Source organism: Musca domestica, unplaced genomic scaffold (genome assembly GCF_030504385.1).
Source record: "Musca domestica strain aabys unplaced genomic scaffold, Musca_domestica.polishedcontigs.V.1.1 249, whole genome shotgun sequence".
In the NCBI taxonomy this organism is placed as follows: domain Eukaryota; kingdom Metazoa; phylum Arthropoda; class Insecta; order Diptera; family Muscidae; genus Musca; species Musca domestica.
The window spans coordinates 622665-694753 of NW_026712276.1; the positions used below are offsets into that span (position 1 = coordinate 622665).

The 72089-nt window shown below is 32.4% G+C and overlaps 1 protein-coding gene across 1 annotated transcript; it reads right to left on the bottom strand.

The window, feature by feature from the left end:
- Positions 1–49082: 49082 nt before the first annotated feature.
- LOC131802814 (uncharacterized) lies at positions 49083–55028 on the bottom strand. Its single transcript, XM_059123461.1, has 4 exons — positions 54950–55028; positions 53580–53764; positions 49504–50065; positions 49083–49450 (listed from the first exon to the last, which is right to left on the bottom strand). Exons 1-4 carry the CDS (start codon positions 55026–55028, stop codon positions 49083–49085), a joined length of 1194 nt encoding a protein of 397 aa, XP_058979444.1.
- Between the last annotated feature and the right edge of the window lie 17061 nt (positions 55029–72089).

Genomic DNA, 72089 nt, shown 5'->3' on the forward strand with positions numbered 1-72089 from the left:
TAAAAATTATTTTCCTTTAAATAAACAAGGCGTGGATTTTTAAAAATTATTTTCCTTTAAATAAACAAGGCGTGGATTTTTTAAAAATTATTTTCCTTTAAATAAACAAGGCGAGGATTTTTTAAAAATTATTTTCCTTTTAATAAACAAGGCGTGGATTTTTTAAAAATTATTTTTCAAACAATAAACAAGGCGTGGATTTTTTAAAAATTATTTTTCAAACAATAAACAAGGCGTGGATTTTTTAAAAATTATTTTTCAAACAATAAACAAGGCGTGGATTTTTTAAAAATTATTTTTCAAACAATAAACAAGGCGTGGATTTTTTAAAAATTATTTTTCAAACAATAAACAAGGCGTGGATTTTTTAAAAATTATTTTTCAAACAATAAACAAGGCGTGGATTTTTTAAAAATTATTTTTCAAACAATAAACAAGGCGTGGATTTTTTAAAAATTATTTTTCAAACAATAAACAAGGCGTGGATTTTTTAAAAATTATTTTTCAAACAATAAACAAGGCGTGGATTTTTTAAAAATTATTTTTCAAACAATAAACAAGGCGTGGATGTTTTAAAAATTATTTTCCCTCTCCTTTTTTTCATGATTGTTGCTATATCTGTGTACCATTCCCCCACCCACTTCTATAGCAAGAACCCATTAAATTATAACATATTTAGCCTTAACATTTAATTAAGAAAACAACAACAAACAAATGAAAAGAAACAATAACAACAACAGCAGCAACACATATGTCACTCATACCGGAATTTTCATGGTCTTAACATTTAATTTATGACTCTTCCAAGGAGCAACAAAAAAGAAACACCAACAACAAAAAAATGTTTACTTAAATATAATGTCCTTGTTTGCCAAAAAAGCGTATCAGTCCAACGCCAACACCATCTCCAAACCCCCACCCCCTATTCTATGGCCAAAAGTTTAATGACAACATATTTAGGTGATGGCAAACACATGCAACAATGAAAAAGTACGGGAAAAATTGAGATTTTGGTACACTTTTTCGGGGTAAAAAACATATGTAAAAAATGTCAAAAATGCCAAAAACTGGAAACCCCAGAAAACCCTTCTGAAATATGTTATTTATCAAAAATAATAAGATTTTAGTTTAGAAACCTATTTGTCAAAAATGTCGTAAATGTCAAAAGCGTCTAAAACCTTGTAAAATACATTTTTTCAGCATAAATTTTGTGAGAACGTGATTTTTGTTACTAAACAATTACATAAAAGTTAGTTGGGATGTAAAAATCCGTTTGTCAAAAATGTCGTAAACGTCAAAAACCTTGTAAAATGCATTTTTTACTGAAAATTCTTTCAGATTGAGATTATTGGTGATATAAAAATAATATAAAAGCAAATATGAATATAAAACCCCATTTGTCAAAAATGTCGTAAATGTCAAAAACGTCTAAAACCTGGTATAATACATTTTTTCAGCAAAAATTTTGTGAGGACGTATTGTTTTGTACTAAACAATCCCATAAGAATTATTTGGGATGTAAAAAACCGTTTGTCAAAAATGTCGTAAACGTCAAAAACCTTGTAAAATGCATTTTTTACTGAAAATTCTTTCAGATTGAGATTATTGGTGATATAAAAATAATATAAAAGCAAATATGAATGTAAAACCCCATTTGTCAAAAATGTCGTAAATGTAAAAAATGTCTAAAACCTGGTATAATACATGTTTTTCAGCAAAAATCTTGTGAGGACGTGTTTTTTTTATACTAAACAATCCTATTAAAATTAGTTGGGATGTAAAAAACCGTTTGTCAAAAATGTCGTAAACGTCAAAAACCTTGTATATTGCAATTTTTACTAGAAACCCAAGGAGGTTGTGATTTTTTCGAATACAAAGATAATGTAAAATGCAATTGCATTGTAAAAAAACGATTTGTCAAAAATGTCGTAAACGTCAAAAATGCAGAAAAATGTATTTTTCAACTGAATTTTACGAATTAAACAATTTCTGTGTAGTATATACACATTTTGACATCAAAATTTTGGGTATAAAACCCTATGTCAAAAATGTCGTAAATGTAAAAAACTCAGAAAATTATTTTTTAAACGATTTTTATGAACGAAGCAACTTTTCTGCAATTTATACATTTTTTGACATCAAAATTTTGGGTATAAAACCATATGTCAAAAATGTCGTAAATGTCAAAAACCCAGACAAATTATTTCTTTCAACTGATTGTTATCAATTAAACAATATTTCTGTAATTTTTACATATTTATACATTCAATTTCGTGTATAAAACCTAATGTCAAAAATGTCGTAAATGTCAAAAACTTAGACAAATATATTTTTCAACTGAGTTTCATGAATTCACTTAGTTTTATGAATTTTCTACAATTTATGCGTATTTAGACATAAAAATTTCGTGTATAAAACCTAATGTCAAAAATGTCGTAAATGTAACAAACTCCGAAAAATATAATTTTCAACTGAGTTTTATGAATTAAACAATCTCTGTGCAGTATATACACATTTTGACATCAAAATTTTGGGTATAAAACCCTATGTCAAAAATGTCGTAAATGTCAAAAACTCCGAAAAATATATTTTTCAACTGAGTTTTATGTATGCACTGAATTTTATGAATTTTCTACAATTTATACATATTTTGACATCAAAATTTAGGGTATAAAACCGTATGTCAAAAATGTCGTGAATGTCAAAAACTGTAAAAAATTATATTTTTCAACTGAGTTTTATGTATCCACTGAATTTTATGAATTTTCTACAATTTATACATATTTAGACACCAAAATTTTGTGTATAAAACTTAATGTCAAAAATGTCGTAAATGTCAAAAACTCCGAAAAATATATTTTTCAACTGAGTTTCATGAATTCACTGAGTTTTATGAATTGTCTACAATTTATGCATATTTATACATTAAATTTCGTGTTTAAAACCTAATGTCAAAAATGTCGTAAATGTCAAAAACCCAGAAAATTATTTCTTTCAACTGATTTTTCTCAATCAAACAATATTTCCGTAATTTTTACATTTTTATACCCTCAATTTCGTGTATAAAACCTTATGTCAAAAATGTCGTAAATGTCAAAAACTTAGACAAATATATTTTTCAACTAAGTTTTATGAATTAAACAATTTCTGTGCCGTATATACACATTTTGACATCAAAATTTTAGGCATAAAACCCTATGTCAAAAATGTCGTAAATGTCAAAAACGCAGAAAAATGTATTTTCAACTGGATTTTACGAATTAAACAATTTCTATGCCGTATATACACATTTTGACATCAAAATTTTGGGTATAAAACCCTATGTTAAAAATGTCGTAAATGTCAAAAACTCCGAAAAATATATTTTTCAATTGAGTTTTATGTATTCACTGAGTTTTATGATTTTTCTACAATTTATACATATTTAGACATCAAAATTTTGGGTATAAAACCTAATGTCAAAAATGTCGTAAATGTCAAAAACTCCGAAAAATATATTTTTCAACTGAGTTTTATGTATGCACTGAATTTTATGAATTTTCTACAATTTATACATATGTATACATCAAAATTTTAGGTATAAAACCTAATGTCAAAAATGTCGTAAATGTCAAAAACCTAGAAAATTATTTCCTTTAACTGATTGTTATCAATTAAACAATATTTCTGTAATTTTTACATATTTATACATTCAATTTCGTGTATAAAACCTAATGTCAAAAATGTCGTATATGTCAAAAACTCAGAAAAATATATAATTCAACTGAGTTTTATAAATTAAACAATTTCTGTGCAGTATATACATATTTTGACATCAAAATTTTTGGTATAAAACCTTATGTCAAAAATGTCGCAAACGTCAAAAACTCCGAAAAATATATTTTTCAACTGAATTTTATGAATTCACTGAGTTTTATGAATTTTCTACAATTTATACATATATAGACATAAAAATTTGGGGTGAAATACCTAATGTCAAAAATGTCGTAAATGTCAAAAACTCCGAAAAATATATTTTTCAACTGAGTTCTATGAATTAAACAATATTTCTGAAATTTATACATGTTTTGACATCAAAATTTCGGGTATAAAACCACATGTCAAAAATGTCGTAAATGTCAAAAACTCCGAAAAATATATTTTTTAACTGAGTTTTATGAATTAAACAATTTCTATGCAGTATATGCACATTTTAACATCAAAATTTTGGGTATAAAACCCTATGTCAAAAATGTCAAAAACTCCGAAAAATATATTTTTCAATTGAGTTTTATGTATTCACTGAGTTTTATGATTTTTCTACATTTTATACATATTTAGACATCAAAATTTCGGGTATAAAACCTAATGTCAAAAATGTCAAAAACCCAGAAAATTATTTCTTTCATCTGATTGTTATTAATTAAACAATATTTCTGTAATTTTTACATATTTATAAATTAAATTTCGTGTATAAAACTTTATGTCAAAAATGTCGTAAATGTCAAAAACTCCGAAAAATATATTTTTCAACTGAGTTTTATGAATTAAACAATTTCTGTGCAGTATATACACATTTTGACATCAACATTTTTGGTATAATACCTTATGTCAAAAATGTCGTAAATGTCAAAAACTCCGAAAAATATATTTTTCAACTGAGTTTTATGTATGCACTGAATTTTATGAGTTTTCTACAATTTATATATATTTAGACATCAAAATTTTGGGTATAAAACCCTATGTCAAAAATGTCGTTAATGTCAAAAACTCCGAAAAATATATTTTTCAACTGAGTTTTATGTATGCACTGAATTTTTAGAGTTTTCTACAATTTATGCCTATTTAGACATAAAAATTTTGGGTATAAAACCTAATGTCAAAAATGTCGTAAATATCAAAAACTCCGAAAAATATATTTTTCAACTAAGTTTTATGAATTAAACAACATTTCTGCAATTTATACACGTTTTGACATCAAAATTTCGGGTATACAACCACATGTCAAAAATGTCGTAAATGTCAAAAACTTAGAAAATTACTTTTTTCAGTTGATTCTTATATATTCAACTATATTTGTGTGATTTATGCATTTTGACATCAAAATCTCGTGTATAAAGCCTTATGTCAAAAATGTCGTAAATGTCAAAAACCCGGAAAAACATATTTTTCAACTGATTCCTATCAATTAAACAATATTTCTGTAATGTATGCATATTTTGGCATTAAATTCTATGTATAAGACCATATGTCAAAAATGTCGTAAATGTCTAAAACGTCAAAATTTTTGATTTAAAATTATTTTTGCTCTAAAGGACGTCTTAATTGCAACAAGACAAGCATTTTTACATATTGTGTACACTTTTTGACATTTAACTCTCCCTTGATATTTAAAAACTCCCACATGAATAAAACTCCCATCCCTGGCCGCAATGTCATTATGAAAACACAAACAAACAAAAGCAAAAAAAAAAAACTGGATATATTTAAAAGCGTAATTAAAAATGTAGAATGTTCGTCGAAAACAACAATAACAACAACAAACACAATTATGAAATAAAAAAACAACAACAGCAAATATTCGAAAAAGTATTTGAAAGCCCCAAAAGCAAGATAAATATGTTAAGGCAAAATATTTGCATAACATCAAGCAAAGAAAATATTTTCCGACCATAAATTTAAAATAAAAAAAATGTGAACTAATTTTTCGAACAAGGCAGGGATGGTGTTTTGAGGGACGAGGAGATAGAAAGGATGTTTTTGAAAGGAGTAACATGGCTCCTCGATTTTGTGTAAGTATTTTTTTGTAAGATCGAAGGATTTGGGGTTATTATTTGGAAATAGTTTTTAAGGAGCGATTTAGGGATGAATTTTCAAGGACCGAAAATTTTTATTTTTTTCTCCAGAGTCGAAAAATGGCCAAAATATTGGAGAGAAAATTTCAATGATAGGCGGCTGATTTCTATATATATATATTTTTTTTTTTTAATGGTTTCTTAGACATATTTATATTTTTTATAACAAAAAATAATAAATAAAATAAAAAAATAATATAAATAAATAAATAAATAAATATATATATATAAAAGATAAATAAATATATATAAAAAATAAAATAATATTCTTTAATAATTCCTAAAATATATAAATTTTTTTTAAGGTCCTGGATTTTTTAATTTTTTTTAATTTTACCGATTTAATGATGGATATTCAGGAACAGAATTTTTTTCTCCACATCCAAAACAGGGCCAAAATATTGGAGAGAAAATTTCAATGATAGTCAGGTGATTTTTATATATTTTTAATTTCTTTTAATGGTTTCTTAGACATATGTATATTTTAAAATAATAATAAAAAAATAAATAAATAAATAAATTTTTAAAATCATAAAAAATATATATTTTCTAAGGTCTTGGATTTGTAATTTTCTATATAATTTTCAATAAAATTTCTATATATTTTCAATTTTTTTTTAACGGTTTCTTAGACATATGTATATTTTTTATAAAAAAAAAATAATAAAAGAAATAAATAAAAAAATATTTTTTTAATAATAAAATCAAAAAAAAATAATAATAATAATTGTTTGCGTAGCAATAAAAAATGAAAATAGAAATAGAAAATAAAAACACAAAAGGAATTTAGTTTAATTGTCAATATTGACTTGGGTTTTATTGATTAATTTGGTATATTATCGTAGATAATATTTTACCTGTACTTTGCTGGTGCAGTGTACGTATTCCAGAAACGAATTCTATGATTCTAATCGTTACAATGTAACGAGAAAAGCGTAGGTGTTGCAAAGTGGCGATCAATGCCTAATTCGCTAGTTACAATTTTGACATTAATACTTTGTGCTAAAACCACAAAGTTGTACTCAAACGTAGTACAAAATAATAAGGTATGTGAATACAATTAAAATTAATTGGAATTAGAAAAATATAAGAACAATAGTGATTCTTAGTTAAACATTGCCGCCAGCCTTGCAACATCTTGCTATGTTGCAATAAAGTAATGAAGTTTTAATATATATATATTTTTTTAATTTTAATTTCAATATAAAAGTATGCTCGGTGAGCCAAGGCAATTTAATATTGCATAATTTGGAAAAAGTGGTTTGGAGCTCAGTAATCAGCAGGTCGCGGGACACCGTATGGCTGCACTCAGAAAGGGGCCAAACAGGTCACCTTTCGGAAGCGACACCAACCAAACATGGTTAGTTGTACCGAATACGGGAAGCCTGTTTCACTCCTTTATGTGCTTTCACAGGTATTACACTGGGACCTGATTCTTTGATTTCCTCTGAAAGAGGGGCAGGTCCAGTGCTCCCGGCCTGGTTTGGCTCTTCTATTTTTTGGGACATGGGCGCTGGTGGTATCTCCTCCATGGGAGAGTCAGCTGCTGATTTATCTTCAATAGGACCTAGAGTAGATGGGGTAATTTTCAAATTTGGATTTGGTGCCTCCTGAGATGGTTTCACGCTTAAGTCTTCTCTCTCCTCGTCGGACATGGGGATGAGATCCTCATAATCGGGAAGAGTAGCGGCCATCTTACCAATATTTTCCATTCTGTGAAAAGATAGAGACGCCGCGAAGTGAGAAGAATTAACAATTATTTTCTAATTGGTCAAAGTGACCAACTTGACTACTGGTCGTCTTACAATTCCGTTTTCCGTTTTAACATCGGCGACGCGGACGCGACCGTCGGTACCGGGATAAACGTGAGTTACATGACCTAATTTCCACGTTGTGGGAGGTGATTGGTCGTTACGAATTTCTAAAATATCATCCGTTTGAATATCGCGCTCTAGATACTGGCATTTTTACCATTTATGGATATTTTTAACGTACTCTTCTACCGTAAGCAGATTTGAGTAGGCGCTTTTAATCTACAATGCCGATTCACGATATTCAAAGGAGATTCATCTATTACAGGTTCAGAAGGAGCTAGGATCGGAGACCCTTATCAAAGAATGACCTGGTGTTAATGATATACGATTTTCTGAAAATCATTCATTGGGTAGCTTCAAGATGTATTGCTTTCGTAGAAAAGCAAACGGATGCACATACGTAGCCCTATGTAATTTCACAACAACGCCCTGTAAAGGATTTTAAATTGAAAAGATCAGCGAAATCTATGCCTGTAGCGAAGGGTCCAGTTTCCAGAAACGAAAAGGTGTGTTATTAAGCCTATTACGAGGTGAGTAAGAAACGTTGGTTGCAAATGTCGTTACGCTTCTTGAAGGAGTTATACTAGTAGGGATCGGACCTGTAATAACCCAGCCGAAAACAGTTCTTTGGGCAACTAGGGAGCCTAAAATATGGGAATGTATACCCGGGAGAATTATTTTTGGATATAAATCTGCCCCTATTAATATTTCTACTGGACGACAGTCGAACAAATTTTTATCTGCCAAACGTAGATTTGACATATTAGGAACAAGTTCCTTGCTGATGGGAATCGAAGGAAGATTACCTGAGATGGTTGGAACAACTAGTGCTGTCATTTCTATTAAGATAGTACTGTCTACTGGCGATCCTACACACAAAGAACATGATTTTTGCGACATGATTGAAACCTCTTGGTTTACTCCAGAAATTGTTGCTTGAGAAGATATTGTGTCTATACCAAGTCGCTGCTGTAAGCTTTCTGACACAAATGATGCTTCGGAAGCAGGGTCTATAAGAGCACGAGCAGTATACGTGACCCCATGATGAATAATGTTGACCATAGCTGTGCCCAGTAGGACCGATTTATTTTGCGAGGTATGGAATACCTGCCTACTTAAAGCATCTGAATTTTGACCCGAAGAATTCGAAGGCGTATTTGGATTGGAATTAGATTGTTGGGGGGAGCGTGGCCTACAAATCGATTGAGGAGAAGTCTGTGACGGAGTCGTAAAACTATTATTTGGTGCCGTATTATAGTGCAGAAGTGTGTGATGACGTTTATGACATTTGGAGCAATTATGGAAACTTGTACAATTCCTAAGATCATGACCTCGTGATAGGCAATTAATGCAAAGTTTGTGCCGCTTTACAACTGAATAGCGGTCTGCTGAAGTGCGCTTTCTAAATTCTGGACATTCACGTAAATGATGGATTTGCCTAGGACAGAATATACAGAATTTATCAGAGGAAGATTGTGGAGACCTAGGTGGAGCAGCATTCGTAAAATGTGTCCTAGCTTTATTTTGCTCTGATTTTGTAGTGGAGTCTATACCCTTTATATCTTTAAGGCAGGTGAGCGTCTGGATTCTTTCTGTCAAAAAGAGATCCAAGTCTTTCCAGGAAGACAACGCTGATTTATCTCTAATACCTTGTTCCCACAGCGTAACTGTATTTTTGGGAAGCCTTTGTAAACAAAGAAATACTAAAATCGGGTCCCAGTTGTCAGTAGCAACCTCATAAATTGACATAGAAGAGACGCAACCGTTAATATCTCTTTGCAAACCTTTTAAACCTGCGCTAGTTTCAATTTCAAGCACTGGAAGATCAAAAAGAGCCTTAAGTTGGTTGTTAACCAGAATTCGAACATTATCATACGCTTCTTTTAACGATTTCCAGGCTAAGTTAAAACTTTTATGAGTGAGAGGGAATCTTTTCACAATTTCTCGAGCGTCACCACTTGTTTTTTTGAGAAGATGGCACAATTTTTCTATATCACTAAGTCGCGAATTGTTAATGTAGACCGCAGAAAAGAAATCTCTAAATGTCGGCCAAGTAAGAATGTCACCATCGAAAACATCAATATCACATGGGGGAAGGTTGATACAATGCAGGAAACTATCAGTGGAAACATCTGGAAGATTTGCTGATTGATGCGAAACACCTAAAACAGAAATAGTTTCCTCAAAATGCGACAAATTTGCACGTGGAGTGCTTGATGAATTTGCTACTCTAGGAGAAGTTTGAGCTTTCGGCGAAGTCCGAAGCTGATCAACTTTCCTATTTATAGCCGATAACACCTTCACATAAGCTTTAAATGCGACATCGTACTTACTCTCAACCGATGTTAATTCTTCTGCAGAAGAAGAATCAGACGACTGAATGTCGTTCAAACACTTTTCAAAAAGATTTTTCACTTTACCCCAGAGCTCCTTTGCTTCAGCTCCTTGAATTTCTAAGGAATAAACGTCTAAATCTTCATCCAGAATGGAAGTGAAGTTGGCTTCGAATTTTACCAGAGCATCAGTGGCTCTGATGAAGAAATCGAGAGGAGTCAAAGGCATATTGAGGGTAAATTTATGTAAACAATCTCAAAAAAATCAAAAAACAAGTTAATTATCGTAGATAAAAACTCAAATGTCAAAAATAAGCAATAGTTTTCAAAGTTTAAAGAAACCAAAATTTCCAACAAAGGTAATAAAATAGAAAAAGAACAAATAAAAATGCGCAAAAAAAAACCCAAAAATCAAAACTTTTGCAAAAAATTGCTAGTGAACTAAAGATAAAAATCTTGTAAAAGAACGAAATTCTTTTAATAAACCAGCAAAGTTTTCTATTTGTGTGATGTATCGTAAATACAACACAGATTTTTTGTCGAAATGTAGCGAAAACTACTCAAAATTTAATAAAAATGTGAAAAAAAGCAAAAACCCAATTTTTCAAAGTGTATTGAAAATACCATAAATTTCTCTCAGTGTATACGTAATATACAAAGTTTTAATTATAACACCAAAGTGTCCAAAAATATTAAAACTTTTTACGAGAGAAGAAATATTTTCTCGAAAAAAATCAAAAATATTCCAAAAAATTAGTAATTTTTAATATTACCGGATGTAGTGTGCACGGACTGTAGGGTACACACGACGAAAATTTTTTTAAAGTATTAAAAAAAATTATCAAAATATATAAAAATCAAGAAAAAATCAAAATTTTAGATATAAAATAAAATATCTTCAATAATATATATATAAATATATATTCTCTATTAACCAGGACCGACTGTAGGGTGCACGACGATTTTCCAACAATTTTTTATTCGCGTTTATATTAAAATAATATTTTATCGAAAATCGTACCAAAAAATTTCCGACCAAAATTGTAGTATACAAATTTTTATAATACGCGATGGCAACCCTATTCGTGTGTTTAACTGGTGGTGAGTGGGAACAGTGAGAATACCATCCAACATTAACAACAACAACAATAATGGTCACTGCTGTTAATGCTGCTGTGTGGTTCGACGACTGCCTGTGTGTTTATTGTTGTTTTTTATTATTATTTTGTTTTATGCTTTAGCCTTTAATTTTTGCGTTGTAAAATCACAAGATAGGCTTTTTCTCTTATTGAAAAATATAAACAAACACCGAATTTTTCTTAGGCACTGTTCTCACTTGTTTTTTCTTTTATTTTCTCTTTGAAAACCACCACTTTTTGTACGATCGATTGGCTTTGAAATGATCGAGAGGAAGAATAACAACAAAAACGATACGCGTATTGTAAGACGACCGTAGGTTTCTCTATTTGTTTGGGAATTTATTTTGTTGATAAAATAAAACGAAAACACTCGCGGTCACACTCTTAGATTAAATACGTACCTTGATATTTAAATTATGATTTAAAGATGAGGTAAATGAGAGGATTTGATGATCTGTAGAGGTGAGTTGAGCTTCTATGGAAATAGAAGAAGAATTGAATTTGTTATTTGTCGTAAACAAAAAACTATCCGGCTCGCTCAGGACCAAATGTTTGCGTAGCAATAAAAAATGAAAATAGAAATAGAAAATAAAAACACAAAAGGAATTTAGTTTAATTGTCAATATTGACTTGGGTTTTATTGATTAATTTGGTATATTATCGTAGATAATATTTTACCTGTACTTTGCTGGTGCAGTGTACGTATTCCAGAAACGAATTCTATGATTCTAATCGTTACAATGTAACGAGAAAAGCGTAGGTGTTGCAAAGTGGCGATCAATGCCTAATTCGCTAGTTACAATTTTGACATTAATACTTTGTGCTAAAACCACAAAGTTGTACTCAAACGTAGTACAAAATAATAAGGTATGTGAATACAATTAAAATTAATTGGAATTAGAAAAATATAAGAACAATAGTGATTCTTAGTTAAACAATAATAATATAAATATATAAAAAATAAAATAATATTTTTTTATAATTCCTAAAATATATAAATTTTTTCTAAGGTCCTGGATTTGAAAATTACTGTATATTTTTCTATGTATTTCTAATTTTTTTAATGGTTTCTTCGACATTTGGGAATATATTTTAAGCACCGATGGATATTCAGGAATATAATTTTTTTCTCCAGATCCAAAACAGGGCCAAAATATTGGAGAGAAAATTTCAATGAAAGGCAGCTGATTTCTATATATTTTTAATTTTTTTAATGGTTTTTTCAACATATGTATATTTTTATATAAAAAAAAATAAATTTTTAAATTCATAAAAAATATACATTTTCTAAAGTCCTGGATTTGTAATTTTCTATATAATTTTCAATAAAATTTCTATATATTTTCAATTTTTTTAATGCTTTCTTAGACATAAGTATATTTTTTATAAAAGAAAATAATACAAAAAATAAATAAAAAAATATATATTTTTTAATAATAAAATCAAAAAAAAAAAAAATAAAATAAAATAAATAATATAAATATATAAAAAATAATATTTTTTTTTATAATTCCTAATATATATAAATTTTATTTTTTTTAATGGTTCCTTATATATATGTATATTTTTATAACAAAAAATAATAAAAAAAATAAAGAAATAAAAAAAAAAATTATATAATTTTTTTATAAAACTTCTTTAAAAAAATTATATTTTCTAAAGTCCTGGATTTGTGATTTTCTATATATTTTCCTATTTAATTTCTATATATTATTTTTATTTTTTAATGGTTTCTTTGACTTTTGGGAAAATATATTTTAAGCACCAATTTAATGATGGATATTCAGGAACAGGATTTTTCTTTTCTCCAGATCCAAAACAGGGCCAAAATATTGGAGAGAAAATGTCAATGATAGGCAGGTGATTTCAATATTTTTTTAATTTTTTTTATAATAGTTTCTTAGACATATTTATATTTTTTATAAAAAAATTATCAAAAAAAAAAATAGAATAAATAAATTTTTAAATTCATAAAAAATATATATTTTCTAAAGTCCTGGATTTGTAATTTTCTATATAATTTTCAATAAAATTTCTATATATTTTCAATGCTTTCTTAGACATATGTATATTTTTTATAAAAAAAAAATAAAAAAAAAAAATAAATAAAAAAATATTTTTTTTAAATTATAAAATCAAAAAAAGTAAAATAAAAAATAATATAGATATATAAAAAAATAATATTTTTTTATAATTCCTAAAATATATTAATTTTAATTTTTTTTTAATGGTTCCTTATATATATATGTATATTTTTTATAACAAAAAATAATAATAAAAGAAATAAATAAAAAAAAAATAATATAATTTTTTTATAAAATTTCTTTAAAAAAGATTATATTTTCTAAGGTCCTGAATTTGTAATTTTCTATATATTTTCCTATTTAATTTCTATATATTATTTTTATTTTTTAATGATTTCTACCACATTTAGGAATAGATTTTAAGCACCGATTAAATGATGGATATTCACAGGAACAGATTTTTTTTCTCCAGATCGAAAACAGGGCCAAAATATTGGAGAGGATATTTCAATGATATGCAGCTGATTTCTACACATTTTTAATTTCTTTTAATGGTTTCTTAGACATATGTATATATTTTTTATAACAAAAAATAATCAAAAAAAAGTGTTTTTTTTAATATCTCTTTAAAAAATATATTTTTTTAAGGTCCTGGATTTGGAATTTTCTATATAATTTCAATAAAATTTCTATATATTTTAATTTTTTTTTAGACATATGTGTATTTTTTATAAAAAAAAAAACAAATAAAAAAAATAAATAAGAAAATATGTTTTCTAAGGTCCTGGATTTGTAATTTTTTATATATTTTCCTATTTAATTTCTATATATTATTTTTATTTTTTAATGGTTTCTTTGACATTTGGGAATAGATTTTAAGCACCGATTTGACAAAAAATAATAAAAAAAAATTAATAAATAAATAAATTTTTAAATTCATAAAAAATATATATTTTCTAAAGTCCTATATAATTTTCAATAAAATTTCTATATACTTTCAATTTTTTAATGGTTTCTTAGACATATGTATATTTTTTATAAAAAAAAAATAATAATTGGAGAGAAAATTTCTATGATAGGCAGCTGATTTCTTTATATTTTTATTTTTTTAAAGGTTTCTTAGACATATGTTTAAAAAAATAATCAAAAAAAAAAATAAAAATGAAAATAAAAAATATAAAAATAATATATATATTTTTTTAATACTTCTTTTAAAAAATATATTTTTTTAGGTCCTGGATTTGTAATGTTTTCTATAAAATTTTTTTAATTTTTTTAATGCCTACTTCGACATTTTGATTTTAAGCACCTATTTAATGATGGATATTCAGGAACGGATTTTTTTTCTCCAAATCCAAAAAAATATTTTTTTTTTAATAATTCTTTTAAAAAAAAATATTTTTTCTAAGGTCCTGGATTTGGAATTTTCTGTATATTTTTCTTTATAATTTTTATATATTTTTTTAATTTTTAATGGCTTCTTAGACATATGTATATTTTTCATGACAAAAAATAATCAAAAAAAATAAATAAATAAAATAAAATAATATTTTTTTCCTTATATGTGTGTATATTTTTTTATAACAAAAAATAATAAAAAAATAATAAATAAATAAACAAAAAAAAAATAATATTATATATTTTTATAATTCATAAAAAATAAATATTTATCTAAGGCCTTGGATTTGTAAATTACTATATATTTTTCTATATATTTTTAATTTTTTAATGGTTTCTTTGACTTTTGGGAATATATTTTAAGCACCGATGGATATTCAGGAATAGAATTTTTTTCTCCAGATCCAAAATAGGCCATAATATTGGAGAGACAATTTCAATGATAGGCAGCTGATTTCTATATATTTTTAATTTTTTTAATGGTTTCTTAGACATATGTATATTTTTTATAACAAAAATTAATAAAAAAAAATAAATAAATAAAATAAATAAATAAAAAATAAAATAATGTTTTTTATAATTCATAAAAAAATTATATTTTCTAAGGTCCTGGATTTGGCATATTCTATATAATTTTCTATATAATTTCTATAAATTTTTTTAATTTTTTTTAATGGCTACTTCGACATTTGGGAATAGATTTTAAGCACCGATTAATTGATGGATATTCAGGAACAGGTTTTTTTTCCAGATCCAAAACAGGGCCAACATATTGGAGAAAAAATTTCAATGATAGACAGCTGATTTCTATATATTTTTAATTTTTTTAATGGTTCCTTTGACATATTTATATTTTTTATAAAAAAATTATCAAAAAAAAAAAAATAGAATAAATAAATTTTTAAATTCATAAAAAATATATATTTTCTAAGGTCCTGGATGTGTAATTTTCTATATAATTTTCAATAAAATGTCTATATATTTTCAATTTTTTAATGGTTTCTTAGACATATGTATATTTTTTATAAAAAAAATAAATAAAAAAATATATTTTTTAATAATAAAATCAAAAAAAAAAAAAAATATTAAAATAAAAAAATAATATAACTATATAAAAAAATAAAATAATATTTTTTTTTAAAATTTCTTAAAAAAAATATATTTTCTAAGGTCCTGGATTTGTAATTTTCTATATATTTTCCTATTTAATTTCTATATATTATTTTAATTTTTTAATGGATTTTTCGACATTTGGGAATATATTTTAAACACCGATTAAATGATGGATATTCAGGAATAGAATTTTTTTTCTCCAGATCTAAAAGAGGGCCAAAATATTGGAAAGAAAATTTCAATGATAGGCAGCGGATTTCTATATTTTTTAATGGTTCCTTAGACATTTATATTTAAAAAAAAAATAAAATAAAAATAAAAAAAAAATAAAAAAATAATAACATAAAAAATAATATAAATAAAAAAAATAATATTATATTTTTTTACAATTCATAAAAAATAAATATTTAAATTAATATACATTTTTAATGTTGTTATTTATTGTTGACCTGGTAGATTTTTCTATATATTTTTAATTTGGGAATAGCTTTTATGCACCGATTTAACGATGGATATTCAGGAACAGAATTTTTTTTTCTCCAGATCCAAATTTCATTGATAGGTAGCGGATTTCTATATATTTTTAATTTTTTTAATGGTTTCCCTGACATATTTATATTTTTTATAAAAAAATAATCAAAAAAAAAAAAAATAAATAAATAAAGAAAATAATATATAATTTTTTTAATAATTATTTAAAAAATTATTTTTCTGAGGTCCTAGATTTGTAAATTTCTATATATATTTTTTACAACAAAAAATTATAAAAAAATATTTTTTCAATAGTTCTTTTAAAATAATAGAAAAAAAAATATTTTTTTCAATAATTCTTTAAAAAAATATATTTTTTAAGGAATTTGGAATTTTCTATGTAACTTCTATATATATTTTTTTAAATTTTTTTAATGGTTCCTTAGACATATGCATATTTTTTATAACAAAAAATAATCAAAAAAAAAAAAAAAATAAAATAAAAAAAAAATAAATACATTTTTTTAATAATTCTTTAAAAAATATATATTTTTTTAAGGTCTTAGCTTTGGAATTTTTTATATAATTTCTATATATATTTTTTTTTAATTTTTTTTAATGGTTCCTTTGACATATGCATATTTTTTATAACAAAAAATAATCAAAAAAAAAAAAATAAAATAAAATAAAATAAAAAAATAAATATTTTTTTTTAATAATTTTTTAAAAATATATATATTTTCTAAGGTCCTGGATGTGGAATTTTCTATACATTTTTCTATTTATTTCTATTTATTTATAATTTTCACATTTTTTTAAAATTTTTTAATGGTTTCTTAGACATATGTATATTTTTTATAACAAAAAGCAAACTAAAAAAATTAATAAAAATAAAAAAAAATTTTAAATAATTTAAAGAAAAATATTTTTTCTGAGGTCCTAGATTTGTAAATTTCTATATATTTTTCTATATAATTTCTATAAATTTGTTTATTTTTTTTTAATGGCCACTTCGACATTTGGGAATATTTTAAGCACCAATTTAATGATCGATATTCAGGAACAGGAATTTTTTTCTCCAGATCCAAAAGAGGTCATAATATTGGAGAGAAAATTTCAATGATAGGCAGCTGATTTATATATATTTTTAATTTTAATTAAAAAAAAATTAAAAAATGAAATATAATTTTTTTTAAATTCATAAAAAAATATATTTTCTAAAGTCCTGAATTTGCAATTTTCTATATATTTTTATATAATTTTGATATATTTTCTTTATTTTTTTAATTGTTTCTTAGACATATGTATATATTCTATAACAAAAAATTATCAAAAAAAAAAAATAAAAAAATATTTTTTTTAATAATTCTTTAAAAAAAAATTTTTTTAGGCCCTGGATATAGAATTTTTTAAAATTTTTTTAATGGTTCCTTACACATATGCATATTTTTTATAACAAAAAATAATCAAAAAAAAAAAAAATAAAATAAATAAATAAATAAATAAAAATGAAATAAAATAAAAAAAATTAAAAAAAAAAAATTTAATAATTTTTTAAAAAAATATATATTTTCTAAGGTCTTGGATTTGGAATTTTCTACATAATTTCTAAATATTTTTTTTTTAATTTTTTTATGGTTTCATAGACATATACAGGGTGAGATAAAAAAAACTGCAACAAAGTCACATGTCATAATTTTCACATTTTTTTAATTGTTTAATTTTTTTATTAAGTTTTATTGAATGAAAGCAAAAAATATCGGAAATAACATCAACTTTTAGAATACGTTTAGAATTGTTGGAATTGGTCACCTTTGCCACGAATTGTGGCCTTCAAACGGCCAATGAAACCGTCACACGCTGCCCGAATGTTGCTCAGCGGTACTTTGGCCCATTCCCGGCGAAGCGCTTGCTTGAGGTGATCGACATTTTAATATTTTTTAGTGCTTGGGTCAAAATATTGGAGAGGATATTTCAATGATAGGCAGCTCATTTCTATATATTTTTAAAATTTTTAATGGTTTCTTAGACATATTTATATTTTAAACAAAAAATTATCAAAAAAAAAAAAAAAAATAAAAAAAAAATTTCTTTTTAATAATTTTTTAAAAAATATATTTTTTTAGGTCCTGGATTTGGAATTTTTTTAATGGTTCCTTTGACATATGCATATTTTTTATAACAAAAAATAATCAAAAAAAAAAAAAAATAAAATAAAAATAAAATAAAAAAATAAATAAATTTTTGTAATATATTTTTTTTTTTTTTTTAAATATATTTTCTAAGGTCTTGGATTTGGAATTTTCTATATAATTTTGGTGGTCATTGTGAGCTGGACGAATGAAGCGAGGAACCTCATTTTCTAACAATTCTTGGTTAGCAGTTTTTTCGTATTTTTTATAAAAAAAAAAAAAAAAAAACTATCCAAAAAAATCAAACTAATATTTTTTAAAAATGCTGAAAAAATATATTTTTTTCTAAGCCCTGAAGTTGATTGCAGTTTTTTTATTTTTTTATAACAAAAAATAATCCAAAAAAATTCAAAAAAATATTTTTTTAAAAATTCTTAAAAAATATATATACTTTTTCAAAGGTCCTGGCTGTGTAAAACCATGGAATGGGGAGCTGACCTTCCCTTCTTTCCTTTTCATCAAAACACCACCCCTTTTTTGGACCTCATTTTTCCCTGCCAACTTTATTAACCGCAAATACCACAAGAATATATGGCCCAAACATTTACCAGTTCATTTAAAGGATAAGTGGCACTACAAAACAAGGATACAGTTCCACAACAAAATAGTACCAAAAATAAAATGGAAGAATATTAGAAAAAGGTCGAGATATTTGATAAACGCTGATATTTCTTCCGTTTTTTTTTGGTTTATTATGGCCAACACATTTTGCTTTTGTCACATAAAATTCTGGCCACAGAACTCTTTAGGTTTTGTGATTTTCTGGCCATGTTGTTTTTGTTTTTTTTTTTTTTTTTGTTATGGGAAACAACAAATCCTAAACCAAACGGGGGGATTGAAACTATTTACTTGGACATTGCTTTCTGTTGTGAAGGGATCAAATTGACATAAAACGTTATGGCCCATAAACGGCCCGGTCATTTTTGTGGAAGAGAAACACTTATATTTGTGTGTGTGTGTGTGCTCTAAAAGACCACAAGACTACCCTTGCCCGCATAAATTTCCCATGAATAGCCACTCAAATGATTTTCCTGTGGTTGTTCATATTTTTAATCAAATCGAAATATTAGTTGTTAAAGCCACCCTGCTCGAGTATTTATCCACTACAATTCTGCTAGTTGGGTTGTTATGTATTTTTTTATGTGGCCATATTTACAAGCTTGATTGGGTTCCGTTTCTTTTTGTTCCTTTTTTTATTTCTACTCACATTTAAGCAGCCACATTGAGGTAACAATGTGAAAATTCATAAATTGTAGCATAGTTTTAGGGGATTAAGTTAAGAAGCGGTTTTTTGTGGGTAGTAAAATGAAATTAAAAAAATTTTGTAAGAGACTCGTCTTAAGGAAAATTTTTCTCAGTTCGGAGGACCTATTTTTGTATAGTGGAAAAAAATCCTGAGGACTAAGGAGCGTTTTTTTTATAAAACATATCCTCAATACCTGATAAACGATTTTTCATATGTTTGGAAAAAATCGAAAGAATGATGACAACTTTTTTTCTGAAAAAAGTACTCTTTAATGATGAGCTGGATATATGGGTCTCTGGAAAAATATTCCTCAGCCCTGTGGAAAGATTTTTTATAAAAATAAATCAGGCTTGAGGACAGATTTATTTTTATAAAAATAAATTCCTCTGCCCAGAGAATACATTTCTTGTATAGAAAAAATCTCGATTCTGACAATCGATTTTTTTTCAACAGAAAAAAAATCTCAAATTTTAGAAGCGATTTTTTTTTAAACACTTTTCCGTTTTTATTTCTTTCTACTCACATCTAAGCAGCAACATTGAGGTAAAAATGAAAAAAAATATAAATTGTAGCATACTTTTAGGTGATTGAGTTAAGAAGCGGTTTTTGTGGGTAGTAAACTGAAATGAATTTTATCTCTGGGAAAATTTGCTCGAAGGACTTATTTTGGGAAAGGAAAATTCTGAGATTAATTTAATTTTTGTAAGAGACTCGTCAGTCAGCAGGACAGATTTTAATTGTTATGGGAAAATTTTCTCAGTTCGGAGGACCTATTTTTATATTTTGATGAGCTGGAAATCTGGGTCTCTGGAAAAATATGCCTCAGCCCTATGGAGAATTTTTTTTATAATAATATATTACTCAGTCCTAAAAACAGATTTATTTTTATAAAAATAAATTCCGCAGCCCAGAGGATACATTTCTTGTATAGAAAAAAAATTCTCAATTCTGACAATCGATTTTTTTAAAAAGAAAATTTTCTTTCGAATTTTAGAACCGATTTTTTCAAAGTAAAAAAAAATGTTAATATTAAGGACTAACTTCTTTTTTCTGAAAAAAAAAAATCCTTAAGAGTGAGTGTTGCGTGAACACTTTTTTCTACTCCCATTTAGGAAGCCATTTTGGGGAAACAATGTGAAAATTCATAAATTGTAGCATAGTTTTAGGAGATTAGAGTAAGTAGCGGTTTTTGTGGGTAGTAAAATGAAATAAACAATTTTTGTAAGAGCCTCGTCAGTCAACGGGACTGAATTTATTCGTAAAGAAAATTTTCTCAGTTTGGAGGACCTATTTTTGTATTTTGAAAAAAAAAAAAATCCTGAGAACTTAGGACGGTTTGTTTTCTATTATTTTTTTATTAACTGAAGTTATTCAGTCAATGAAAAACGATTTTTCCTATGTTTGGAAAAAAATTTTCAATAAGAAAAATCCTCATCAAAAACAAGGACATATTTTCTTCTCTGGAAAAATATTCCTCAGCACATTGGAGAGCTTTTTTTTATAAAAATAAATTCCTCAGCCATGAGGACAGATTTTTTTTATTTTATAAAAATAAATTCCTCAGCCCAGAGGATACCTCAATATGGCAATCTCAATTATGACAATCGATTTTTTTTTCCAAAAAAAAAAAAAAAAAAAAAAATATTACAAATAACTTCAGTCAATGAAAAACACTTTTTCCTATGTTTGGAAAAAATTTTCAAGAAGAGGTCAGATTTTTTCCTAAAAAAAATCTTCATCAAAAATAAGGACATTATTTTTTTCTCTGGAAAAATATTCCTCAGCCCTTTGAAGAGTTTATTTTATAAAAATAAATTCCTCAGCCCAGAGGATACATTTCTTGTATAGAAATCTCAATATGACAATCTGAATTCTGACAATCGAATTTTTTTCAAAAAAAATATGTATATATATATTTTTTATTTTTTAAAAATCAAAAAAAAAGTTATTAAAAATAACTACAGTCAATGAAAAACGATTTTTCCTAGGTTTGGAAAAAAATTACAATTATGAGGACAGATTTTTTTCCAAAAAAAAAAATCCTCACCAAAAATAAAGACATATTTTCTTCTCTGAAAAAATATTCCTCAGACCTGTGAAGAAATTATTTTTAATTACTCAGTCCTGAAAACAGATTTCTTTTTCGTAGAAATAAATTCCTCTGCCCAGAGAATACATTTCTTGTATAGAAAAAAATCTCAATTCCGACAGTCGATTTTTTCAAACGAAAAAAAATATCAAATTTTAGAACCGATTTTTTCAAACACTTTTCCGTTTCTAATTTTTACTTTCACTCACATCTAAGCAGCCACATTGAGGTAAAAATGAAAAAAAATTATAAATAGTAGCATAATTTTAGGAGATTATGTTAAGAAGCTGTTTTTGTGGGTAGTAATGTGAAATGGATTTTTTTCTCAAGTAAAATTTGCTCGAAAGACCTATTTTTGGAAAGGAAAATTCTGAGATTTATGAAGAAATATTCAATTTTTGAAAACCGTTTTTTTACAGAAGTTTTTTTTTCAATAAATGGCAAAATATTTGGTGATCTCAAAAAATATTTTTCAAAATTGCACGATTCTAGGGAGGTTCAAAAATTATTTTTAGCAAATCCACTCTTCCTCGATCCCAACAAAAATATATATTTTTTTAATTTTTAGGCTTCTGAAGATCTCAAACAAAAAAATATATCTAAAAATTGCAAGACAACGCTTCTGGGAATTTTTTTTTGCAATACATGGCAAAGTATTTGCATGGATGGTGATCTCAACGAAAATATTTTTCAAAATTGCACTCTTCTGGGGACCTTCAAAAAATTATTTTTTGAAAATTCATGCCTCTGGAGATCTTGACATTTTTTTTTTTTTTAAATCACGCTTCTGGGGATATTCATATTTTTTTTAAATAATCCAAAAGTGTGGAATATCAATAAAAGTGGCGATATCAATAAAAATATTTTTAAAAATTGCGGACTTCTGGGGACTTTAATTGTTTTTAAAAAATCTTTGCGTCTGGGAATCTCCAAAAAACTATTTTTAAAAAATCCACGCTTCTGGTAATCTCAACAAAAATATTTCTCAAAATTGCACGATTCTGGGAGGTTCAAAAAATTATTTTTAGAAAATCCACTCTTCTTCGATCTTAACAAAAATATATATAATTTTTAAATTTTACACTTCACCACGTTTTTGGGAACCTTCAAAAAATTATATTTAAATAATCCACGCTTGTGGGTATATTAAAAAAAAATTTAGAAAATCCATGATTCTGGAATATATATAAAAAATATTTTTTAAAATTGGATGCTGGTGGAAATATTAAAAATTTTTTATTGGAAAATCCATGCTTCTGGGGATTTTCCAAAAAATATTTTTTGAAATTCCATGCTTCTGGGAATCTTCAAAAAAATATTTTTAAATAATCCACGCTCCTGGGGATCTTAACTCCAGGGATCTTCAAAAAGCTATTTTGAAATAAAAATATTTTTTACAAATTGCACACTTCTAGACGTATTTAAGATTTTACTTTTAAAAAATCCACGCATCTGGGAATCTTTAATTTTTTTTTAAATAATCCACGCTTTTATGTATCTTCAAAAATATTTTTAAATAATCCGCACTTTTGGCTATTTAATTTTTTTTTTAAATAATCCACGTTTTTATGTATCTTCAAAAAAACATTTTTAAATAATCCACGCTTTTATGTATCTTCAAAAAAATATTTTTAAATAATCCGCACTTTTGGCTATTTAAATTTTTTTTAAATAATCCACGCTACAGGGAATCTTCAAAAAAATTATTTAAAAAAAAGCAACGCTCTTGGCTAGCTTAAAAAAATTATCTTTAACAAATCCACGATACTGGCGATCTTAAAAAAAAAAATATTTTTAAAAATCCCAGCTTCTTGAAATCTTAAGAAAATTATTTTAAAAAAATCCACTCTTATGGCGATCTTAAAAAAAAACAATTTAAAAAAAAATCGAAAAAATATATTTTTAAAATTTCTGCTTCTGGCAATCATAAAAAAAATATTTTTAAAAAATCTTCGTTTTTGAAATCTTAAAAAAATATTTTTAAATAATCAATCCTTCGGTCTTAAACAAATAAAAAACTAGACTTTTATCTATCTGAAAAAAAATATTTTTTAAGAAATCCCTGCTACAGCTGATCTTAAAAATTAATTATTTTTAAAAATTCCAAACATTGCGGCAGCTTGAAAAAAATCTGAAAAAAAAATATTCTTTAAAAATGCACGACTTTTATGGCTTATGGCGATCCAAAATAAAACATATTTTTTGAAAGTCTGCGTTTTTGGCGATCTTAAAAAATATTTTTAAAAAAAATCCATGCTTCTGGCTAGCTTAGAAGAAATATCTTTAAAAAATTCACCATTCTGGCGATCTTAAAAAAATAATTTTAAAAAGTCTGAGCATTTCGGCTGCCTGAAAAAAAAATCGATGAAAAAATCACCTCTACTGATTGCCGCTTCTGGTCATCTTAAAAAAATATTTTGAGAAAGTACAGGCATTGTGGCTGCTTGAAAAAAATCTAAAAAATGACCTCTACTGATTGCCAGAAAAAATATTCTTTAAAAATCCCCGCTATTGGCAATCTTAAAAAAATATATTTTTTTAAAGTCCAGGCCTCTATCAATTTGAAAAAAAAATATTTTTAAAAATTCCCCGCTTCTGGTGATCTTAAAGAAATTATTTTTTTAAAAGTCTAAGCATTGCGACCGCTTGAAAGAAAATCTATGAAAAATTCACAGCTATTGAATGCCAGAAAAAAAAATTTCTTCAAAAATCCACGCTTTGGGCAATCTTAAAAAAAATATATTTTTTTAAACAATCCAGACTGTTATCAATCTGGAAAAAATATTTTTAAAAATAACCAACTTCTAGTGATCTTAAAAAATGTATTTTTTAAAAGCATTGCGGCCGCTTGAAGAAAATCTATGAAAAATTCACGGCTTGTGATTGCCAGAAAAAAATATTCTTGAAAAATCCCCGCTATTGGCAATCTTAAAAAAAAATATTTTTGAAAAATCCAGGCTGCCCTCTTTTGGTGAACTTAAAAAAATATTTTTAAAAAGTCCAAGCATTGTGGTTGCATGAAAAAAAAAATCTATGAAAAAATTCACGGCTTGTGATTGCCAGAAAAAAATATTTTTGTAAAATCCCCGCTATTGGTAATCTTAAAAAAATATATTTTTTTTTAAGTCCAGGCTTCTATCAATTTGAAAAAAAAAAATATTTTTAAAAATTCCCCGCTTCTGGGGAAATTATTTTTTTAAAAGTCTAAGCATTGCGACCGCTTGAAAAAAAACGATGAAAAATTCACCTCCACTGATTGCCAGAAAAAATATTCTTCAAAAATCCCCCTATTGGCAATCTTAAAAAAAAAAATATTTTTAAAATAATTAAAAAATCAAGGCTGCTATCAATCTGGAAAAAAATATTTTTTAAAAATTCCTTGCTTCTGATGATCTTAAAAAAATATTTTTGAAAAGCAAAAACACTGTGGCTGCTTAAAAAAAAAATATGAATAATTCACCTCTACTGATTTATAGAAAAAAATATTTTTGAAAAATCCGCGCTATTGGCAATCTTAAAAAATATTTTTTACAAAATCCAGGCTGCTATTAGTCTGCAAAAAACAAATTTTTTAAAAATTCCCCGCTTCTGGTGAACTTAAAAAAATATTTTTAAAAAGTCCAAGCACTGTGGCTGCTTACAAAAATCTATGAAGAAATCACGCCTTGTGATTGCCAGAAAAAAAATATTCTTGAAAAATCCACGCTTCTTGCGATCTTAAGAAACTATTTTTAAAAAATCAAGGCTTCTATATATCTGAAAAAAAAATATTTTAAAAAAATCCCCACATCTGGTAATCTTAAAAAATTATTTTTAAAAAGTCCAAGCATTGTGGCTGCTTGAAAAAAAATCTATGAAAAATTCACCGCTTGTGATTACCAGAAAAAATATTCGTCAAAAATCCACGCTTCTTGCGATCTTAAAAAACAATTTATAAAAAGTCCAGGCTTCAATCAATTTTAAAAAAAATATTTTTAAAAAGTCCAAGCATTGCGGCTGCTTGAAAAAAATCTATGAAAATTTACTGCTATTGATTGGGAGAAAAAAAATATTTTTAAAAAATCCACGCTCCTGGCGATTTAAAAAAAAGAAAAATGTTGTCTTAAGAAAAATATTTGTAAAAACTCCACTATTCTGGCAATATTAAAAAAAAATATTTTTATAAAATCCAGCCTTCTAACAATTAAAAAAAAAAATAATCTTAAAAAATTCCGCCTTCTGGTGATCTTAAAAAAATATATTTTTAAAAAGTCCAAGTATTGTGGCTGCTTGGAAAAAAAATCTATGAAAAATTCCCCTTTTGTGATTACCAGAAAAAAATATTCTTGAAAAACCCATACATTTTAGCTGCTTGAAAAACATGGAAGAAATCCACAATCCCATAAAAATAAAATAAAAAAGTATTAATTTTTTTTTCACACATCTGTCGTATACATAACAATAATTCCCTTTTGTTACTTCACAACAAGCATACGCTCCATGCAACACACCAATTAATAACACTCATACGTCACCCCGGTGTATGGATTTGTTGGGCAATAGTTGTTCTTCTTACTTTTATTGCCAAAAAATAATTCCCCAGAGGTAGGATTTATTTTTATTTCGGCAAAAAAAGAAAATTGTTTTTTATTTTGTGTTTGAGCACACCTTTATGGCGATGACAATCATGATATCCATGATTAACATTGCTCCCCCATGCATATTCAGGATCACGAATTTATCACCCATTTATTTCATTGTATTCTTGTGTAATATTTATTTTTAACGGTAGCTAAAAATTGGCCATATTTTCTGTGTATTTTTTTTTTTTTTTTTTTTTTTGGTTTGTCAAAGTGATTATTTTTTTTTTTTTGCTGTTGTATTTGTATTTTTATGCAACATCAACATTAACAAAAAAAACATATATATTTTTTTATAGACCTCTGTCATGAATGAATAATCATTGGCCAGGTAAATGAGCCATGCATATCATCTGGAAATGGCCATGGGATTCAAGACAAAAAACAAATAACTTGGCATTTTTTGTGGGCCTCAGCCACAGAGTTACTACACAGCTTCCATGAGTGAGAGAGAGAACGTTTCGAGAAAAACAACAATAAAAAATTTAAATATATTCATATGTTTGTTTTTTTCCAATAAATTTTTTGGCCAAACCCACATGGTCTTTCGTGGAAATTTTTTGGGGTCCATGAATATTATTAATATTTTTCCCAAAGGACATTAGGTGAAGATTTAAAAAAAATATAATAAATTGAAACCTTGATTTTCGTAGATTCTCATTAACATTTTTCCCATTTGTATAAGGACATTAGTTCTGGATTTTCAAACTTTTTTAAAATCCTTTTTTTTATAAATCCTTTTCTAAGATCCTTGAAAAAATATATTTAAAAATCGTAGAAAAATATATTAGAAATCATGGTTTAATGTCCTTATAAAATTATAAATAATCCCTTCAAAAAAATATTTTCCAACACATTCCTAATGTCCTTGAATAAATGTTAAAACATAAACCAAAAATCTTTTTTTTTTGGAAAAATTCTCCAAAATATTTAATAATATATTTTTCTATAATTTTTTTATTCAATTTTATTAAGGGTCTTAGAAACGGATTTTTAAGAATATTCTCAAGGACCTCTAGCCAAAATTTTTAATATTTTTTTTTTAAGGATGGCATTTTATATGGACTTTAGTTCTAGATTCTTAAAATTTTTTTAAATAAAATTTTCCTTGAGTCTTTGATGTTTTCGAATTTAGAATTTCTAAGCATTTATTTCGGAGATTATTAAATATTTTGTAAAATTTTTCCAATTTTTTTTTTGTATTTTTTAAAATTTATTCAAGGACATAGGGGTGGTTGGCAAATATTTTCTTCAAGGCGTGGACTATTTATTATTTTATGTGGACATTAAACAATGATTTGTATAATATTTTTCCACGATTTTTAATTATAATTTTCAAGGACCTCAATAGCGGATTTCTTAAAATATTTTCAAGTACGAGTCTGAATTTTAATATGTTTTTTTAAGTTAGAAATTTATGAGGACCTCGAAGATGAGGAATTGCTAACTTTTTTTTCAAAATTTTTCAATATTTTTGGGAATTTTACAAAAGTCTTTTTTTTGTGTATTTTTTAAAATTTATTCAAGGTAGAACAAGTAGAAGTGTGTTAGCAAATATTTTCTTCAAGGTATGGATTATTTTTTATTTTATAAGGACATTAAACAATGGTTTCTAAAATATCTTTCCACGATTTTTAATATTTTTTTCAAGGACTTTAAGCCGGATTTTCGAGAATATTTTCAACGTCCTAGAGTCAGGATTTAATTTAATTTATTTTTCAAGGAAATTCAGTAAGGATTCCAAATATTTTTTTAAAGAAGTTTGGGAGTATATTTTTTAATATATTCCAGAAGGACATTGGTCTCTGATTTATTCATGAATTTTTTAAGATTTCCAATATTGTTTACAGACTTTTTGGGAGCATATATTTTAATATATTTGGGAGGATATTGGTCGACGACGTGGAATTGCTAACTTTTTTGGGATTATTAAATTAAAGGAAATATTTCTAAAATATTTTTCCAAGGACTTTTAAACATCATTTTCAACATTTTCAAGGACTTTAAAAAATCAAGGACTTTTTTTTCATGAATTTTGAAGAATTTATATATTATCCAAATATTTTTATATATTTTATCCAAATATATTTTTTACAGAAGTTTGGGAGTAATTGTTTGCAATATATTTTGGAGGGACATTTATATCTGATTTTTGATATATTTTTACAAGGAGCTTAGACTTTACTTTTTTTTATGAATTTTTGAAAGATTTTTGGATTACAAGTATTTTTTCCAGAATTTTGGAATATATTTTTGGATTCCGATTCTTCACATATTTGTACAAGTCCTCATTTTTTTATGAATTTTTGAAGGATTTTGGGATTCCAAATATTTTTTTCAGACGTTTGAATGTATACATTTTAATATATTTTGGAAGGAGAATAATGTCTGATATTTCAAATATTTTTACAAGGATCTAAGTCCTTGATTTTGTTTTAGAATTTTTATATCACATATTTTTTACAGAACTTTGGAAGGATATTGATCTCTGATTTTTCACATACTTTTTACAAGGAGCTTAGTCCTTGATTTTTCCAAGAATTTTTTACGATTTAAGGATTCCAAATATTTTTTACAGCAGGAAGGACCCTAATTTTTTACATATTTTTTCACAAGGAGCATAGTCCTTTAGTTTTTCAGGAATTTCTAAGGATTTAGGGATTCCAAATATTTTTTACAGACCTTTGGGGTATATATTTTGACATATTCTGGAAGGACAATTAACTCTGATATTTCACATATTTTAACAAGGACCTAAGCCCTTCATTTTTTTTTTTCATGAATTTTTAAGGTTTTAAAGATTCCATATATTTTTTGGAAGTTTGGAAGGACATTAGTTTCAGATTTTTTACATATTTTTAAAAGGACCTAAGTCCTTGATTGTTTTTTTTTCATGAATTTTTAAGGATTTAGGGATTCGAAATATTTTTTACAGACGTTTGGCGGTATTTACTTTAACATATTTTGGAAGGACAATAATCTCTGATATTTCACATATTTTTACAAGAATCTAAGTCTTTGATTTTTTTTTTAGAATTTTTAAGAGATTTAAGGATACCTTATACATTTTATACAGAAATTTGGAAGGATATTGGTCTCTGATTATTGACATATTTTTACAAGGACCTAAGTCCTTGATTTTTCCAAGAATTTTTAAGGATTCCAAAATTTTTTTAAGAAGTTTAGGAGTGTATAGTTTAACATATTTTGGAAAAACATTACATTTTCTTTTACTTATTTTTACAAGGATCTTAGTCCATGATATTTTAAAGAATTTTTAAGAGATTTAAGGATACCATATATTTTTATACAGAAATTTGAAAGGATATTGGTCTCTGATTTTTTGACATATTTTTAAAAGGACCTAAGTCCTTGATTTTTTCATGAAATCTTACGGTTTAAGGATTCCAAATATTTTTTAAGGAGTTTGGAAGTGCATATTTTAACATATTTTGCAAGGGCCTAAGACTCTGATCTTTTACTTATTTTTACAAGGAGCAAAGTCCTTGAATTTTCCCAGATTTTTTTAGGATTTAAGGATTCCAAATATTTTTTTACAGCAGGAAGGACATTAGTCCCTAATTTTTCACATATTTTTTCACAAGGATCTTAGTCCTTGATTTTTTACGAATATTTAAGAGATTTAAAGATACCACATATTTTTTTTTGCAGAATTTTGGAAGGATATTGGTCTCTGATTTTTGACGTATTTTTACAAGGACCTAAGTCTATGATTTTTTCATGAATTTTTAAGGCTCCAAGGATTCCAAATATTTTTTAGGAAGTTTAGGAGTTTATTCTTTAACATATTTTGGAAGGACAATAATCGTTGATACTTCGCATATTTCTTAAGGATCTTAATCCTTGATTTTCACATATTTTTACAAGAATCTAAGTCCTTGTTTTTTACGAATTTTTAAGGAATTTAAGGATATCATATATTTTTTACAGAACTTTGGAAGGACATTAGTCTCTGATTTTTTGACACATTTTTAAAAGGACCTAAGTCCTCAATTTTTCATGAATTTTTAAGGTTTTAAGGATTTCAAATATTTTTTTAAGAAGCTTAGGAGTGTACATTTTATCACATTTTGCAAGGACCTTAGAATAGGATCTAAGTCCTTGATATTTTAAGAATTTTCATGGGATTTAAGGACATCATATATTTTTTACAGAACTTTGAAAGGACATTGGTTTCTGATTTTGACGAATTTTACAAGACCTAAGTCCTTGATTTTTTCATGAATTTTTAAGGTTTTAAGGATTCCAAATATTTCGTCCTTCTATCCATCTGTCCGTCGGTGAAAATCACTCTAGTTTCCGAACCAAATGAAGTAGGTTGATAAAATTTAGCTCAAATGTGTATTATGTTTGCAGGACTTTTGGTATTGAGAATGGGCCATGTAGGTCCACGTTTTGGTATAGCTCCCATATAACGGTACCTCCCGATATTCGGTATTTTGATGATTTTAGCTACACTATTCACCGGAATTGTTTTAAATTTGGTATTTGAAGTTCGCAATGAATAGTACAGCCTGTGACAGAAAATTATCTGTGCAGGTCTGCGTCTTCATATAGCCCCCATATAAATGTACCTCCCCATATTCGGTATTTTGGCGATTTAAGCGACATTATTCACCGAAAGTCTTTAAAATTTGGTATTTGAAGTTCGTAATAGATACTACAGCCTGTGACAGAAAATAATCTGTGCAGGCCCACGTCTTCATATAGCCCCCATATAAGTGTAGCCCCCGATATTCGGTATTTTGATGATTTATGCGACATTATTCACCGGAATTGTTTCAAATTTGGTATTTGAAGATCTCAATAGATACTACAACCTATACCAGAAAATTGTCTGTGCAGGTCCACGTCTTCATATAGCCCCCATATAACAGTACCTCTCGATATTCGGTATTTTGATGATCTTAGCGACATTATTCACCGGAAATGTTTTAAATTTGGTATTTGAAGTTGGTAATGGGTACTACAGCCCATGTCAGAAAATTGTTTGTGCAGGTCTACGTCTTCGTAGAGCTTCCATATAACAGTACCTCCCGATATTCGGTATTTTGATGATTTTAGCGACATTATTAATCGAAATTGTTTCAAATTTGGTATTTGAGGTTCGTAATGGATACTACAGTCTGTGACAGAAAATCTTCTTTACAGGCCCACGTCTTCGTATAGCCCCCATATAACAGTACCTCTCGATATTCGGTATTTTGATGATTTTATCGACATTATTCACCGGAATTATTTGAAATTTGGTATTTGAAGTTCGTAATGGATACTGCAGCCTATGACAGAAAATTGTCTGTGCAGGTCCACGTCTTCGTATAGCCCCCATATAACAGTACCTCCCGATATTCGGAATTTGATGATTTTAGCGACATTATTCATCGGAATTGTTTCAAATTTGGTATTTGAAGTTCGTAAGGGATATTACAGCCTATGACAGAAAATTGTCTGTGCAGGTTCACGTCTTCGTATAGCCCCCATATAACGGCACCTCCTTTTTTTCGGTATTTTGATGATTTTAGCGACATTATTCACCGGAGATGTTTTAAATTTGGTATTTGAAGTTCGCAATGGATGCTGCAGCCTATAACAGAAAATTGTCTGTGCAGGTCAACTTCTTCATATAGCCCCCATATAACAGTACCTCCCTATATTCGGTATATTGATGATTTTATCGACATTATTCACCGGAATTATTTGAAATTTGGTATTTGAAGTTCGTCATGGATAGTACAGCCTATGACAGAAAATTGTCTGTGCAGGCCCATGTCTTCGTATAGCTCCCATACAAGGGTACCCCCTGATATTCGGTATTTTGATGATTTTAGCGACATTATTCACCGGAATTGTTTGAAATTTGGTATTTGAAGTTCGTAAAGGATAGTACAGCCTGTGACAGAAAATTGTCTGTGCTGGCCCACGTCTTCGTATAGCCCCCATATAACAGTACCTCCCGATATTCGGTATTTTGATGATTTTAGCGACATTATTTTCCGGAATTGTTTCAAATTTGATATTTGAAGTTCGCAATAGATACTACAGCCTATGACAGAAAATTGTTTCTGCAGTCCCACGTCTTCGTATAGCTCCCATATAACGATACCTCCCTTTTTCGGTATTTTGATGATTTTAGCGACATTATTCACCGGAATTGTTTCAAATTTGGTATTTGAAGTTCGTAATGGATACTACAGCCTGTGACAGAAAATAATCTGTGCAGGCCCACGTCTTCATATAGCCCCAATATAACAGTACCTCCCGATATTCGGTATTTTGATGATTTTAGCTACATTATTTACCGGAATTGCTTCAAATTTGGTATTTGAAGTTTGTTATGGATACTACAGCCTGTGACAGAAAATTGTCTGTGCAGGTCCACGTCTTCGTATAGCCCCCATATAACGATATCTCCCGATATTCGGTATTTTGATGATTTTAGCGGCATTTTTTACCGGAATTCTTTCAAATTTGGTATTTGAAGTTCGCTATGGATACTGCAGCCTACGACAGAAAATTGTTCGTGCAGATCCACGTCTTCATATAGCCCCCATATAAGAGTACCTCCCTTTTTCCGTATTTTGATGATTTCAGAGACATTATTCGCCGGAATTGTTTCAAATTTGGTATTTGAAGATCTCAATAGATACTACAACCTATACCAGAAAATTGTCTGTGCAGGTCTACGTCTTCATATAGCCCCCATATAACAGTACCTCCCGATATTCGGTATTTTGATGATTTTATCGACATTATTCACCGGAATTATTTGAAATTTGGTATTTGGAGTTCGTCATGGATAGTACAGCCTGTGACAGAAAATTGTCTATGCACGCCCATGTCTTCGTATAGCCCCCATATAGCTGTACCTCCCGATATTCGGTATTTTGATGATTTTAGCGACATTATTCTCCGGAATTGTTTCAAATTTGGTATTTGAAGTTCGTAATGGATACCACAGCCTGTGACCGAAAATTGTCTGTGTAGGTCCACGTCTTCATATAGCCTCCATATAACAGTACCTCCCGATATTCGGTATTTTGATGATTTTATCGACATTATTCACCGGAATTATTTGAAATTTGGTATTTGAAGTTCGTCATGGATAGTACAGCCTATGACAGAAAATTGTCTGTGCAGGCCCATGTCTTCGTATAGCCCTCATATAAGGGTACCCCCCGATATTCGGTATTTTGATGATTTTAGCGACATTCTTCACCAGAATTGTTTCAAATTTGGTATTTGAAGTTCGTAATAAATACTTCAGCCTGTGACAGAAAATTGTGTGTGCAGGTCCCCGTCTTCATATAGCCCCCATATAACGGTACCTCCCGATATTCGGTATTTTGGTGATTTTAGCGACATTATTCACCGGAATTTTTTCAAATTTGGTATTTGAAGTTCGTAATGGATAGCACAGCTTATGACAGGAGATTATCTGTGCAGGCCCACGTCTTCGTATAGCCCCTATATGAGGGTACCTCCCGATATTTGGTACTTTGATGATTTTAGGACCGAATTTTTTTCAAGTTTCCCATTTGAATATTCTAATGACTAAAGACAAAAAAAAATTTCTTCCCCGTCCTCCAAAAAAAGGCTCAAAATTCTTTTCATATTCATCCTGCAATAATTTTCCAAAAATATTCCCATGCTCATTTTCCCAAACTAATATCCAACTATTGTCGGACAAGAAAATCCTCAAAAGCCACTTACAACACGTAGAGTGATTGTCACAACAATTGCAGGACACAAGATATTATATTCAAATTAGAGAAACAAATTTCGAATCATTTTGCAATCTATAAATCTACAACACTTGCCGCAGACGGACACCGAAACTCTTAACTTTCGGCCATGACAAACGGATGGTAATTTTTGGCACAAATGTTGAGATATTTGTTAACAAAATATTTGTCACTTGGAGAGTATTTGCCACAGGCCGAAACCAAAAACAAGACAAAGACGAGGAGAGAGGAAGGGCAAAATAAACATGCAATTTGTGTCGGCACATGTGTGTGTGTGTGTGCGGTATTATCTTACAAGACATCAAATAAGATTTGTCATTAAGATACTTAGGAAATTAATTAAGAAAACAGAAATCCAAGTCAAAGTCAAAGTGAGAGAGACACACAGACAGACAGACAGATAGAGAGAGGGAGGTGGGGTGAGGTAGGGAAGAAGAAAAAAATTTGAATTACAACATGTCCTTGTTGTCTTGTTAATTTAGGACAGAATGTGTAAACCACATTCTGTCAATGTGTGATGTGATGACATATAAATAAGTGTGATTGTTGTTGTTCTTGTTGTTGTTGTTCGTGTCTCTAATGTTTACACTTGAATTCAATTTGCCAAATTCATTTATTTGCCCATCACACAAAGGCTGGCCTGAGGTTGTTAGCATCAGCCTAAAAGTATGCAAGTATTTATTCAACATTTGCAATAACAATATAATAGGGATAGAAGCTAAAAGAAGGTAGTTTACGTGGAGAAAATGGAGAAAAAAATATTGTCTGGTTTCAGAGTCCTTAAAAAGAAACAGGTCCAGGGACATTGAAATAATTTTTAAACAGGTCCTGAAAATTCCATAAAAAATCCACTCCTTAAACACCCCTCAATTTAAAATTCTCCTTGAAACTTCCTTAAAAAGGGCCTTGAAACTTCCTTAAAAATCCACGCCTTAAAAATTCTCCAACTGAAAATTCTATAGTCCTTCCCGAAAAAGGACCTTAAAACTTCCTTAAAACTTCCACGCCTTCAATATCCTTCAATTAAAAATCCTAAGGCCCTTGAAACTTCCTTAAAAAGGACCTTGAAAGTTCCTTAAAAATCCTAATGTCCTAGAAACTTCTTTAAAAGGAATTTAAAACTTTTTAAACAATTCAAGCCTTAAAAACGTATCAATTAAAAATCCTAAGGTCCTTGAAACTTCCTTAAAAAGATCCTTGAAACTTCTTTAGAAATTCACTCATTAAAAATCCCTCAATTAAAAATCCCAAGATCCTTAAAACTTCCTTAAAAAGGACCTTGAAACTTTCTTAATTAAATATCCTAAGGTCCTTGAAACTTCTTTAAAATGGTCCTTGGGACTTCCTTAAAATTCACGAATAAAAAATTCCTCAACTAAAAGCCCCTAGGTCCTTGAAACTTCCTTAAAAATCCACGCCTTCAATATCCCTCAATTAAAAATTCTAAGGACCTTGAAACTTCTTTAACAAGGACCTTGTAAGTTCCTTAAAAATCCTAAGGTCCTAGAAACTTCTTTAAAAAGATCCTTTAAAATTCCTTAAAAATCCACGCCTTTAAAATCCCTCAATTAAAAATTCAAAGGTACTTGAAACTTCCTTAAAAAGGTCCTTGGAACTTCCTTAAGAATCCACGCCTACAAAATCCCTCAACTAAAAATCCTTAGGTCTTTGAAACTTTCTTAAAAAGAACCTTGAAATCTCCTTGAAATCCCTCAATTAAAAATCCTAAGGTCCTTGAAGCTTCTTTAAAAAGACATAGAAATTTCCTTAAAATCCACGGCTTAGAGATACCTCAATTGAAATCCCAAAGTCCTTTTAACTTCCTAAAAAAAGACCTTAAAATTTCCTCAAAAATCCCTCAATTAAAAATCCTAAGATCCTAGAACTCCTAAAAACCATGTTTTAAAAATCCCTCAATTAAAAGTCCTAAAATCTTTTAAACTTCCTTAAAAAGGACCTTGACTTTTCCTTAAAATCCCGAAATTAAAAAGCCTAGGGTCCTTGAAACTTCCTTAAAAAAGGACCTCGAAACTTCCTTAAAAATTCCTCAAATAAAAAACCTAAGGTCCTTGAAACTTCCTAAGAAAGGTCCTTGAAAACCAATTAATAATTCAGATGTCCTTGGAACTTCCTTAAAATTCCCTAATTAAAAATCCTAAGGTCTTTCAAACATTCTTAATAATCCACTTCCTTAAAAAGGTCCTTCAAACTTTCGTTAAAAAGACCCCGGAGACTTCCTTAAAAATCCCTCAATGGAAAATCCTAAAAAAGTCCTTGAAACTTCCTCCAATTGGTACTTCATACTTCCTTAAAAATCCACTCCCATGGTCCCTTAAAAACTCCTTAAGAAAGGTCCTTGAAACATACTTAAAAAGTCCTTGATACTTCCTTAAAAATTCACCCCCATGGTCCCTGAAACTCCTTAAGAAAGTTCCTTGGAACTTCCTTTAAAAGGTCCTTAGTACTTTTTTAAAAATCTCCTTAAAATGTTTTAAAAATCCACGTTTGGAGGTAATTCAGAAAAAAATGTTTAAAAAATCCACGTTTAGAGTTCCTTCAGAAAAAAATTCTTTCAAAATCCACGTTTGGAGGTCCTTCAGAAAAAAATGTTTAAAAAATCCACGTTTGGAGGTCCTTAAGAAATGTTTAAAAAATCCACGTTTCGAGGTCCTTAAGAAATGTTTAAAAAATCCACGTTTGAAGGTCCTTAAGAAATGTTTAAAATATCCACGTTTGGAGGTCCTTGGGAAAAAAATGTTAAAAAAGTTCACGTTTGGAGGTCCTTAAGAAAAAATGTTTAAAAAATCCACGTTTGGAGGTCCTTAAGAAAAAATGTTTAAAAAATCCACGTTTCGAGGTCCTTGAGAAAAAATGTTTAAAAAATCCACGTTTGGTTCTTAAAAAAATGTTTAAAAAAATCCAAAAAAGTCCACGTTTGGTCCTTAAGAAAAAATGTTTGAAAAATCCACGTTTTGAGGTCCTTGAGAAAAAAATGATTTTGGAGTCCTTGAAAAAAAAATGTTTAAAAAATCCACGTTTTGAGGTCCTTGAGGAAAAAATGTTTAAAAAATCCACGTATGGTCCTTGAGTAAAAATGTTCAGAAAATCCACGTTTATGGGGATTTGGTCCTTGAGATACAATATTTTAAAAATCCACTTTTGGAGGCTCTTCAGAAAAAACATATTTTAAAAATCCACATTCGGAGGTCCTTGTCAAAAAATATTTTAAAAATCCACGTTTAGTAGTCCTTGAGAACAGTTGGTCCTTGAAAAAAAAATATTTTAAAAAATAACATTTGGAATTATTTCCTTGAAATATCCTTAAAAATCCACGCCTGTTGTCCTTAATATGTCCTTAAAAATCCACGCACGAAATTTCCCTTAAAATAAAATTCAAAAATATCCTTAAAAATCCACGCCAATGGTCCTTGAAATATCCCTACAAATCCACGCCTATTGTCCCATGGCTCATTACCTCCTTATCCTTTTATGCATTTCTTCTATATATTTGAACCAATATTCCGTGAATTTTTCTATTCTCTCCTAAAAATATGCTTTAAAAATCACTTCCCTTCTACTCCCTACCCATCTGGTTTATTCCTCTCAATGTTACAACCCCAATTTTAATTTCCTTTCCAATCAATATTAAATTTCACAATATTCTCATGACTTGAGAAGTTCAAGGATATTGCCTGCACAAATATCCTGCTTAAGGTTAGAAGGCATTGTTGATTTTTATTTGAATTGATGTTGTCAGGTGCAGTCTTGTTTGTTTTTATCTGTATTTTTTTCTCTCCCTTTCTTTTCTTGTCGAATTGAGCTCAATAACAACAGGTAGTCATAGAGAATTCATTGAATTTAACAATTGATTGGATGTGCAACGACTGAAGATAAGGAAAAAGGATGAATGCAATTTAGATTTTTCTGTGGAAAAACACAGTGGAGAATCTTCGGGAATATTCGTAAAATAGCTACATTTCTTGGAGATTTGGTGTTTGAGAAAAAGATATTTTAAAAATCCACGTTTGAAGGTCCTTGAGAAAAGATGTTTAAATATTTCAACGTTTGGAGGTCCTTGAGAAAAAAATTTACAAAAACCCACGTTTGGAGGTCCTTGAGAAAAAAATATTTTAAAAATCCACGTCCTTGAGAAAAACTGTTCAAAAAATCCCCACTTATAGGGCAGTTAGTCCTTGAGAAAAAATGTGTAAAAAATTCACGTTTAATGGTTTTGAGGTCCTTGAGAAAAAAATGTTTAAAAAATTCACTTTTGGAGGTCCTTGGGGAAAAATATTTAAAAAAGTCCACGTTTGGAGGTTGTTGGGTCCTTAAGAAAAAATGTTTAAAAATCCACGCTTATTGATTGGTTGGTCCTTGAGAAAAAATTTTTAAAAAATCCACGTTCATTGATAAGTGGGTCCTTCAGAAAAAATATTTAAAAAATCCACGTTTGGAGGTCCTTGAGAAAAAATATTTAAAAAATCCACGTTTGGAGGTCCTTGAGAAAAAATATTTAAAAAATCCACGTTTGGAGGTCCTTCAGAAAAAATATTTAAAAAATCCACGTTTGGAGGTCCTTGAGAAAAAATATTTAAAAAATCCACGTTTGGAGGTCCTTCAGAAAAAATATTTAAAAAATCCACGTTCATTGATAAGTGGGTCCTTCAGAAAAAATATTTAAAAAATCCACGTTCATTGATAAGTGGGTCCTTCAGAAAAAATATTTAAAAAATCTACGTTTGGAGGTCCTTGAGAAAAAATATTTAAAAAATCCACGTTCATTTATAAGTGGGTCCTTCAGAAAAAATATTTAAAAAATCCACGTTCATTGATAAGTGGGTCCTTCAGAAAAAATATTTAAAAAATCTACGTTTGGAGGTCCTTGAGAAAAAATATTTAAAAAATCCACGTTTGGAGGTCCTTGAGAAAAAATATTTAAAAAATCCACGTTCATTTATAAGTGGGTCCTTCAGAAAAAATATTTAAAAAATCCACGTTCATTGATAAGTGGGTCCTTCAGAAAAAATATTTAAAAAATCCACGTTTGGAGGTCCTTGAGAAAAAAAAACTTAAAAAATCCACGTTCGGAGATCCTTTATTGGTGGGTGGGTCCTTGGGAAAAAATGGTTGAAAAATCCACGTTTGGAGATCCTTGAGGAAAAAATGTTTAAAAACACCAAGTTTGGAGGTCGTTGAGAAAAAAAAATGTTTAAAAAATCCACGTTTATTGGGTGGTAGGTCCTTGAGAAAAAATGTTTAAAAAACCCAAGTTTGGTCCTTGAAAAAAATGTTTAAAAAATCTACGTTTAATGGATTGTTGGTCCTTGAGATTTTTTTAAATTTTTTCATTTAAATTCTTTTTGAAAGCTGATGATCCTTGAAAAAAAAATCTTAACAGTTTCAAAAAAACAAAAAATTATAAATTTTATAATTTTCCATAAAATTCTGGTGATTTAATTAGGGATTTTAAATCAAATTTAAAATGTCTCTCTGAATTAACAAAAATTTTTTTCAAACTTTCCAGACATGATTTGATTATCCTTTGTCAAAGAGTTTCCACGAAAAGAAGACACTGAAAGATTAAGTCTATTGAAGAGATTTACAACAAGGATAAAAGTTCACACAAAAAGGACATGTTTCTGATTTGACATGCAAAATGATTTTGAATACGGCACAAACGAAAAGGTCATTCAAGCTTAAAATTCATATATCCTTCAAAAAGGACATATGCTGTGATACATCATATTTTGTGGACGCAGGATGAGTAAGGGGTTTTTTTGTGTAATGTGTCCCTTCGTTTTTTATTTTTAGTTAAGAAATCTTGTCTTCAGCTGCTGAGGATTTTTTTTCTATAGAAAAAAATTCGAGGCTCAGCTGCTGAGGTCCTTGAGAAAAAATGATTTATAAAATCCACGTTTGCAGGTCCTTGAGAAAAATGTTTAAAAAATTCCCGTTTGGAGGTCCTTGAGATAAAAAATGATTAAAAGATTCACATTTGAAGGTCCTTGAATTTTTTTTTTTTTAAACCACGTTTGGTCTTGAGAAAAAAATGTTGAAATAATCCTCTCTTTTATTTTTTTTTTATAAAATAGTTCTTAATTGGAAGCACAAAATTCCTCAAATATTGAATTGATTTCCAATCCTAATCCTCCATCAACAAAAAATGAATGTAAATTTATACAACCTCTGCCCGAGTCTAAAGGAATCAATGCCGAATTGAATTCGAATAGACTCCTAATTCTTCAATTTAAATTCACGCATACTTTTGTTTCAAATCAAAGGAAGACCATCACCTCCACCATTCCCGCCTTCCCCTCCACTCCACTCCACTCCGATATATTTCAATACAAAATAAAATTCCTTTCTTTTGATATTCTCTGGTCGATTTTGTATTTTATGGCCAAGAGAAACCCTTTTCTCCTCTGAAATCCTTTAATTTGCTCTGCCAGTTATTTTAACAATTCCAATTGAGTATGACTGGAAGCTTCAGGCATGGGATTTTCTGCCAACCGGCCCAAAGGGGGTGGGAGGTGCTGGAGAGGTTTGGGCACAAATATTTTCACACTTTGTTGAATTTACGTTTTCATTTTCAGTTGGTTTGTTTTCCCCTGGTTTTATTGTTTTCCTTTCATTTCTGGTTAGCATTTTTCCACAATGCGCCACCGACAAAGACAAGAATGGTAGCTGTTTCAATATCGCCACTGTTCATTTGCAGTTGTGTCAACCAAAAAACGGGAAGGGGGTGGGGGGAGAAGTTGTGACCGAAATGTAAGCAACACCCGCAGGATATGGATTGTCAATGTTGAAATTTTTATTTGTGAGGGTAGATTTATATTTCTTTTCAATGGCATTGAGGACAAATATTCAAAGGATAAAGCTGCCTTCAATGGAATAAAAAATCAGGACCCAATAAAAAGTGATTTTTTCTATAGAAAAAAAGTGCCTCGGCAGCTGAGGACCGAGCTTCTTTCTATAGAAAAAATGTCTCAGCAGCTAAGGTCCGATTTTTTTTCTAGAGAAAAAATGCCTCAGCAGCTGTGCACCGTTTTTTTTTCTAGAGAAAAAACATTTTTTTCTCAAGGACCCAATTATTTCTAAACGTGGATTTTTTAAAGATTTTTTTTTCTCAAGTACCTACCAACCAATAAACGTGGATTTTTTAAACATTTTTTCTCAAGGACCCAAAGATCAATAAACGTGGATTTCCCAAGGACCTCCAAATGTGGATTTTTTAACCATTTTTTCTCAAGGACCCACAGACAAATAAACGTGGATTTTTTAAATATTTTTCTCAAGGACCTACCAACCACTAAATGTGGATTTTTTAACATTTTTTTCTCAAGGACCCACAGACCAATAAACGTGGATTTTTTAAATATTTTTTCTGAAGGACCTCTAAACGTGGATTTTTTAAATATTTTTTCTGAAGGACCTCTAAACGTGGATTTTTTAAATATTTTTTCTGAAGGACCTCTAAACGTGGATTTTTTAAATATTTTTTCTGAAGGACCTCTAAACGTGGATTTTTTAAATATTTTTTCTCAAGGACCCACAGACCAATAAACGTGGATTTTTTAAATATTTTTTCTCAAGGACCCACAGATCAACAAACGTGGATTTTTTAAACATTTTTCCCTAAGGATGTCCAAACGTGGATTTTTTAAAGATTTTTTTCAAGGATCTCCAAACGTGGATTTTTTAAACATTTTTCCCTAAGGATGTCCAAACGTGGATTTTTTAAAGATTTTTTTCAAGGATCTCCAAACCTGGATTTTTTAAACATTTTTTCTCAGTGACCTCCAAACGTGGATTTTTTAAACATTTTTTTCTCAAGGACCTCCAAATGTATATTTTTACAAAAAAAATTTAAGGACCTGCAAACGAGGATGTTTTAAACGTGGATTTTTTAAGCATTTTTTCTCAAGGACCCACAGACCAATAAACGTGGATTTTTTAAACATTTTTTCTCAAGGACCCACAGATCAATAAACGTGGATTTTTTAAACATTTTATCTCAGGGACCAAGTGTGGATTTTTTAACATTTTTTCTGAAGGACATACCCACCAATAAATGCCAATTTTTAAACATATTTTCTCAAGGACATACCCACCAATAAATGTCGATTTTGTAAAGATTTTTTCTCAAGGACATACCCACCAATAAATTCAGATTTTTTAAATACTTTTTCTCAAGGACCCACAGGCCAATAAACGTGGATTTTTTAAACATTCTTTCTCAAGGACCAAATCTGGATTTTTAAATATTTTTTTCTCAAATACCTCTCAAAGACCTCCAAACGTGGATTTTTTAAACATTTTTTCTCAAGCACCAAATCTGGATTTTTAAACATTTTTCCTCAAGGACAAAATCTGGATTTCTAAACATTTTTTCTCAAGGACCCACAGACCAATAAACTTGGATTTTTTAAGAGGATTTTCCAAGACATACTATTTTTTATTTTTGTTTTGAAGGACTAGGATTTTTTAAATATTTTTTCTCAAGGTCCTGCCAGCCAATAAACGTGGATTTTTTAAGCATTTTTTCTGAAGGACATACCCACCAGTAAATTCCGACATTTTAAACATTTTTTCTCAAGGACATGCCCACCAATAAATTCCGATTTTTTAAACATTATTTCTCAAGGACCTCCAAACGTGGACTATTTAAATATTTTTCTCAAGGACATACCCACCAATAAATTCCGATTTTTTTAAAATCTTTTCTGAAGGACCAAAATGACCTCTCAAGTCCTGTTTCTTTTTTTTATTTTTTTTTCTCTCTCACCCAAACTAAAACCACGTCCATTAGCACACGGGAATATGCATTATTTAGCAAATTTGCCATATCGTTTGTGTTAACAACATGACTACACGTAGCATACATTTAGGCGCGTTATTTGTTTACCTTATGAAACGTGTCGGTAAAATACGTGGAAAATGTTCGGCAAAACCTTTGTTGTGTTGTGAAAAACAAGAAAAAAAAACATATTTACCGAAATTTTTTTGTGTTGACGTAGGTAAATGGTTTTCGAGTAGTGATAAATATTTGATATTTTTGTAGGTATTTTAGGCCATTACATCCCTGGGCTGGAAGTCAATATTTGGGCTGTGATAAATGTTTTTTGGGAAAATATTTGCCAAGGTTTTCGGGAAACATATAACTCTTGTTTGAGTATCATAAATATTTGCAGAATTGATGTAGGAAAATATAGGTTTTTTTCCTGCCCAACGCATACGTCTTTCCATGGGGGCGTATGAGTAAGGATACTACTCATACGCCAGAAATCTAAGCGTATACGTAGTGTCATTACTCATACGCCTAGGGGTTCCTAAATTCCTAAAAATTGATTTTCTGCATTTATTTCTAAAAAAAATATTCCTTTCTTCCCGCAAACCACCTACACACCCTAAGAACCCCCCACAAAAAATTCCCCTCCTACCCACAAATCTCTCTCCAAATCCATCCAACAAATAAATTCTGCAGCAATGTCAACCCCAATGTTTTGTCGGTTTATTTAACGTTTATCTTTGTTGTAAATATTTAAAGTCCATTTGACAACATTTCGAAAAAGGGAATTTGAAAAGCATTAAGTATTTCCACTAGACAAGCTCAATTTTTACAGCAGAAGCAGAGAGCCAAAGCGTAGAGAGGGGGAAGTTTTGAAGAGAGAAAAAAAGGCCAACATATTTTGTTTTGTCAGGAACTTCAGTGGAAGACAACAGCAAATGCATAAACAAATGCAGTCAGTCAGTCAGCAAAAGTACGTTAAGCTCCATTTGAAATGTAAAGCAGGCAAAACAAGCAACATCCTAGAAAAATATTGAAGAGATTTTGTCCTTGCCGTAGGAGAAGAAAATATTGCAAAAAAAGGAGAAAAAGAAAAATTGCTGAGACAATATTTCTTCCCCTGGAATCTATAGAATCTGAGGAGGGCTAGGGGAGCCAGAAAAATGAACTGAGATGTCAGTAAGTCTGCAGAAATGTTTTAAGGGATCATTGAGTCTCCAGCGAAGTTTCCAAGGAACAGAGTATCTCTAGAGGGAAGTTGGAGGTCCTGAAAGTCGCCACAGAAAAGTTGGAGGGCCAGGGAGACGGTACAGATAAGTTGGAAGGCCAATTTTTCAATGAAGATAAGTTGGAAGGCCAGAGAGTCTAACTAGATCACCTGGAGGGCCAGTGAGTCAATACGAAGGAGTTGGAAGGCCGATGAGTCCGTACAGACAAGTTGGAGGGCCAATGAGACTGAGGTGTCAGTAAGTCTGCAGAAATGTTTTAAGGGGTCATTGAGTCTCCAGCGAAGTTTCCAAGGAACAGAGTATCTCTAGAGGGAAGTTAGAAGTCCTGCAAATCGGTACAGATAAGTTGGTGGGCCAGGGAGACGATACAGACAAGTTGGAAGGCCAATATTTCAATGAAGATGAGTTGGAGGGCCTGAGGGTCTAAATAGATCGCTTAGAGGGCCAGTGAGTCAATCCAAAAGAGTTAGAGGGCCGATAAGTCCGTACAGACAAGTTGGAGGGCCAATGAGTCTGTACAGAAAAGAGAGAGAGGCCAGAGAGTCGATACAGATGGGTTCGAGATCCAGTAAATTTGTGAAGACACTATGAGAGGGCAGAGAGTCTATATAGAAGAACTGGAGTGTCAATGACAAATTGGAGGACAAGGGAGAGGCTGGGTAGCCGTATCCCACCGAGAGTCTGGGCTGGGCAGCCAGCTACTCTGTAACGAGAAACTGTGCAGCCACCTCCTTTGTAACGATAAACTGCGCAGCCATCGTCCCCGTTAGCCAGAGTTACGCCAGCGAGCTGTTCTATACCGAGATTCTGGACAGCCAGCTTCTTTGAACCGAAAGTCTGGCCTGCCTACCTCTCTGTTCCAAAAGCTTAACCAATCGGAAGCTAATACCGAGAACCTGGCCAGCCAGCTACTTCTATACCGAGAGTCTGGCCAGGCAGCTACCCGGAACAGAGAGCCTGGCCAGGCAGCTACACGTACTGAGAGCCTGGCCAGCCAGGTACTTTGTCCCGAGAGTTGGGCCAGCCAGCTTTTCTGTACTGAGAGTCTAGACAACCAGCTTCTCGGTACCGAGAGTTGGGTCACCCAGCATCTTCGTACCGAGAGTCTAGATAGCTAGATTCTCCGTACGGAAAGTCTGGCCAGACAGCTACTCTGTACCCACAGTATGGCCAGTTACCTTCTCTGCACAAAGAATCTTGACAGCCAGCTCCTCTGTACAAAGAGTTGGGCCAGCTAGCTACTCTGTACCGGAAGTCTGGACAACTAGCTTCTCTATACCGAGAGTCTGACCAGTCAGCTTCTCTGTACCGAGAGTCTTGCGGTTCATCTTCTCCGTACGGAGGGTCTGGTCAGCTAGCTTTTCTGCACTAAGATTCTGGGGAGCCCTCTTCCCTGTAGCGAGAGTGTAGCCACCCAGGTTCTTTGCACCGAGAGTCTGGCCAGCTAGCTCTTCTGTACCAAGAGTATGGCCCGGCAGCTTCCCTTTATAGAGTGTTTGGCCAGCCTGCTATTGAGTACCGAGAGGTTGGGCAGCAAGCTTCTCCGTACCAAGAGTCTAGGCACCCAGCTTCTCCGTACTGAGAGTTCCGGCATTCAACTTCTCTGTACGGAAAGCTGGGCCAGCCAGCTTCTTTGTACCGAGAGTTGGGCCAGTCAGCTTCTATGTATGAAGAGCCTGACAAGTCATCTCTTTAGTACTGATAGTCTTGCCAGCCAGAATCCTAATACCGAGAGTTGGGCCAACCAACTTTCTCCACACCGAGAGTAGGACAGCCACCTTCTATGTATGGAAATCCAGCCCAGCCAAATTCTCTGTAGCGTGAGTTTGGCCAGCCAGCTTATCCGTAACGGGATCCTGGCTAACCACTTCTCTATACCGAGAGTCTGCTAGCAGCTAGAATCTGGGCAACCAGATTCTCTGCACCAAGACTTGGGCCAGCAAGCTTATCTGTATTAAGAGTCTGGCGAACCAGCTTTTCCGTACCAATAGTCTTGCCAGCAAGAATCCTCATACCGAGATTTTGGCCAACAAACTTCTTCGCATCGAGAGTTGGGCCCGGCAAATTCTCCGTACTGACAGTTGGCCTAGCCAACTTCTCTGTACCGAGAGTTGGACCATCCACCTGCTATGTATGGAATGTCAGGCCAGTCAAATTCTCTGTACCGAGCATTGGGCCAGCCAACTTCTTTATACCGCTAGTTTGATCAGCCAGCTTCTCTGTACTGAGAGTCTAGGCAGTCAGCTTCTCTGTACCGAGAAATTTGTCACCCAGCATATCCGTACTAAGAGTCTGGATATCTATATTCTCCGTACGGAAAGTCTGGCCAGTCAGCAACTCTGTACCGAGAGTAGGGCCAGCCAGCTGCTCCGTGCCGAGATTCTGGTCCATCAGCTTCTGTGTACCGATAGTCTAGATAGGCATATTCCCCATACCGAGAGTGTGGCCTGCCAGCTACTCTGTACCAAGATTGTGGCCCATTACCTTCTATGTACCGATAGTCTAGATAGGCATATTCTCCGTACCGAGTGTGTGGCCAGGCAGCTTTTCTGTACCGAGACTATAGCCACACAGTCTTTCTGTCCTAAGTGCCTTGTCAGCCAGCTTCCCTGTACCGAGACTGTGGACGGGTCAGCTCGTCTGTACCGTAAGTTCGCCCAGCCAGCTTCTCTGTACCTAGAGTTTGGCCAGCCAGTTTCTCTGTACCGAAAGATTGTCTAGCTAGCCTCTTGGTACCGAGAGTTTGGCCATCTAGCTCCTCAATACCGAGAGGTTGGCCAGCCAGCTTCTCTGTACCGAAACTGTGGCCAGTCAGCTCGTCTGTGCCGTAAGTTCGGCGAGGAAGATTCTCTGTACCGAAAGTTTGACCAGCCAGTTTCTGTGTACCGAAAGATTGTCTAGCCAGCTTCTTTGTATCGACAGATTGGCCATCTAACTCCTCAATACCGAGAGTTTGGCCAAGTAGCTTCTCTGTGCCGAGAGTCTGGCCAGTTAGCTTCTTTGCCCCGAGAATCTGGGTAGCCAACTTCTCTGTGCGGAGAGTCTGGGCAGCCAGCTTCTCTGTACCGAGAGTCTGTCCTACCAACTCCTCTGTAGGCCCACCAGGTTCTCTGGCCAGCTAGTTTCTCTACACAAAGAGTCTGGGCAGGCAGCTTCTACATACCCATACCAGCCAGATTTTGAAGGTCCGAAAAGTCTCTCTGCCCCCCAGCTCATCGGTAAAGTCTCTCCTTTTTTCCCAAAATTTCCTTTATTTTTCCAAAATATTCTCGCTGATTAAAAGTGGTTTTTCTCAGGAAACCACAAAAGAATAAATTTCTCCTTTCGAATCCAAAGTGAAAACCACAATTTACCGGCAAAGCCCAAAAGCTTTTTGTTTTTCCATCCGGCAGGTGTGAAACTAATCCTGACCACTTTCCCGGCAATAAGAAAATTGCAAAGCAATTCGAAAAACTGCTAAGTAAAATGGTCGCCATAAAGTTATTGGGGCAGTAAAGCTGTCATGGTTCGAAGAAGACAAAAAGAAAACGAAGGAGAGAAAAATACGATGTTCTCTTTGGAGATATTTTCTTTCGCAATCGCCCGAGATCACTTAATAGTTAAGTGAGTGTAATAAACTTTGGCAAAAGTGGTGACATTTTAAGTCCTGGCGGAATTTTAAATGCTCAAATGAAAACCTCTTTTGTGGCTTATTTCGGGGAATGTATTATTTTTGGGTAATGGTGCATGTGGGCGTATGACTATTGTCAACACTTATACGCCGCGGGGTAAGTACTTTCAATTGAGTGTCTTAGGGATTACATGGGAGCTAGAAACGAAATTAAAATTGGAATTTATAGTTGAGAACATAAGCTATGTTACTCTGGACTTAGTGGAGAAAAATTCTTCGACTCCCCTGTGGTTTTATGGCCGTAAAAGATACTAAAGTCACTTTAAATTTTTCTCCAATTTTTTTTCTCTAACCTTTCTTGAAGCTAATGTACATTTTAGGCATTTGCCTTCTAAAATCTCGTTCTTGTTGCCATTAAACTTTTGTATAACTCCTTGTTCGTTCTTCCATTTCATGTCTACTTTATATTTTCTGGCTTCCGCATAGGCTTGTTAATTCGTTGGGCAACTACAAAAGAATTCATGCAACTGTATCTCTCTCTCGACCCCCCTCCCCTCTTGTATGCCTGCGGTACAATACAATTTTCATGTAATCTTTAAATGCAGGTATTGTTGTTGTTTGGCATACCGAACATATGTAAGCTTCCATTAACCTGATTTCACTTTCAAAAGAATCGTCATATGCATATATGTAATGGGATGTTTTAAACAATGGAATGCTTATGGTCGACGAAATGGCATAAAAGAAAGGAAAGAAGTGGAAATAAACAATGGAAAATATGTTGCTTTAATTTTTCGGGACAAAAATGGAACGGAAAAATAAAATAACTGGAGGTTATAATTTAAAAAAAAGTTACGGAAAAACAATTCTGTACCGAGAAGTCAGCTTCTTAGTACTGAGGGTCTGGAAAGTCAACTTCTCTGTAGCGAGAGTCTGCCCAGCCAACTTCTCTGTAGCGATGATTTGGCCAGCCAACTGCTCTATACCAAGAATCTGGGCGGTCTACTTTTCTGTAGCAAGAGTCTGGCCAGCCAAATTGTCTGTACCAAGTGTTGAGCCTGCCAGCTTTTCTGTGTCGAAGGTCTGGCAAGTCAGCTTCTATGTAACGGGAGTTTGGGTCAGCTAGCTTTTCTGTATCGAGTCTGGTCATCCAGCTACTCTGTACCAAAAGTTGCGTCAGCCAGCTTCTTTGCACCGAAAGTCTGGCCAGTTAGCTTCTCTGAACCGAGAGTCTGGCCAGCCAGCTTCTCTGCACCTACAGTCTGGGCATCCAAATTCTCTGTGCCAAAAGTCTGGCTAGCCAGCTCGTCTGTGCAGAGACTTGGTCCAGCCAGCTTCTCTGCACCGAGACTTTGGCCAGTTAGTTTCTTTGTACCGAAACTCTAGCCAGCTGGCTTCTCCGTACCGAGGGTCTGGCCAGTCAGCTTCTCTGCACCGAAAGTCTAGCCATCCAGCTTTTCCGTACAGAAAGTCTGGCCAGCCAGCTTCTCTGTACCGAGAGTTTAGACAGCTGGGTTTTCTGTACTGAGAGTCTGGCAGCCAGCATCTCTGTACCGAGTTTCTGGCGAGCCAGCTTGTTTGTGCTGAGGTTTTGGTCAGCCAGCTTCTCTGAATCGAAAGTCTGGCCAGTCAGCTCTTCTGTACTGAGAGTCCGGCTAGCCAGCTTCTCTGTACCGAGAGTATGGCCACCCAACTTCTGTGTACCGAGATTCTGGACAGCCAGCTTCCCTGTATCACGATTCCTGACAGCCAGCTCTTCTGTACTGAGAGTCTGGCCAGCTAGCTTCCCTGTACAGAGTGTTTGGCTGTACCGAAAGTATGGCCAGCCAGCTTTTCCGTACCGAGGGTCTGGTCAGCTATCTTCTTTGTACCGACAGTATGGCCAATCAACTTTTCTGCACCGAAAGTCTTGCCAAGTAGCTCTTCTGTACCGAGAGCCTGGTCAGCCAACTTCTCTGTACCCAGAGTTTGGGCCGCGAGCTTCTCTGCACCGAGGGATGGGCCAGCCAGCTTCTCTATACCGAGAGTCTTGTCAGCCAGCTTCTCCGTACCGAAAATATGGCCAGCTAGCTTCTTTGTACCGAGGGTCTGGTCCTCTATCTTCTTTGTAGCGAAAGTCCGGCCAGTAAACTTTTCTGCACCGAAAGTCTGGCTGGTCAGCTTCTCTGCAGCGAAAGTCTGGCCAGACAGTTTCTCTGTACCAAGAACATGGCCCTCCAGCTCTTCTGCACCGAGAGTCTGGACAGCTAGCTTCTCGGTACCGAGGGTCTCTGTACCGAGAGTTTGGTCCGCGAGCTTCTCTCTACCGAAAGTATGGCCAGCCAGCTTTTCCGCACCGAGGGTCTGGTCAGCTAGCTTCTTTCTACCGAAAGTCTGGGCAGTCAAGTGCTCTGTACCGAAAGTCTGGCCAGTTAGTTTCTTTTACCGAGAGTCTGGCCAGCTAACTTCTCTGTACCGAGAGTCTGTCAAGTCAGCTACTCTGTACCGAGAGTTTGAGCAGCCAGCCTCTCTGTGCGGAGAGTAGAGCCAGCCACCTTCTTTGTAGCGAGACTCTGGCCCGTGAGCCTCTCTGTACCAAGACTCTGGAAGGTTTGGACATCCAGTTCCTCAAAAACGAGAGTTTGGGCCAGCCAGCTTCACTGTACCGAAAGTCTGATCAGCCTGCTTCTCTGTACCGAGACTCTGGTACGCCATATTCATTTTACGGAGGGTTTGGCCATCCAGCTCCTCAATAACGAGAGTTTTGGGCCAGCCAGCTTCCTTGTACCACAAGTTTGGTCAGCCTGCTTCTCCGTACCGAGAATTTGAGCAGCCATTTCTTCTGTACCGAGAGTCTGGCCAGCCAACTTTTCTGTAACGATAGTTTGGTCAGTCAGCTTCTCTGTATCGAGAGTCTGGCCTTCCAGCTTCTCTCTTCCAAGACCCAAGCAAGATAGTTTTTCTGTACTGAGAGTGTGGCCAACCAGCTTTTCTCTTCCAAGAGTTGGGCCAGCCAGCTACACTGTACCGAAAGTATAGCCAGCCAGCTTCTTCGTACCGAGAGTCTGGGCATCCAACTCGCCAGGACCGAAAGCCTAGTCAGCTAGCTTCTTTGTACTGAGACTCAGGCCAGCCAGATTCTTTTTACGGAGGGTTTGCGCATCCAGCTTCTCAATGCCGAGAGTTTGGGCCGCCAGCTTCACTGTACCAAAAGTCTGTACAAAGAGTTTCATCGATATGAACTTACTGATCATCCAGTTCCTGTCCATAAACTTTTCTTCGATTAACCCAGAAATTCTTCTCTAAAATCCATTTAATGCTCTACAGAGCTTAAATTATTTCGCTTGATTTTTCCCTCGTCTTCTCCTTGTTTGCAAAAAAAAAAAAAAAAAAAAACCAGCAGTGACAAATTTTTCCTTTGTGGAAGGACATTGGCCTGTTCGTCAACAAAAATAAGACAAATTACGTTGTTGGCCTTGGCTCGGGCCAAGGCAAAGACAGGAGTGGCGTGGAAAACCAAAAAACACAGCCAAAAGCAGGAGACGATTTTTTTTTCTTTAAAGATAAGTGACAAACAAAAAAGTAGCGGAAATAGCGGCTGGTGGCCAAAACGAAAAAAAAAAAAATGTGTCAAGTATGTCTGACATTTGACTAGACGCCACTCAAGCTAAGAGACATGCCATTTAAAAAAGCATCGAAGTGACTGACAAAAAAAAACTGCAAAACTGAAATAATAATGAAAGAAGCTTAGGAAAAATTCGTGTAATTGTATGTGAGGCTAGAAAATGTCTATGTTAATTGGTGTGAAGCAATTAGGCTTAGCGGAGTAAGTTTTTGTCGGTGTTTTCTTTTTTTTGGGGGGGGTTTAAGGGTTAGATCTTATGGAATAGAGGTTCATGGTACTAGAAATGGTGAAGGCTCTTCTGCTAGCTAACATCATTATTTGTGCTTATCAATGGCGTATAAGTGCTGTCGGTACTTATACGCATTGTTGCACCTCCTCAGAGAAGGGGGAAGGAGATTTATGGTCGGAATCCTTAGGGTTCCTAGAAATCATTTTTAAATAAAATTTAAGAAAAAATGAAACATCTGCAAGATTTTTGGAGATAATAATTTCATACTGCATTTAAAGCAGGAACACGTATACGTTCTGTCAACACGTATACGCCCCCCTAGCTAAGGTATATTATTTTTTAAATTTAGAATTATTTGCTAAATTAAAAAACGAGCCTAAAGAGAGGCTGGTTTATTATTGTTGCCTTCATTCCGAATTATATTTAATCCTTTGAGACTCCTGATGAGGAATCCTTTCAAAGAAAAATCTTTCAACCCTGCATTTCTTGGAAATCCTCTAAAAAAAGCGAACTTTTTTTCATTCCAATATACCATGAGAAAAATCCTTTCAGCTTTGCCAATGATTCGCTTTTAACAATAACACACAACAAACAAATTCCGAAAATATTTTCAAAAAAAACGAAATGAATTTTCAACGAATTAAGGATACAGACGCTTTTCAAGGCAAATATCAAAACTCACAATAAATTATATTCACATGGCCACGTCAACATAGACGACTAATGCCAATATTTATGTTTTCATAAGCCTCTGGCAGACAGCATGCGCTTCAGTGGATGCGAGCATAATATATATAATTAGGATAACAGAGGACATTGACATTATTAGTCGGCAAATGCTCTTATGGGACATTTTAAAATGCAAATAAAATGAGAGAGAGAGAGAGAGAGAGCGAGAGATATTTTGATGGAAAATTTTCAAAAGGCATAGTCCTGGAATGCCAGCTTCTTTGCACCGAGACTCTGGCTATCCAGCTTTACTCTCCGAGAGTTTGGACAGCCAGCTTTTCTCTCCCGAGAGTTTGCCCAGCCAGCTTCTCTGTACAGGGAGTTAAGACAATCAGCTTCTCGGTATAGAGAGTCTGGCCCGCCAGCATCACTGAACCGAGAGTCTGAGCTGCCAGCTTCCTTATTCGGCAAGTTTGGCTAACCAGCTTCTCTGTGCGGAGAATTTGGCCATTCAGCTTTTAAGAATTGGGAGTCTGGGCATCCAGTTCCTCAGTGCTGAGAGTCTAGCTTGTCATCTCCTTTGTACCGAGAGTTGTGGCCAACCAGCTCCTCAGGCAGGTAAGCTTTCCTGTACCGAAATTTTGGCCAGCCAGCTTCGCTCCGAGAGTCTGGCCATCAAACGTCTCAGTACTGAGACTCTGGTCAGGCAGGTTCTCTGTGCCGAGAGTCTGGGCAGCCAGCTCCTCTGTACCGAGGCTGTGACCTGCGAGCTTCTCTGTACCAATAGTTTGGCCAGCCAGCTTCTCTGTACTGAGAGTCTGCCCAGATCCACAATACCAAGAGGTTGGCCAGCCAGCTTCAGAGTTTGACTTGCCAGCTTATCCGAACCGAGTCGGTCCAGCCAACTTTTTTGTCACGAGAGTCAGTCCGCCCAGATTATCTGTCCCGACAGTCTGGCCAGTCAGTTCCTCACAACCGAGAGTCTGGTCAGCAACCTTCTCTTTACGAAGAGTCTGGTCATCCAGTTTCTCTGTACCGAGAGTCTGAGTCTGCAACTTCTCGTTGCCGAAAGTTTAGCCAGCTAGCTTCTCTGTACCGAGAGTCTACCCACCAACCTTCTCTGTATCGAGAGTTTGGCCCGCCAGCTTCACTGTACCGAAAGTTGGTCCTGCCAGTTAATATGTAACGAGAGTTTCGACCACAATCTTCTTTGTACCGAAACTCTGGCCATCCAACTTCTCTGTACCAAGACCCTGGCTAGTTCTCTCTTCTGTACCGAGAGTTTGAGCATCGAACATCTCAGTACCGAAAGTCTGGCCAGCTAGCTTCTTCGTACCAAGACTCTAGCCGGACAGCTTCTCATTTCCGAAATTTTAGACTGCCAGCTTCTCTGTACCGAGAGTCTAACCACCTACCTTCTCTGTATCGAGAGTTTGGGCCGTCAGCTTCACTGTACCGAAAGTTGGTCCTGCCAGTTGATATGTAACGAGAGTTTTTGCCACAAACTTCTTTGTACCGAGACTCTGGCCATCCAGCTTCTCTGTACCGAGACTCTGGCCATCCAGCTTCTCTGTACCGAGACTCTGGCCATCCAGCTTCTCTGTACCGAGAGTTTGAGATTGAACTTCTCAGTGCCGAAAGTCTGGCCAGCTATCTTCTTTGTACACCAAGACTCTGGCCAAGCAGCTGCTCTGTACCGAGAGTCTGGCCAGGCAGATTCTCTGTACCGAGAGTCTAACCAGCTAGCTACTCTGTATCGAGAGTTTGGGCAGCCAGCTGCACTGTACCGAAAGTTGGGTCAGCGAGTTAGTATGTATCGAAAGTCTTGGCCACAAGCTACTTTGTATCAAGAAGTTGACCGCCTAGCTTCTCTGTACCGAGGCCCAGGCTTGTTAGCTCCCCTATTCCGAGAGTCTGAGCATCAAATTTCACAGCGCCGAAACTTTTCTGTACCAAGACTCTGGCCAGCCAGCTTATCTGTAGCGATACACTGGCCAGCCAGCTTCTAGGTACCGAGAGTCTACCCAGCTAGCTTCTCTGTATCGAGACTTTGAGCCGCCAGCTTCACTGTACCGAAAGTTGGTCCTGCCAGTTGATATGTAACGAGAGTTTTGGCCACAAACTTCTTTGTACCGAGACTCTGGCCATCCAGCTTCTCTGTACCGAGAACCCGGCTGGTTAGCTCCTCTGTACCGAGGGTTTGAGCATCGAACTTCTCATTGACGAAAGTCTGGCCAGCTAGCTTCTTTGTACCAAGACTCTAGCCGGGCAGCTTCTCGTTGCCGAAAGTTTAGCCAGCTAGCTTCTCTGTACCGAGAGTTTACCCAGCTAGCTTCTCTGTATCGAGATTTTGGGCCGCCAGCTTCACTGTACCGAAAGTTGGTCCTGGCAATTAATATGTAACGAGAGTTTTGGCGACAAACTTCTTTGTACCGAGACTCTGGCCATCCAGTTTCTTTGTGCAGATATCGTTTCTTCTTAGTGCCGAAAGTCTGGCCAGCTAGCTTCTTTGTACCAAGACTCTGGCCAAGCAGCTTCTCTGTACCGGGATTCTAACCAGCTAGTTTCTCTGAACCGAGACTCTGTCCTGTGAGCTTCTCCGTACCGAGACTCTGTCCAGTCAGCTTCTTTATTTCGAGAGTTTGGGCCGCCAGCTTCGCTGTACCGAAAGTCGGGTCAGCCAGTTGGTATGTATCGAGAGTCTTGGCCACAAGCTACTTTATATCGAGACCCTGGCCGTCTAAATTCTCTTTGTCGAGGCTTTGGTCAGCCAGCTTTTCTGTACCAAGACTCTGGCCAGCCAGCTTCACGGTGTTGAGAGTTTTACCAGCCAGATCCTCAATTTCTAGGCTCTTGCAGGCCATCTTTCCATTAAAGTCTTCTTGCACCTCCATTCCCCAATCGTTTCTCCTTTTTTTCTCCCGTGGAGAACATAAGTTCCTCTCATTTGTTGCAATTCCAAGCACACAACACTCCACATTATTAATTCGTTTTTTTGCAAATTAAGTTAACAAATTTCCTCTCTCTCCAACCTTTTGACACTCAGCCAGCCTCTTTGTTGGGTGCTTGTGCTTAACTTTTAAATTTATCTTCTTTTGCACAATTGCCAAGAGCCAGCGGGTTGCCAGAGTGGCAAGACACTCCCATTTGGCTGCAAATAACTGGAGTAATTATTTGTAACTACAACCAGCCGAGGCAACCTCATTAGAAGGCCCAGAGGTGGTGTTGGCGGTCTTGGTTAAGATTTTTGTTTATAAAGCTTGCAGAGGTTTTTCCTTTTTTTCAGTTGTTGTTGTTGCACTCTACGGAGTTCCGACACTCAGCAGAAGGCAACAACGTTGATTGTTTAGATTTACTTACTTTGGAAACTCCTCCCAATCTGTGGCCACAAGGTTGCAACAAAAAGCCAGCAACCTGCAGGCTGGCTGCTCTCTTTTTCTTTTTCGGAGCAGGGAGAGAGCTGGAGTAGCTTCTCGTACAACTGCAAGTTGTGGATGCAACAAACTGAGCAACAATTGTAAATTAACTGCCATAAAACATGCAACTATTTACAGAATAGAAATATCAACATCACGAAGAAGAAGTTGCAGCAGAAGGAGTAGCACAAGGTTCCAGCCAGGAGCAAAAGAAACTTTTGTGCCATATGCCACACATAAAATGTGGGTATGCGTGTGTGTGTGTGTGTATGGGCGTGGGAATGTGTTAATGTGCCAGCATATTTTGTTGCCAAAACAAAAGGAGTTGCCCCACCTCCGCACCTCTCAGCGTGACAGCAAAAGGTAAATAAACAATTGTAATTGAAAATTTGTTGAAAACTTTATTCGAAACTAATGGGAATAATTCTACGCGAGAGGTGGAGTGGAAAGAGGAGAGGAGCAAGAGAGGGCAATTTCCTTAATAAATTAAATCAGAATCAGGACCAGTGAGAGCTGTGCGGGCGAGATGAAGAGAAAGGGGGACTGCCATATAAATAGAAAAACTGAGGGGTAAGGTAAGTCAGGAAGCCTGGCGGAGCAGTGAGCCTCGTGGAGACCTGTTGAATTTTCTAAAAAATAAATATTTTTCACCCTATAACATGGCCAGCGGGAACAATTTTTAAACACTCAAAATACTATCAGCCACTGCCAAATTTTTCCGCAAAAAAAAAAAAAAAAAAATAAGTGGCAACAAATAGGCCACACCATTTTCATTGGAATACTCGCTGAATTGTCCGGAAGGCAAAGAAACTTCCTCATTTTTTTATTTTTTACATTTTTTTGTGTTGCCTTGCAATTGTCAACCAGAGCATTATCACGCCTTGGAGTATTTTAAATAACAACTACACCCAAAGAAAAAATGTTGGGTCAAATGAAAAAAATTGAAAATTTTTCTACAGAGAGTCGGGCCAGCCAGTCAGATCCTCGGTACAGAGAGTCTAGGCAGCCAGCTCCTCGGCACAGAGAGTCTAGGCAGCCAGCTCCTCCGTACATAGAGTCTGGACAGCCAGCTTATCGGGATAGAGAGTCTGGCCAGCCAGCTTCTCGATACGGAGAGTTTGGCCAACCAGCTGCTCTGAATCGGGACTCTGGTCAGCCAGCTCCTCTGTACCGAGACTCTGGCCCGCCAGCTTCTCTGTACAGAAAGTCTAGGCAGTCAGGTTCTCTGTAGCGAGACTCTGGCCAGCCAGCTTCTTTGTAGCGAGACCTTGGCCAGCCAGTTTCTCTGTAGCGGGAAACTGACCAGCCAGTTTCTCTGTAGCGGGAAACTGGCCAGCCAGCATCTCCGTAGCGAGACTCTGGCCAGCCAGCTTCTCTGTAGCGAGACTTTGGCCAACCAGCTTCTCAGTAGCGAGACTTTGGCCTACCAGCTTCTCTGTATCGAGACTCTGGTAAGCCAGCTTCTCTGTAGCGAGACTCTGGCCAGCCAGCTTCTATGTAGCGAGACTCTTGCCAGCCAGTTTCACCATAGCGAGACTCTGGCCAGCCAGCTTCTTTGTAGCGAGACCCTGGCCAGCCAGTTTCTCTGTACCGAGACTCAGGCCAGTCAGCTTCTCTGTACCGAGACTCTGGCCAGCCAGCTTCGTTGTAACGAAACACTGGCCAGCCAGTTTCTGATTACCGGGACTCTGGCCAGGTAGCTTCTCCGTACCGAGACTCTAGCCAGCCAGCTTCTCTGTAACGAGACTTTGGCCAGCCAGCTTCTCTGTAGCGAGACTTTGGCCAGCCAGCTTCTCTGTAGCGAGACCCTGGCCAGCCAACTTCTGTGTACCTAGAGTTTGGGCCACCAGCTTCACTGTACCGAAAGTCGCGCCAGCCAGTTGATATGTATCGAGGGTATTGTCCGACAGCTTCTTTGTACCGAGACCCTGGCTGTCCAGCTTCTCTGCACAGAGACTCTGGCCAGCTCCTCAACACCGAGATTTTAGGCAGCCTTCTCCTTATCGTTTTTCACCCCGTGGAGAGAAAAAACAATGCCTGAGTTCTAAGGCCTGATTTTTTTCAAGAGGAAAGGTGGATTGTGGAAAATATTTATTTTTAAGTAACCATAGAGCAGAGATCGTAGATTTTTTTAAATATCTTGTTCAAGGACTCAATAAGCAGTGATTTTTGAAGATTTTTTTTTTGAATTTTGATATATTTTTCCTTGAGTGTACCAACCACTAGACTTCAAAACCTAGAATTTTTTACAAAATTTTTTCAATTGAAGAAAAATGCTCCATTTCTATTGCCTGTTTTTTTTTTTCAGGAGCAAAGCTGGATTTTTGATAACATATTTTTTTTTTGTCAAGGACCCATAGAAAAATATTTTCTTAAGATTTTTTTTTCGAATTTAAAAAAAAGAATATTTTTGAAAAAAAAAATTTTGAGAATTTTCACAAATTTTCGAATTTAAAAAAAGTATTTTTGTAAAAAAATTGTGAGATTGTTTTTCTCAAGGAACCATAGAAAAATATTTTCTTAACATTTGTTGTTTTTTTTTTTTGTGAATTAAAAAAATATTTTTGAAAATATTTTTTGATAGATTTTTTCTAGATTTTTTTGCAAGAGCAATGGAGGATTTTAACAAAAATATTTTTTTCAAGGACCCATAGAAAAAAATTTTCATACGTTTTTTTTTGTTCGAATTTAAAAAAAGGATTTTGAAAAAAAAATTTTGAGAATTTTCACAAATTTTCGAATCTAAAAAAATATTTTTGTAAAAAAAATGTGAGAATTTTCAATAATTTTTTTCAAGAGAAAATAATTGCCCCAGTCCTAGGGCCTGATTTTTTCCAAGAGTAAAGGTGAATTTTTGAAAAATTCAGAAAAATATATCCTTAAGATTTTTTTTTGAATAAAAAAAATTATTTGAAAAAAAAAAAACATTTTGATATTTTATTTACCGAGTCTGCAAACCATTGAACCTCCAAACCTAGAATTTTCACTAATTTTTTTCAAGAGGAAAAATTGCCACAGTCCCTTGGCCTGATTTTTTTTTCGAGAGTAAAGGTGGTGTTTTAAAATTGTTTTTCTTAAGGAACCATAGAAAAATATTTTCATAACATTTTTTTTTTTTTTTTTTTTTTTTTTTGAATTAAAAAAATATTTTTGAAAATATTTTTTGATAGATTTTTTCTTGATTTTTTTTCAAGAGCAATGGAGGATTTTAACAAAAATATTATTTTCAAGGACCCATAGAAAAATATTTTCTTAAGATTTTTTTCGAATTTAAAAAAGTATTTTAGAAAAAAAAAATTGTGAGAATTTTCACAAATTTTCGAATTTAAAAAAAAAAGTATTTTTGTAAAAAAATTGTGAGAGTTTTCAATAATTTTTTTCAAGAGAAAAAATTGCACCAGTCCTAGCGCCTGATTTTTTTTCAAGTGAAAAAGTGAATTTTTGAAAAATTCAGAAAAATATATCCTTAAGATGTTTTTTTTTTTTTCTTGAATAAAAAAAATTATTTGAAAAAAAAAAAAAAAACATTTTGATATTTTAGTCACTGAATGTGCAAACCTTTGAACCTCCAAACCTAGAATTTTCATTAATTTTTCAAGAGGAAAAATTGACACATTCCCATGGCCTGATTTTTTTTTCAAGAGTAAAGGTGGAGTTTTAAAATTATTTTTTATCAAGGACCCATAGAAAAATATTTTCTTAATTTTTTTTTTTTTTTTGAATTAAAAAAGTATTTTTGAAAATATTTTTTTTTTTATAGATTTTTTCTTGAATTTTAACTAATTTTTTCCACGAGCAAAAAATGTCTCGGTCCTATGGCCTGATGTTTTTTTGTTTTCAAGAGCAATGATGAAATGTTTTTTTTTTTTTTTTTTTCAAAGGACCCATGAAAATTTCATTAATATATATATTTTTTTAAATTTAAAAGAAATATACATATTTTTTTAAACCTATTTTTTTATAGATGTTTCTCTAAATTTTCACCCATTTCTCCAATAGAAAAAAAAATACCTTAGTCCTATGGATGATGTTTTTTTTTTAAACAGCAAAGGTGGATTTTTTCCTAGGACCCATAGAAAAACATTTTCTAAAACTTTTTTTCTAATTAAAAAAATTTTTTTTATTTTTTTAAAACATTTTTAAGAGATTTTTCCTTGAGTCTACAAACCATTAAACGTCTAAATCTAGAATTTTCACAAATACTAACCACTACGGATTTTGGTGACTTTTGTGAGGGGTTTTCGAGGTTTTGTTTGTATTTAAGCTGTTGGCCTACAGCACAGGGTGGTTGCAAAATAAAACCACAAATTTAAAATATTCTAAAGGAAATCTGTAATTTTTTTTTGGTGAATTTTCCATTTAAGATATTGGATCTGAAATATGGTCTATGGGCGACGAAGAACGTCATGGTTAAAATATATCCAATGAAAAAGGGTGGGGGAGAAAATTGAGGGGAATTTTCTGCTAGAAACAAGAAAATTGGGAAACTTGTAGCCCGAATACCCCTGAAGGCAAAATTTGCTCCTTAAGACATGCTGTCGTTATATTTGGCGTATACATAACGACAGCATGTATACGCCACCCAGTTCCAAGGAGTAAATTTTACCTCTAGACCTTAACAGACCACTAATATCACAATTTTATTATTTCTAGCAGAAAATCCCCCTCCCTTCTCCCCCACCCTGTCTTTCACACAAAGCTCATATTAAATTATTCTCCCATAGAGCTGGCGACTCAATTTTATTTATATTTATTTTTCTATAGCCCCAAGACTTTTTGTATGTCTGTCATTTAAATTATTCAGCATAGAGTCTGAATGGAAAACCAACCACCAACGATGATGGCGACAAAAAAGCAAAAGGAGAAAAAATCTAAACTAAACAAATATTTCCTACCGTTTTATTGTTGCAACTCAGCCATAGAGGATTGTGTTAAAATATCCCCAGGGCTCGTCTCTGTGCAGTAGTGCTGCAAAAACAAAAGTGGACATTTATGCTCTGTGGTTTCGGCGAAATCTAAATTTTTGAGGTGTTTTTTTTTTCGGTAAATGGCGGCAATATTAAATGTTTCAAATTTTACCTGGCAGAAGATTAAAGAGGAAAATATTTATTAAATTTAAGAATTCTCATTCCTCAGGAGGTTGGCATTTTTTTCTATAGAAAAAAATTAGACCTCAGTAATTGAGGAATTTTTTCCTATAGAAAAAAATCAGAGCTTATTTATCGAGGAATTTTTTCGTATAGATTGACTCGGACCTGAGCAGCTTCTGAGGCATTTTTTTTTATAAAAAATCTAACTTTAGTACTTTCTGAAACATTTTTCTCTATAGGAAAAAATTCGGGACTCAGTAGTTTCCGAGGCATTTTTTTTCTATAGAAAAAAATTCGGGCCTAATCAGATTCAGAGGGATTTTGTTTAATTGAAAGAATTCTGAGGCTTGTTTTCTGTAGAAAAAATGCAGGTCTCAGTAATTAAGGCATTTCTTTCAGGCCTCAGTAATTGAGGCATTTTTGCAATAGAAAAAAAATCGCACCTCAGCAGCTTCAGAGGCATTTCTCTACAAAAAATGGGCCTCAGACATAAAAAATCCATGTTTGGAGGTCCTTGAGAAAACATATCTTTAAAAAATTCACGTTTGGAGGTCCTTGAAAAATTATGTTAAAGAATCCACGTTTGGAAGTCCTTGAGAAAAAATATTTAAAACATCCACGTTTTAATGTCCCTGAGAATTTTTTTTTTTTTAATCCAAGTTTTGAGGTCTTTGAGAATTTTTTTTTTAAAATTCCACGTTTTGAGGTCTTTGAGAATTTTTTTTTTTTTAAATCCAAGTTTTGAGGTCTTTGAGAAAAAATTTTAAAAAATCCACGTTTGGAGGTCCTTGAGAAAAAATCTTTAAAAAATCCACGTTTATTGGACTGTTGAGAAAAATGTTTAAAAAATCCCCGATTGAAGGTCTTTAGGTCCTTGAGAAAAATGTTTAAAAAATTCCCGTTTGAAGGTCTGTAGGTCTTTGAGAAAAATGTGTAAAAATCCCCGTTTGAACGTCTGTAGGTCCTTGAGAAAAATGTTAAAAAAATCCCCGTTTGAAGGTCTGTAGGTCCTTTAGAAAAATGTTTAAAAAATCCCCGTTTGAAGGTCTGTAGGTCCTTGAAAAAAATATTTAAAAAATCCATGTTTAGTCCTTGAAAAAATATTTAAAAAATCCACGTTTAGTCCTTGAACAAAATATTTAAAAAAATCCACGTTTAGTCCTTAAAAAAAATATTTAAAAATCCACGTTTGGAGGTCCTTGAGAAAAAATATTTAAAAATCCTTGAGAAAAAAATATTTAAAAAAATCACTTTTGATCCTTCAGAAAAAAAGTTTAAAAACTCCACGTTTGGAGGTCCTTGAGAAATTTTTTTTTTTTAAAAATCCACGTTTGGTCCTTGAGAAGAAAGGTTTAAAAAAAAACACGTTTGGTCCTTAAGAAAAAATGTTTTAAAAATCCACGTTTGGTCCTGAGAAAAAATGTTTAAAAAATCCACGTTTAGTCCTTGAGAAAAAATGTTTAAAAATCCACGCTTGGTCCTTGAGAAAGAAGGTTTAAAAATCCACGCTTGGTCCTTGAAAAAAAAATGTTTAAAAAATTCACGTTTGGTCATTGAAAAAAAATGTTTAAAAAATCCACGTTCGGAGATCCTTGAGAAATGTTTAAAAAATCCACTTTTGGAGGTCCTTAAAGTTGTTTAAAAAACCCAGGTTTAGTCCTTGAGAAAAAATATTTTAGAAATCCATATTTGGTCCTTGAGAAAAAATGTTTAAAAAATTCACATTTGAGGATCTCAAGAAAAAATGTTTAAAAAATCCACATTAGGAGGTCCTTGAGAAAAAATGTTTAAAAAATTCACATTTGAGGATCTCAAGAAAAAATATGTAAAAAATCCACGTTTATTGGTATGTGGGTCCTTGAGAAAAAATGTTTAAAAACTTTACTTGTGAGGATCTCGAAATAAAATTGGACTGTGGGTCCTTGAGAAAAAGTGTTTAAGAATCCACGTTTATTGGTTGGAGGGTCCTTGAGAAAATTTTTTTAAATAATCCACATTTGTTGGTTGGTGGGTCCTTGAGAAAAAAATGTTTAAAAATCCATCCTTAAAATTAGAAAATTTTTTTAAAAAATCCACATTTATTGGTTGGTGGAGCCTTGAGAAAAAATATTTAAAATGTCCCCATTTGGTCCTTGAGAAAAAATTGTTAAAAAATCCACGTTTTGAGGTCCTTGAGAAAAAATGTTTAAAAATATCCACTTTTTGAGTTCCTTGAGAAATATATAAAAAATCCACTTTTTGGGGTCCTTAAAAAATCTTTAAAAATCCAAGTTTAGTCCTTGAGAAAAAATGTTTTATAAATCCACGTTTGGAGGTCCTTGAAAAAAAATATTTAGAAAAACCCACCTCCCATACTTTTCCTTGCTATTAACTAATGAACCTCAAAATTGAAGTATGTTCTCTGGAATTACTGACATATGTGAGTGCCTAACATTCACGCACACACACACACACACGCACACACTCACTCTCATCATTTGGCTTGTGGCTGTTGAAAATATTTACTTTCAATCAGTTTAATTTGAAGCGAAGGCAGTTTATAAATTTTCAAAATAAAAATTTCCATTGCGGTTACTTTATATTAATTACCATTTGGCATCAATCATACGCTCTCTCTCTCGGTCTCTCTCTCTCTCTCTCTGCCTGGGTAAAAATGGCATTAATAGTAGTTATACGCCACAGAGGCTTCCAATTGGGGTTTTGTGGGGAATTTCTTTTATGGTGATTGGAATTTTTAAAATTGAAATAAATTTTAATGATTTTGAAAGGGAGAAAATTGATTTTGATTGGAGTAAGGATAAATAGGGATATGGATGATAAAAATTTAGGAAAAATCTGGAGAAGAAAAATTATTGGGTTATCGGAAATTGTTGGCAAGGATATCTTCTGCCTTTTAAAGTTATTTTTACCATTTTTCGGATGATCAAAATTTGTCAGATTTGGAAAAAATCTGGAGAAGAAAAATGATTGGATTATCGAAAATTGTTGGAAAGCACATCTTCCGCCGCCAGTTCCTTTTAAAAATATTTTTCCAAATTTTCGGTCAGATTTGGGAAAAATCTGGAGAAGAAAAATAATTGAGCTATCTACAATTTTGTGAAAGGATATCTTCAACCAATTCCTTCTAAAGTTATTTTCCCCAATTATTGAAGGCCTTTTTACATATTTTTGTCCTATCGTCTATCTCCTGCCGATCCCTTCGTGTCTCTCCAAAGCCATATATGATTTTTATTAAATTATTTTTTATTTTTTTTTTGTTTCACCACAACGCCGTCCATAAATCACCGGACAATATCAATATTTATTTATGTTTAATTCCACAAACAGATGTGGATATTTTGGCGATATTATTATTACCAAAAATCTATAAATTGTTGTGGTCATAAAAATAATGAAAATATAAAACAAAATCAATTCACACAGGACACACATACGCACAAATATAAATTTATTGCTTATTCAAGGGGAAAAAGGATTATTGAATTAGGGGAGGAAATATCATGTATTGAAGGAGGGAGATAATATTATATATAATAATCAGTAGGTCCTTGAGAAAAAATGTTTAAAAATCCACATTTGGAGGTCCTTGAGAAAAACTGTTTAAAAAATCCACGTTTGGAGGTCCTTGAGAAAAAATGTTTAAAAAATCCACGTTTGGAGGTCCTTGAGAAAAAATGTTTATAAAATCCATGTTTGGAGGTCCTTGAGAAAAAATAATTAATAAATCCACGTTTGGACGTCCTTGAGAAAAAATAATTAATAAATAAACGTTTGGAGGTCCTTAAAAGAAAATGTTTAAAAAATTCACGTTTAATGGTCTGAAGGTCCTTGAGAAAAAATGTTTAAAAAATCCACGTTTGGAGGTCCTTGAGAAAAAATGTTTAAAAAATCCACATTTATTGGTCCATGGGTCCTTTAGAAAAAATGTTTAAAAAATCCACGTTTGTAGGTCCTTGAGAAAAAATGTTTAAAAAATCCACGTTTGGAGGTCCTTGAGAAAAAATGTTTAAAAAATCCACATTTATTGGTCCATGGGTCCTTTAGAAAAAATGTTTAAAAAATCCACGTTTGTAGGTCCTTGAGAAAAAATGTTTAAAAAATCCACGTTTGGAGGTCCTTGAGAAAAAATGTTTAAAAAATCCACGTTTGGAGGTCCTTGAGAAAAAATGTTTAAAAAATCCACGTTTAGAGGTCCTTGAGAAAAAATGTTTAAAAAATCCACGTTTGGGGGTCCTTGAGAAAAAATGTTTAAAAAATCCACGTTTGGTCCTTGAGAAAAAATATTTAAAAAATCCACGTTTGGGGGTCCTTGAGAAAAAATTTTTAAAAAATCCACGTTTGGAGGTCTTTGAGAAAAAATGTTTAAAAAATCCACGTTTGGAGGTCCTTGAGAAAAAATGTTTAAAAAATCCACGTTTATTGGTCTATGAGTCCTTGAGAAAAAAATGTTTTAAAATCCACGCTTGGTCCTTGAGAAAAAATGTTTGGTCCTTGAGAAAAAATGTTTAAAAAATCCACGTTTGGAGGTCCTCGCGAAAAAATGTTTAAAAAAAATACAGGTTTATTGAGAAAAAATGTTTAAAAAATCCACGTTTATTGGTTGGTAGGTCCTTGAGAAAAAATATTTAAAAATCCAAGTTTATTGGTTTGAAGATCCTTCGAAAAAAAATGTTTAAAAATCCACGTTTGGAGGTCCTTGAGAAAAAATGTTTTAAAAACTCCACGTTTATTGGTCTATGAGTCCTTGAGAAAAAATGTTGGAAAAATCCACGTTTGGAGGTCCTTGAGAAAAAATGTTTAAAAAATCCACGTTTGGAGGTCCTGGAGAAAAAATGTTTCAAAAATCCACGTTTGGAGGTCCTTGAGAAAGCAAATTTAAAAAAATCTACGTTTATTGGTCTATGAGTCCTTGAGAAAAACATTTAAAAAATCCACTTTTATTGGTCTATGAGTCCTTGAGAAAAAACATTTAAAAGAGAATTTTTTTTTAGGAAATTCACGTTCATTGTTTGGTAGGTCCTTGAGAAAAAATGTTTATAAAATCCAAGTTTATTGGTTTGAAGGTCCTTAAGAAAAAATGTTTATAAATCCAAGTTTATTGGACGGTTGGTAGTTCAGAAAAAAAATGTTAAAAAATCCACGTTTATTGGTTGTTAGGTCCTTGAGAAAAGTGTTTAAAAAATCCACGTTTATTGGATTATGTTTAAAAATTCTTTTATTTTTTTTTTGGGTTTGAAGATCCTTCGAAAAAAAATGTTTAAAAATCCACGTTTAAAAAATCCAAAATCATTTTAAAACGCCTGAAACCACATCTATGGCCTCCGGTGGCGTATGATTTGCGACAACAGTCATACGCCCACATGGAACCAATGCATATTTTATCTCCTTTCTGTCTCCTTAGAATCTTCTTTCAATATTTCAAAATCCTTTTAGAGTCATAATATTATTTGCATGAACTCCACACCATACGGCAAGAAGTTACACACATGTTGACACCCATCCCCTCCCCCCTTTCCCCATCATGCCACCTACATTTCCCCAAACTATGCATCTTCTACTTAAGACCTTTCCAGCTTTAGTCTTATTTATTTGCAAACTTCAATTGTATTTGTTCAGGGGAAGAAATAAAAAAAAAAAAAAAAAAACAAAAACAAGAAGCAAATACCATTTGGAATCAGGGAGATAAAAGAAAGAAGAGAAGAAGAAAAAAAGAAACAAAAAAAACAGTACAAAATGGAAATGCATGCAGAAGCGGAGAAAAGCCAAAGGGGACAAAAGATATTGGATGTCTGTGGGTCCTTTAAAAAAAATATTTAAAAATCTACGATTGGAGGTCCTTGAGAAAAATGTCTAAAATATCCTTGAGAAAAATATTTTGAAAATCCACGATAATTGGTTGGAAATTGATTTTTTGTGCTTGAAAAAAAAAATAAAAATCCACGTTTGATCCTTGAGAAAAAAATGTTTTAAAAACCCACTTTTATTGACCTGTGGGTCCTTGAGAAAAAATGTTTTAAAATTCCACGTATGGTCGTTGAGAAAAAATCTTTCAAAATCCACATTTGGTCCTTGAGAAAAACTGTTTAAAAAATCCACGTTTTCTGGTAGATAGGTCCTTGAAAAAAATTTTTAAAAAATCCACGTTTGGTCCTTGAGAAAAAATATTTTAAAAATCTACGTTTGGTCCTTGAGAAAAAATATTTTAAAAATCTACGTCTGGTCCTTGAGAAAAAATATTTTAAAATCCACGTTTGGAGGTCTTTGAGAAAAAAAGTTTAAAATATCCACGTTTATTGGTCTGTGGGTCCTTGAGAAAAAATGTTTAAAAAATCCACGTTTATTGGTCTGTGGGTCCTTGAGAAAAAAATGTTTAAAAAATCCACGTTTATTGACCTGTGGGTCCTTGAGAAAAAAATATTTAAAAAATCCACGTTTATTGAGAAAAAAATATTTAAAAAATCCACGTTTATTGATCTGTGGGTCCTTGAGAAAAAATATTTAAAAAATCCACGTTTATTGAGAAAAAAATATTTAAAAAATCCACGTTTATTGATCTGTGGGTCCTTGAGAAAAAAATATTTAAAAAATCCACGTTTATTGATCTGTGGGTCCTTGAGAAAAAAATATTTAAAAAATCCACGTTTATTGGTCTGTGGGTCCTTGAGAAAAAATATTTAAAAAATCCACGTTTATTGATCTGTGGGTCCTTGAGAAAAAATATTTAAAAAATCCACGTTTATTGATCTGTGGGTCCTTGAGAAAAAATATTTAAAAAATCCACGTTTATTGATCTGTGGGTCCTTGAGAAAAAATATTTAAAAAATCCACGTTTATTGATCTGTGGGTCCTTGAGAAAAAAATATTTAAAAAATCCACGTTTCTTGATCTGTGGGTCCTTGAGAAAAAAATATTTAAAAAATCCACGTTTATTGATCTGTGGGTCCTTGAGAAAAAATATTTAAAAAATCCACGTTTATTGATCTGTGGGTCCTTGAGAAAAAATATTTAAAAAATCCACGTTTATTGATCTGTGGGTCCTTGAGAAAAAATATTTAAAAAATCCACGTTTATTGATCTGTGGGTCCTTGAGAAAAAATATTTAAAAAATCCACGTTTATTGATCTGTGGGTCCTTGAGAAAAAATATTTAAAAAATCCACGTTTATTGATCTGTGGGTCCTTGAGAAAAAATATTTAAAAAATCCACGTTTATTGATCTGTGGGTCCTTGAGAAAAAATATTTAAAAAATCCACGTTTATTGATCTGTGGGTCCTTGAGAAAAAATATTTAAAAAATCCACGTTTATTGATCTGTGGGTCCTTGAGAAAAAATATTTAAAAAATCCACGTTTATTGATCTGTGGGTCCTTGAGAAAAAATATTTAAAAAATCCACGTTTATTGATCTGTGGGTCCTTGAGAAAAAATATTTAAAAAATCCACGTTTATTGATCTGTGGGTCCTTGAGAAAAAATATTTAAAAAATCCACGTTTATTGATCTGTGGGTCCTTGAGAAAAAATATTTAAAAAATCCACGTTTATTGATCTGTGGGTCCTTGAGAAAAAATATTTAAAAAATCCACGTTTATTGATCTGTGGGTCCTTGAGAAAAAATATTTAAAAAATCCACGTTTATTGATCTGTGGGTCCTTGAGAAAAAATATTTAAAAAATCCACGTTTATTGATCTGTGGGTCCTTGAGAAAAAATATTTAAAAAATCCACGTTTATTGATCTGTGGGTCCTTGAGAAAAAATATTTAAAAAATCCACGTTTATTGATCTGTGGGTCCTTGAGAAAAAATATTTAAAAAATCCACGTTTATTGATCTGTGGGTCCTTGAGAAAAAATATTTAAAAAATCCACGTTTATTGATCTGTGGGTCCTTGAGAAAAAATATTTAAAAAATCCACGTTTATTGATCTGTGGGTCCTTGAGAAAAAATATTTAAAAAATCCACGTTTATTGATCTGTGGGTCCTTGAGAAAAAATATTTAAAAAATCCACGTTTATTGATCTGTGGGTCCTTGAGAAAAAATATTTAAAAAATCCACGTTTATTGATCTGTGGGTCCTTGAGAAAAAATGCTTAAAAAATTCAGGTTTGGAGGTCCTTGAGGAAAAATGTTTAAAAAATCCTTTTTGAGCCCTTGAGAAAAAATATTTAAAAAAATCATTTTTTGGTCCTTGAAAAAAATGTTTAAAAAATCCACGTTTGGAGGTCCTTGAATAAAAGGTGCTCTAATTTTTTTCTACAGAAAAAATGCCTCAGTTGGCTGAGGCCCTGATTTTTTTCGAAGGAAAAATTGCGCGGTTTCCTGAGACACTGAGTTTTTTCTATAGAAAAAATGCCTCAGTTGCCTGAGGCCTTATTTTTTTTTTCTTTTAAAAAATGCCTCATTTAACTAAGGCCCTGAATTTTTTCTTTTGAAAACATGTTTTGTTACTTGACCCCTTTTGCTTTTTCTTCCTAACCCCAGCGAATTATGAACGTGGAAAATTGAAAGAAAAAATTGAAACTATCAAAATTGTAAAAAGTAACTTATTTATGTGCGTAGATTTCTCATAGAATATGTTATGTGGTATTCTCCTACCCGGCTCGAAGAGGAAATGGCATGACAAATATGCAAACTGTTACTAAGAAATTTCCGGCAAGTTACGGATGCAAGCCGTGAAGAAAACCGCGAATTCAACGGAATAACGTCTCCAGGAATGTGTGGAAGTTTGTAAAAAAGGAGAAAGGGATTTAAATATTTTGATTTATTCCCAAAAAAATTGAAATTAATTTCCTCTTAAATTTTTTCCATACAAATCTGTACCACTCTATTATTTTCCGAAAGGAAATTTCCATGGAAAATGAATTGCATTGGCCAGCTTGAAATGTTGCAAAGCAATTGTTATTTAAGTAGTAGATTGTTTTCTTTTGTTGTCCTTTTGCCGGACCACCCCTCAACATGTGTGGAAGAACTGGTAAGCTGTTAAGTAAAAAATCTTGGATTTAGTGAGAACATCAGAAACAAACCTGAAAGCAGAATAAAAGGATATCCAAACAAGAAATACAATTTTAAAATCCTAAGCTTCCATGGAAATCCCTTACACAGGGTGTTAGAAGCCAATGAAGTTTTTGTGGGGAGGAAAGTTTGCTGGTCAAAATTAGAAAAGGGATATTTTAAAAAATAAGTGAAGAAAATTAAAAGAAAAAATTAAAATAACCCCTTCTTTCCCTCCCCCTTACATATTATTGGCCTGTGGGTCCTTGAGAAAAAATGTTTAAAAAATCCACTTTTATTTGTCTGTGGGTCCCTGAGAAAGAATGTTTAAAAATCCTTTTTTTGGTCCTTCAGAAAAAATGTTTGAAAACTCCTTGTTTTGGTCCTTCAGAAAAAAATGTTTGAAAACTCCTTTTTTGGTCCTTGAAAATTTTTTTCGAAAATCCACGTTTGGAGGTCCTTGAAAAAAAGATATTTTATAAATTCACGTTTGTAGGTCCTTGAAAAAAACATATTTTATAAATCTACGTTTGGAGGTCCTTGAAAAAAACACATTTTATAAATCTACGTTTGGAGGTCCTAGAAAAAAAATATTTTAAAAATCCACGTTTGGTGCTTGAGAAAAATATTTGAAAATTCCACGTTTGGTCCTTGAGAAAAAATGTTTCAAAAATACACGTTTGGAGGTCCTTGAAAAAATATTTTATAAATTCACGTTTGGAGGTGCTTGAAAAAAATGTGTTTAAAAATCCTTTCTTATTGCTTCGAAGGTCCTTGAGAAAAAATATTTAAAAAATCAACATTTATTGGTCTGTAGGTCCCTGAGAAAAAATGTTTAAAAATCCTTTTTTGGTCCTTCAGAAAAAAATGTTTAAAAAATCCTTTTTTGGTCCTTGGGAAAAATATCGAAAAAATACTTTTCTTGTCCTTGAAAAAATGTTCAAAAATGCACGTTTGGAAGTCCTTGAGAAAAACTGTTTAAAAAATCCTTTTTTGGTCCTTGGGAAAAAATATCTAAAAAATCCTTTTTTGGTCCTTGGGAAAAAATATCTAAAAAATCCTTTTTTGGTCCTTGGGAAAAATATCTATAAAATCCTTTTTTGGTCCTTGGGAAAAAATATCTAAAAAATCCTTTTTTGGTCCTTGAAAAAATGTTTAAAAATCCACGTTTGGAAGTCCTTGAAAAAATGTTTAAAAATCCACGTTTGGAAGTCCTTGAAAAAATATTTAATAAATCCACGTTTTGAGGTCCTTGAGAAAAAATATTTTAAAAATCCCCGTCTGAAAATGTTTAAAAAATCCACGTTTATTGGTCTGTGGGTTCTTGAGAAAAATGTTTAAAAATCCACGTTTATTGGGTCCTTGTGAAAAAAAATGTTTAAAAATCCACGTTTGGAGGTTCTTGAGAAAAAATGTTTAAGAAATCCACGTTTGGAGGTCCTTGAAAAAAATATTTTAAAATTCCACGTTTATTGGTCGGTGTGTCTTTGAGAAAAAAAAAAAAAAAAAATTAAAATTCCACGTTTATTGGTTGGTTGGTCCTTGAGAAAAATCCACCTTTATTGGTCTGTGAGTCCTTGAGAAAAAATGTTCAAAAAATCCACGTTTGGTCCCTGAGAAAAATCCACCTTTATTGGTCGGTGGGTCTTTGAGAAAAAATTTTTAAAAAGTCAACGTTTATTGGTCTTTGAGTCCTTGAGAAAAAATGTTTAAAAAATCCACGTTTGGTCCTTGAGAAAAAATCTTTAAAAAAATCCTCATTTATTGGTCTGTGGGTCCTTGAGAAAAATGTTTATAAAATCCACGTTTATTGGTCTATGGGTCCTTGAGAAAAAATGTTTAAAAAATCCACGTTTGGTCCTTGAGAAAAAATGTTTAAAAAATCCGTTTGGTCCTTGAGAAAAAATGTTTAAAAAATCCACGTTTGGTCTTTGAGAAAAAAAGTTTAAAAATCCGTTTGGTCCTTGAGAAAAAATGTTTAAAAAATCCACGTTTGGAGGTCCTTGAGAAAAAAATGTTTTAAAAATCCACGTTTGGAGGTCCTTGAGAAAAAATGTTTAAAAAATCCACGTTTATTGGTCTGTGGGTCCCTGCGAAAAAATGTTTAAAATAATCCACATTTGGAGGTCCCTGAGGAAAAATGTTTGAAAAATCCACGTTTGGAAGTCCTTGAGAAAAAATGTTTAAAAAATCCACGTTTATTGGTCTGTGGGTCCTTGAGAAAAAATATTTAAAAAATCCACGTTTGGAGGTCGTTGAAAAAAAAAACATATTTTATAAATCTACGTTTGGAGGTCCTTGAAAAAAAATATTTTAAAAATCCACGTTTGGTGCTGAGAAAAAATATTTGAAAATTCCACGGTTGGTCCTTGAGAAAAAATGTTTCAAAAATACACGTTTGGAGGTCCTTGAGAAAAATGTTTCAAAAATCC

Coding starts and splice junctions, on each gene's coding strand:
- LOC131802814 (XM_059123461.1), bottom strand. CDS start 55,028: ATGGCCTGCAAGAGCCTAGAAATTGAGGATCTGGCTGGTAAAACTCTC. Junction 53,765..54,949: donor GCTGGCTGGCCAGAGTCTTG/GTACAGAAAAGC, acceptor CTCTCGGTACAG/AGAAGCTGGATGGCCAGAGT. Junction 50,066..53,579: donor AAACTCTCGATACAGAGAAG/GTAGGTGGTTAG, acceptor CTAACTGGCCAG/ACTTTCGGTACAGAGCACTT.